At 36.9% G+C, this 72,089-nt stretch overlaps 3 protein-coding genes across 3 annotated transcripts; 2 read left to right on the plus strand and 1 right to left on the minus strand.

Moving 5' to 3' along the window:
* The first annotated feature begins 9,519 nt into the window (after window positions 1–9,519).
* LOC149831674 (uncharacterized protein At5g02240-like) lies at window positions 9,520–17,765 on the plus strand. The gene is made up of 7 exons (XM_090014060.1): window positions 9,520–9,644; window positions 9,733–9,953; window positions 10,052–10,088; window positions 10,656–10,756; window positions 11,028–11,089; window positions 17,209–17,332; window positions 17,455–17,765. The coding sequence occupies exons 1-7, from the start codon at window positions 9,599–9,601 to the stop codon at window positions 17,572–17,574; spliced, it is 711 nt and encodes a 236-aa protein (XP_089870186.1). The 5' UTR covers window positions 9,520–9,598; the 3' UTR covers window positions 17,575–17,765.
* Window positions 17,766–30,636: 12,871 nt separating this feature from the next.
* On the plus strand, window positions 30,637–42,532 carry LOC149831675 (uncharacterized). The gene is made up of 3 exons (XM_090014061.1): window positions 30,637–30,868; window positions 30,963–31,114; window positions 42,374–42,532. The coding sequence occupies exons 1-2, from the start codon at window positions 30,674–30,676 to the stop codon at window positions 31,104–31,106; spliced, it is 339 nt and encodes a 112-aa protein (XP_089870187.1). The 5' UTR covers window positions 30,637–30,673; the 3' UTR covers window positions 31,107–31,114; window positions 42,374–42,532.
* A 3,022-nt stretch (window positions 42,533–45,554) lies between these two features.
* Window positions 45,555–49,633, minus strand: LOC149831676 (LRR receptor-like serine/threonine-protein kinase FEI 1). The gene is made up of 13 exons (XM_090013064.1): window positions 49,564–49,633; window positions 49,336–49,471; window positions 49,160–49,231; window positions 48,995–49,066; window positions 48,772–48,843; window positions 48,469–48,540; window positions 48,275–48,346; window positions 47,848–47,954; window positions 47,571–47,750; window positions 47,162–47,491; window positions 46,790–47,044; window positions 45,855–45,988; window positions 45,555–45,776 (listed from the first exon to the last, which is right to left on the minus strand). The coding sequence occupies exons 1-13, from the start codon at window positions 49,631–49,633 to the stop codon at window positions 45,555–45,557; spliced, it is 1,794 nt and encodes a 597-aa protein (XP_089869190.1).
* Between the last annotated feature and the right edge of the window lie 22,456 nt (window positions 49,634–72,089).

The raw sequence follows: 72,089 nt of genomic DNA on the forward strand, positions 1-72,089 counted from the left end.
CATAGTAAAATCAGTGATTCATTCAAGACTTTTTTAGAATTGCTTTACCTATGACCAAACTCTCGCGCAAAAGAATCAAGTTCAAATGGACGGATAAATACTAAGAGAGTTTCTAGTTTTTCAAGACAAAGTTCACAACAACTCTTGTCTTGGCTTTGCCTTCTGGTCGAGGTGGTTTTATGATATACATAAATGCCTCTAGAACATGTTTGGGTTGTGTGTTGATGCAAAACGATAAACTTATAGCATATGCATCTCGACAATTAAAGAGTCATAAATGGAACTATCTAACCCATAACTTGAAGCTAGTAGCAATAATGTTTGCATTAAAGCTTTGGTGACACTATTTGATTGAAGACAAGTTTGAAGTCTTTTTGGATCATAAGAGTCTCAAATATTTATTTTCTTAAAAAGAGCTAAACATAAGATAACGACGATGGTTAGAGTTTATCAAAGACTATGAATTTACCTTATCCTATCACCTAGGAAAAGCAAATGTTATAGCAGATGCGCTTAATCGCAAGTCTGGTAGTGTTCTAGCCAATCTTGTGAGGAGTTGGAAGCTTGTGGAGGATTTCATTGTGTGAAAACTATTTTCAGATGGTTGCAGAGTTATTCAGTTATCTGGTTTGACCATACAATCAGAGATTCTCTCAAGAATCATTGCAGAATGGAAGTACAACCTTCAATACGAAAAGCTAAAAGCATGAGAGCTAGTCTATTTGGGATTGATCCCATATCTATTCTCATTTGGCTTCTTTGAAGAGACCCTTTGGTTATCTGCATTCTGCCTCTGACTATTATTCTTCTTGACCTTTTGCCCTGCAGCCTGTAGTGTATTGATCATGTCTTTAGATGGGTCTAACTTTTTGTATATGTTATTGTCTTTGCTGCTTTTCAGGAACCCATTATATACTCCCCTTTTTTATTCCTATCTCAAAGGTGGTAGCCTTTTTAATGAGTTCGGTATAGGTTTCAACCTGAGCCATACTGATCTGGCTCCTCAGAGGTTGAGAGAAGTTGTTCATGACTATCATTAAGGCATGGGAGTCTGATATTGGATCCTTCATTCGATTGGCCATCAACTGTCATCTATTTATAAACTCGTGGGAGTCTTCTTTCTTTTTCTATTTTAGGTCATACAATTGGCGTATGGTATGGAGGACCTCCATATTAAAGTGAAAATGATCCATAAATAAGATCATGATTTGCTTGAATTTTCTGACCTATTGGATCTTCAGGGTGGCAAACCATTCCAAAGTCACTTCCTCTAGACTCTTGAGAAAGCAGTTGATCAGCCTCCAATTGTTGTTTCAATATTTAGATACGCTCCCCATGAACAAGGCTATCTATGTTCTTGGATCTTCCTTCCCGCTGAATTTTAAAAACTTGGGAAAATTGTCCTTATCGTCCTCATCACACCACTTAGGCAAGAAATTCTCTAAGGAGTACTCTTACAGAAACATATCCATGTATTTCATTCTGGCACCAAGGTTTTGAACCATCTCTTCTAGTTAGACTTGATTTTTCTGTCTGATTTCAAAGATGTGGGGTGGCTTGGGCGAGCCAACCTGGGTTTGTGAACTTTTCTCTCCCAGTTAAACACTTGAGACTCACTATACTAGTTATAACCACTTTCTAAATCTGACTCTTGAGCTCTTCTATCCTTCCTATAAGCATTGTTTTTTCATGTTCTAACTCTTGGGCTTTTCTGATCCTTCTGTGGGCTCATGTCTGCTCTTGTTCTAGCTTCTCTTGAATCTCTCTCATTTTTTCATCTATCCTCTTCATATTCTGTCTAGCTTGCACTATTACATCCCTTTCTTCAAATGGGCTTTAAAATATGAGGTCCTAGGGTTTCATCTCTTATTGGACTCTTCTTCTATGTTGAGTTGTTTGTCTTGCAACACTTTCTTCAGAACAAGCTTTAAAATGTGAGGTGTCTAGGATTCATCTTTTGGTAGACTCTTTCGTACTGAAACTCCTCATCTTGTAACCCTTATGATGACCTTTGCGAGATTGATGAGAGTACCAATGTGACAGGGCTTTTCTCTTTTTTTTATCACCCATAGACTCATCAGAAATGTCAGTATGGGTCATTTCTTTTGGATCCTCATTAAATATGATGGTTGGCATCTCATATGTGGGATTATTCAGAGCGAGTTCCTCTAGGATAGATTAGACTAGGAGTTTTCGGGTTTTGGATCGGGTATTCATTATACCCCAAGCAATTGGTCCACATAGGCCCAAACAAGTAATGAGAAATTTTTAAAATTGATGGGTACCTTAATTTTCCTCGAAAGATGTATCCACAGATCCACAAGGTCTCTTCAGGTTTTATGTGTCAACCTTCCCTTCCTGGTTAACATTGATACACCCACGCTAATAATTTAAGAGTATTGATATGGATTATCTGGATCTAATGGTACCACCATCGATATACATAAGCTAACTGCTTAAGAGTACTAGTGGAGAATTCAAAGATCCAAATGATATGACAATTTTTTTTTTAAAAAGAGAAGTTTTTTTTTTCTAAAAGAGAGATAAAAAAACAAGAGAACACAAAAGAGATCCAAATAAGGTACCAAACAAACCCTAACTTGCCGAAAGTTGTAGTTTTTCTATTTTCTATATGGCATGAAATTCTTCAGCAAGAGTTTCTAAAATGTGATAGGCTTAAACCTGATGTTTATGCATGAATCTAATGCAAAAAGACCTAAAACGAATAACATCAATTAGAAAAGCAAGTGAAACAACAAAGAGGTCGGACGGTAAAACCCTATGGACGATCATGCCTATGATGATAGAGACTGGGATGACAAAAGCCAATGGATAGTCCTGCCTGGGATGGTAGAGTTCGGGATGGCAAAGTTGCTAGACGATAAAGGGGCCAAATAGCAAAGCTGTAAGTACACGTTTTTATCATATGGAAAAGTCTGCAAATGGCAGTCTATAGAAATTATAGACGACAAGAGTTTGAAAACCAAGGATTTGGATGACCAAAATGGTCGAAAGCAAAACACAAATGGCAAGTACTGGAGGATAAAGGAGATTCGAATGGCTAAGTTTGTAGAACAGAGTCTGGGCAGCAGAAAAATTGGCCGACCAAAGGAGGGGTCGAACAACCAAACCTACAGAGGTGGCAGAGGGACCGTACAACTACGGAGGGGGGGGGGGGCAAACGACCAAACTTGCAGAGGCAGCAGAGGGACCAAACGACCAAACCTATATAAAGGGATTTGTAGATTGCAGAAGGAAAAGTCTACAAATGGTAAAGGTCTCGACATTAAAAGGGGTTTTTGTTGCCCCAACCTAAAGAAACTAAAATTTGAAGGTTTTTGGGCTCCTTAGGATCCAATTCTTCCTAAAATGCACTTCTAATTACAAAAAAAAAATGGTGTCTGACTGTAGGGGTGCGCCCTTATTTATAGAATTTTGAAAAAGATTCAGATCACCAGATTTTTTAGGTCTACATCCGAACCAAATAGATCTGAGTCTATTCCAAATGAGGATAAGGCTAATCCAAGAGAGTCCTCCTCTCCTAAAAAATGCGTAGAAAGGGGAGGATAGGGATAAAAATAGATGAGGGTCCAAATGGCTTATCCTCTCAATCGGCTCACTAGATGACCAAACGTTTTGGCCGTCCCAACCTATAGATGACCCTCATAGAGGGTTGTTTGAATTTGGGTGGCCCACCTAAGTGGTCATCCCAACCTCAGACGGCCTACCTAAGTGGTCATTCCAACCTTGGATGACACAGGTTGTGTCATCCCCAACTATGGATCAAATGGGGATAAGACAGGCAAGACAGTTGGACAAGGGGTTATCCCAAGATAGGATGACAAACTATGGAGGACTATCCCAAGGTGGGATGACCAACTATGGGGTGCCATCCTAAGGTGGGATGACCACACTTAGAGGTCATCCCAGTTGGGACAAGGCTAGATAGGGAAGTCTGTCGGAACAAGCGGGACAAAGGTGGGATGGCCAGGTCGTCCTAAGGTGGGATGACCAACAATGGGGCCATCCCAATGTGGGACGACCAAGTATGTAGCCGCCCCTAGGTGGGATGTTCCAAATATGGGGTTGTCCCATTGGTGTAAATTGGGGTCCAAGACAGGCTGGACAAGGGGTGTTATCACAAGGTGGGAAAACCAAAATGGAGGTTTTCCCAAGCGCAAAATGATAGGGGGGCATGTCGGTCAAAAGAGGACAACAAAACAGTTCTATCATCCCTAATGTCTCAAAATAGGATGGCACCATCGTGGTATCGTTTCAACCAGGGCTTAGGAGCAAGGGCCACTCTAAAGGGAGATGACTGCTCAACCTGTCCACTCATACCTGAAACAGGCCAAGATGCTCTGTCTCAAGGCAAGACAACCTGTCTCCGAGGACAATGGATTTTCCCAAGGAAAAATGATGACCTATTCTTAGGGACAATGGTTTGGACAGAAGGACGATATATAAGATGCCATCCCTGAACAAGACTCAGGCTTTAGATGACACCTTAAGTGTGTCATCCCATGATAAGACAAATGGACTTCCTAGGGTTTTGGGCATTTTAGAAAATTTGGGTGTCTACAATGTCATAAGAATGTTCCCAAATGAGTAGAGACATTCATAGCATGTATTTATGAATGTCGTATATTTGCGAACCTCCTTGAGGAATATTTACTTAAGTGAGGTTTGCAAGTTTTCTATGCCAAGGTCATATGGTATTTGCCAAGGTCATAATGTATTTGTAGAGTCGAATCAAATTGTGAAAGTCAAAGATATTCACAACAAGTATTTGCGAATGTCAGCAGGCATTTCTGAACCTCCTCGAAAAGTATTTAGTTAAAGGAGGTTTGTTGGTTTTCTTCACGAATGTCATACTATATTTATGAAGGTTGTACTGTATTTGTTGAGGTCAAATCAAAGTGCAAAAGTCAGGGACATTCACAACTATTTGTGAATGTCACAAACATTTATGGAGCTTCTTGATGAGTATTTTACTTAAGTGAGGTTTGCATATTATATTTGTGAAGGTCTTACTGTATTTGCGAATGTCATGATGCATTTGTAGATGTGCTCAAAATCTCTTTTTTTATTGAAAGGTTTTGAACTTCCTATTGTGTATCTATATATCGCCCAAACTTCAATAGGTTCAGTTGCACGAAAGGAAAAATTGTTTTAAAAAAATAAAAAATCAGTGATTTTGGATATGCGAAAGATTTTGTCAAATTGCTAAGTATTTAAAAAATTGTACCATTTTGCAAAGACAATACAATAATTTTCTGTTTTATGAAACCATTAATATTATCAACTATTTGTTTTTTGATAAGAATGCTAGGCATAGGCGTCTCCTTGCCTTTGATTTGATAATCAGAATGTTATACAACAAGTACATCAAAATTGCATGGGTGTCAATATGGAGGGTTGTCCTTCCACTCCTATACATGCCATTTTTTATGACGAAGGGAACCCTCAGTGAGAAGCGGGTCACTTAATGGGTCTAGCACCTTGTGAGGTAAAACTCAGGTTTGAAGACATAACCTCCCAGCCTTACGTGGGAAGGCCAAAAATGGAGGTTGTCCCAAGCGCAAAATGACATGGGGGGGCATGTCAGACAAAAGAAGACAACAAAACAGTTCTACCATCCCTAATGTCCCAAAATAGGATGGCACGACTGTAGTATCGTTCCAATCAGGGCTTAGGAGAAAGGGCCACTCCAAAGGGAGAGGACTGCACAACCTATGCACTCATACCTGGAACATGCCAAGATGCTTTGTCTCAAGGTAAGAAAACTTGTCCCCGGGGATAATGGCTTGTCCCGAGGGAAAATGATGACCTATCCTTCGGGACAATGGCCGTGACAGCAGGACGACATATAAGATGCCATCCCTGAACATGACTCAGGGTTTAGATGACACCTTAAGTGTGTCATCCCGGGATAAGACAAATGGACTTCCTAGGGTTTTGGGCATTCTGAAAAATTTGGGTGTCTACAATGTCATAAGAATATTCCCAAATGAGTAGAGACATTCATAACATGTATTTTTGAATGTCATACATTTGCGGACCTTTGGAATATTTAATTGAGGTTTGCAAGTTTTCTACGCCAAGGTCATATAGTATTTTCCAAGGTCATGCATTTGTAGAGTCGAATCAAAGTGTGAAAGTCAGAGACATTCACAACAAGTATTTGCGAATGTCAGCAAACATTTATGAACCTCCTCGAAAAGTATTTAGTTAAAGGAGGTTCGCTGGTTTTCTTCGCAAATGTCATACTATATTTATGAAGGTTGTACTATATTTGTTGAGGTCAAATCAAAGTGCAAAAGTCAGGAACATTCACAACTATGTCACAAACATTTGTGGAGCTTCTTGAAGAGTATTTTACTTAAGTGAGGTTTGCTGCGAATGTCATGATGTGCTCAAAATCTCTTTTTTATTGAAATGTTGTGAACTTCCTACTATGCATCTACATATCGCGCAAACTTCAAGAGGTTCGCTTGCACGAAAGGAAAAAATGTTTATAAAAAGTCAAAAATCAGTGATTTTTGATATGCGAAAGATTTTGTCAAATTGGTAGGTATTTCGAAAATTGTATCATTTTGCAAAGACAATACAATCATTTTCTGATTTGTGAATCCATCAAATGTTTTTTTTTTTCGATAAGAATGCTAGGGTTAGGCGTCTCCCTGCCTTTGATTTGATAATCAGAATGTTATTAGACATACATGTACGTCAAAATGGCATGGGTGTCAATATGGAGGGTTGTCCTTCCACTCCTATACATGCCATTTTTTACGACGACTGAGAAGCAGGTCACATAACGGGCCCGCCTCCTTGTGAGGTAAAACTCAGGTTTGAAGACATGACCTCCCAGCCTTGATGTGCTTCAACCGTGATAAAGCAACAACAGCCCCCATGCACCACTGGGATTCGATCTTGGGCCTTTAGCTTAACATAGGACCCTGCTGACCAAGTAGGTAACCACCACGGTGGTAGGATCCATGCCAATTAGTTACTGAATCTTGACACTCTTAGGATACATCTATCAAGGCTAAACAAAAAAAAGAACAGACCTTATCAGGAACTATGAAGGATTTAACTTGACACTCCAGCCGTTGAGAAACGATATGAACTAGGTCTCGTCTCTGGATGCCTCTCTGAACACCTTGTAAGACTTTTTTATTTTTTTTGATAGGCAAGCTGGGGTTAGGCAGACCCCACCAGTAATACAACCATACCATTGGGATTTGAACTGGTGACGTGCACTCACTGTTCCTACCAGACAACTGGAGCCACCTGATACTTCAACTTGCCCTCGTGTCTCTCCCTTTGCATACTATTTTTAATAGAAAAAATGCGCAAAAATGGTGTATCGCGTGTCTTGTGTAACCAACTATCCATCATTCTGCCAAAAAATATCCTATACAACCCCTAATTATGTAACCAACTATCCACCTTTCTCTGTACATGCTATATACATTTAATTTAACCCAACCAGCTGAGGGAAGGAGGCTCCTACCTCCTGCTTTCCAGGTCGTCATGATAGCATGTGGGTGTGTGGGTTTCAACACATGTTCTCTAAAGGGGGGTGTGAGAAAGAGAGACACATTTCTCATGAAATTTGTGTTTCACATGATAGGATCCTGTAAAATAATTTTCATAAGAAACAATCTGCTTTCTCTGTCTCATGTTAAGTGAGAAACTCATAAGATAAGGTGGGCTCCATAGTCAAAAGGCAATAATTTTGCATTTATTAAGAGTTTCATTTTGAATAAGAGTCAAAAAAGTTAATGGGCGCAATGCCAGAAAAGTTGGTGGGAAACAGACATTTCATATGGGACAGGCTATTCTGTCATTGTCTGTTCCTCACCAGCCAGAGACAATGAACTAAAAATATAAATATTGAGCTTTCCTACAAAATCAGCAAACAAATTAGTAGAAATATATAGGTTTTTCTCAGTAACTCATAAGGTAAGGTGGGCTCCACATGCAAAAAGCAATAATTTTGCATTTATTATGACTTACAGTGAGTGTTTCATTTTAAATGAGTGAAAAAGTTAACAGGTCCCATATATATAAAAAAAAAGGAATGCTTTTGAATGTGTCAAATGAAATAGACATCTAGTATGGGACAGGCTGTTCTGTGACTCCTGTCATAGTTTGTTCCTCACTAGCCAGCCAGACACATGTCCATCTGCCTGTTCAAGCAAATGTAATGTTTTCAAAATCCAAACGGACACAAAATTTATACAATTACAGTTAACACACACACAGATGCTACATATAGCAAAGTCCTCTATGTATAAAGTAACAGACTGTAAATTATAAACTTAAAATCTAAAACATCTCAAAGCTATATAGTTAATTAATAATTAACAATCAATAAATAGATAATTAATATTGGACACTTTTAATCCCACATGTGATCACAAATTTTCCGGATCCTGAAATAGATAGAATTGGCCGGTTCAGGTCCATAAATCTAGTTAACTCCTTTTGATAAAAGTAGCCAGTATCAGTACCTATGTTGACACTGGATGACACGGGTATGGGTTCTTGGTAAAGTACCCATATTATGTAGATTCACCGGTTTGAGTAATGCCCCCATGTAAATAATGCTCACTGGGTCTTAAAAATATGTTGAAAAGATATAATTGATACCAAGACTTTGATCAACCAGTACATAATGGCCAAACTGGCATTATTCTACGAAATTGGCAGACACCCAAAAGGATGAGTGCTGCCCCACCTCTCACCCTTTATTTTCATCTTTATTGAATTCTACCAAAAGGTTATAGGACACCTTATCACCAAGCATTCATAAGTTTGTGAGTTATTAAAGATCTTTTCTTTCTCCTTTTTTCTATCTGAACAGGGAAAAAGATAACGAAAAGAAACAGCTTGCTTACCAATTCATCCCAAGAACTAAGAGAGGGTGTTGTGTGTGCACCTCCGAAACATGCACTACTAATATTTAATATTTTTAACGATTGTATGCATTTGTTCAATAAAAAAGCTGTTTTTAATATTAATTTATGATAAAGCTTAGTTTTTTATTGATTAAAATTTTTAAAAGATTATGTGTCCTCGTGTACTATTTTTTAAATAAAAAGTTTGGGACTTTCACATCGAATCCATGTCACACGTCCTCGTGTCTTCGTGACATGGGCTTTTACAAGGGGGTGAAACCGGGTCAGACGTCTGAACCGGGTCATACATTGAATTTGAATCTCTATTTGGTTGCGTGGTGCAAAAGGGTGTCAACGGGTCGGGTTTACCTAGACCCAACCCGTACCAACCCTATAAAATGATAAAAAATATTATTTTATCGGGTATGGCCAAAGTTGCTCATTTTGTTTTTATCAGGTTCGGGTATGGTTTCTCTTGTGATGAATCCAATTAAACCCGGATACGGACCCAATACTATACCAAAAATCGGTGTCAGGTCTGGTTTCACCTGGGTCTGAACCAAACCCGACCCGTTGACACCCCTGGAGCATACAAATGGGATATTAATTTGTGTGGGAGTGCGTGTCAGGTTTACACAAGTGCTGCCCATCGTCGTCGGCAAGAACCCAAGCACAAGCGCCTTCAGGTATTCATGGCTTTGACGACGGTATTGGTCACCGGAGCCGGCGGAGGAACTGGTAAAAGTTTTTCCTAGGAAACCCACTCACCATTTACTCTCTCTCTGTCTCTCTCTCTCTCTTGAATGAGTGCTTTGTGGGATTTCAGGGAAAATTGTGTATAAGAAACTGAAGGAGAGGAGCGATCAGTTCATCGCAAGGGCTTTGGTTAGGAGAGAGGAGAGTAAGGGACAACTAGGAGGAGGTGACGATGTGTTTCTCGGGGATATTACGGACGCCAGCAGCATTCTTCCATCGTTTGAAGGTGGTATCGATGCATTGGTGATTGTCACAAGCTCACCTGACGATCCAAAGGCAAACCCTGAACAGGTCTGACTCTGGAGTTTTGATTTCTGGAATTCATCGTGTACCTTTTTTTCGAGTATTTTATGTGCAATTCTATTTACATTTTACTTTTTGGATTTTAGATTGATTGGTTGGGACAGAAGCATCAGATTGATGCCGGTTGGTATTATTTATCTATTTTTTTTTCTTTGTTCAATAACTTAATATTTTTGGGTTATGCCATTTAAAACCCATTCTATGATGGGGAGACAAAAAATATTTTATTCAGTGTGGCACGAAGCTCACAATCTGAATTCACAAAAGAATAAAGAAAGCACCCCGTTTGGATGACAAGCGGCACAACCAGGTTTTTCAAAAACCTGCTTGGCTTGTGAACCTGGGTTTTAGCAAACCTGGTTTACCAAAAATCAGATTTTGTTTGTGTTTGGATGACCCCAAACCTCAAAAACCAAGTTTAGGATTTCCAAACCCCAAAAAAGAGCCAAAAAAAAATTGGCTCGACATTTTTCGGCTAGCCACTGATAGGAAAATGTCAGAAAGTAAAAATTTGTAAAAATAAAAAAACTGGGTGATCATTTTCTGGCCAGCCAATGACCAGAAAATGACGGGACTGGTATACCCTAAGAGGGCGTTTGTTACACTCGAAAGAAAGCTTCTATTCTTTGAAAGGGTCTTTCATTGTCATGTTATTACAGTTTATGTTTATTTACTCAAGGAGTTGTGCAGCTATAAATGCGGGAGTAAAGCAGATTGTTGTGGTGGGGGCCATGGGTGGATCAGATCCTGATCGTTATTTCGCTGAACATCCTGTATATCATAAGATAGGGGTAAGCTAGCTTTCGTTAGAAACTCTTTTGGAGTCCCTTTATGACGTTTTGTTAATTGATTATGTGCTCTGTACATTTTCCAGTTGCTGGTTAGTTGTTCTGGCTTTCATGTCCTTTACTCCCTTTTTCTTTCTGTTTGGCTTTTCATTTTTTTTTTTTGAAGAATGATTTTGTCTAAGCTTTTCTTTTTCCTGTAAATACTCATGAAAATTGATGGAACTTTATAGAGGACTAAAATTGAATGTCAATTGACAATGTTTTGTGCTTTCAGACAATGAAGCGTAAATCCGAGGAGTACTTGGTAAACTCAGGTGTACCATATACAATCATAAGGTACCTTCTAGAATTTCTTATGTTCTGAACGTATTTAATTAGTTACGATATGGATGACCTACACAAATTTGTTGGAACATTTCTTTTATGCATCCTTCGGTTCACTAAAGAAGTGATCATTGTTTTAATTGGCCTTAAAGATCATGTTCAGTAGTTTCTTTCTCTAACTTGTTTATGTGATTTATGTCCTAGGGAACACAGCAGCAACTGTTTTTAAGTAATTGCTTTTTTCCGCTTTGAGCTGGATAGCCAGATGTAATTTTACTGTCAAAATGTCTTTTTGTTTACCAAAGTTCCTAATATTATTTCAAAACTAGATTTTTAGTATTATTTACTGTGTCTAAGAAATAGTTGGTTGAGGCTTAGGTTTGGGTCTGAAACCTAGCATTGTGACGGTGTCATATATGTAAAATGCATTATCAAAAAAATACATTTTGTTAGAGTTGAAACTTAGACCAATGTTAACAAAAATTTTTGTATGGGAAGATTTGACTTACTAGGATTTCATAAAATCCTTTTCAAAAGCTTTAAAAGATGTGGGGATGTTCATTTTAAGTCTCCACCGTCCTTCACGAGAAGGTAAAGCAGGATTTGGTTTTTAGATCTTCGTAGTTTAATGCTCACACTATGGCTTTAGATATGTGAATAAAGATCAAAAACATATGAGTTATGGTAGGAAGGGTTGGAGCACATGAAGGGTTAAGCTAGGCTTTTTCTCTAGGGCCAACTCTCAAACATGAGATTTCTAGATCCTCGAGGCTCTAGGGGCTAACCCCCGTATTTATAATAATCTTGGATTGGATATGGATCAGGGTATTTTTTAGATTTTAATCCAACCCAAATAGATTTGTTCTACAGTCCTAGGATCCTATGGTTAGACTCTTGTATGCCTATGATCCATGCAATGAAACTAGTGCTTTATGAAAAAATAGGTAGCCCCTAGGTCCCTTATAATCTTAAAAGGAGGTTGGATTAGGGTGTGCCTAAATAAAAAATGGCCCTTCAACTCAAGAGTTGTATCCCTTGAATTCACAGTTAATTCCTGAGCGACATGTAACCATTGGAATTGACCATTCCTAATGGTTACCTTATGACTATATATTTTCAACATCTTCTCTGTCATCAAACTTATTCTCACTTTTGGGTTTTACTTTGGTATACTTATGTTACTTATATATTTAGTCACGTATTCTGTAAATTTTTTATACATACTTCATAAGGATTTTATTACCTGTATGTTAGTCACGCACTCTACGAATTTTTTATATGTTCCTTATAAGACTTTATTCATAGATAATTGTGTATTCTCTAACTCACATGCCTTAAAGGCTATTTATTTTCAATCTTACTCAATCACCTTCCATATTACATAGAGGTAAAGAATTCACTTGCTATTTGTTTCTATTTTCAGATTATGCGCTAAACATAGGGTTAATTTTTTAATTATAAGACATAACTCACATGCCATAAAATTATGATATTAGTTGTTACACTAATCATCCTCATTGTACCTCTCATAGACATGTAAAATTGTATACTCATCCCAAACTTGTCATACTATGCATAAAACAAATTTTTCATAATATCCTAAGAATAACTATCTTCAAGATATATGAGTTTTCATAGTAACATGCATACTAAGGATTGAAACTTATTCATATATGCTATTGATTTTTCATGACATTATGAAGTTCTTTTTGCTATCAGTTCACCATTATGATTTGTCATGTCTATCTCACATACATATAAAACTTTTCAATTATCCTTTTATTATAATCCTTAGTGCAAATAATGCATCAACCTATGCATCAAAATTTTTAATAAAGAAAACAAGCATATACTCTTATCCTACCACCATAGTAATTTCAGCATACTTTTGATCATACATCACATATCGACAACGTTGTCTTATCTCATATAATCAATTCTTTATGAAGCTTCATATATCCTCGAAACATATATGCACGGATTTGCGAGGCTTTTTGGGTTTTATAGATCAAGGTTCCCTTTCAAATCTACCATCGATATACCCAAGCTAACAACTTAAATGTACTGATACATGAATTTTTTGGCTCCAAGGTACCACTACAAATATACTCAAGCTAACTACTTAAGAGTATTGGTGGAAGATCTGAAGATCCAAATGATAGGACAAGATATTTTTCTGAAATTCTCAATAAAAAAGAGGCTCTAAGCCTAAAAGAGTGGGAGATAAAAGAGAAGAGCACAAAATCAGATTAAAACAAGATCTCAAGCAACCCTAACTTATTGAAGGTTGTATTTTCCTATTTTCTATGTCATAAATTTTTCTCCAGCAAGTGTCTCTAAAATGGTAAGCCTAAACCTAATATTTATGCATGCGACTAATACAAAAAGGCCTATACTCAAAAAAGAAAAAGAAATAAGACCCTAAAAAAGATAAAATAAACCAAAAACAAGATGGTCATACACAGGTACCAACGATGAGACTTTCACCAATTTTTGGTGGACGACCGAAAATAGACGCGTGACATGGCTAGACGACATTGTTGTCAGACGATAGACCCTAGGTAGATGACACAATGGGTGCCAAACGATAGGCCTTTAGACAACAGGGAACTTGTCTAATGGCAGACCCTGTAGTAGCCTAAGAAAGGAGATTGCCAAGGTCTGGGGCCTTCAGATGATTTTGATGATGCAGATGGCAGAGAGGCCAGCCAAATGACAAGCCTCGTGTGGCCAACGATAGATGCAGACCCTGGATTGCAAGGTGGATGATAGAAACAAATCAAACGGTCGTGCTCAGAGTGACGTTTAGGGTTGGATGACAGAGGAGTCGATCAGACGATAGTCGTTGGCTAAAAGGGCGACTGTTGGTCGACAAACCCCATGAGAATATAAGGCAACAGACTCTACGAGGCAGTCTGACTATCTGCCGAGTAGTCCAACAACAGAGGGGGAGCTAGATGACAAACTTCAGTTGTTGGAAGTTTGTTGGATGACAGTCCCTATGAGACCCTGAGCCATCAGACTATGCTTGATCTAGGATGGCACAGTGGTCTGTCAGTCTGCTGACAAGGATGTTGCTAGACGACAAGCCCTATTACAAATGACATTGGTCAGACGACAGAGCTGGTCTGTCATATGACCCAAAGATCCAAAGAACCAACACAAAAAATGGGGTTTGGGGCTATTTATGACCCAAAATCCTTCGATGCTACAATTCTAATTACGAAAACTGAAAAAGAACATGATACCCCACTGTGATCGCCAAGAATTGTTAACAAATTTTGTTGTATGGGAAGATTTTACTTACCCCAATTCTGTAAAATCATTTTCAAAAGCTTTTAAAAGATGTGGAGACACTCGTTTCAAGCCTCAGTCATACTTCATGAGAAGGTAAAGCAAGGGTAGGTTTTTTTATCTTTGTAGTTTGATGCTCACCATCACAGATTCAAATATGCAAATAAAGATCAAAACATATATGAGTATCAATAAGTAGATTAAATAAATTAGAATAAATAAGCAAATGATCTGGAAAGTACCTTTTTCAGACTCGGAAGTTCGTTTTGCTCCTCTGGGGCTTCCCTTCAATTAAGCAACACCTCGCATAGGTTCTTTCAGCAGCTTCGGCAACACCTCCTCATGGTAGGAAAGGTTTGAGCACAAGCAGGGCTAAGGTAGGCTTTTTCTCTAGGGTCATCACTCAGGTATATGATCTCTAGGCTCTAGGGGGGCTACCCTTATTTATAATAATCATGGATGGATATGGATTAAGAGTTTTTTGGATTTTAATCTGACCCAAATGGATATGTTCTTATCCTCGTGAGAGATAAGCCTCATCCAGAAGAGTCCCACAAAAAAATGCACAGGAAGAGGCTGAGTCCAACTGGGATATGCCTCTTCGAAAGCTTATCCAAGTGTTCGACGGGACAGCATACTGGAGTGTCGTCCTAGGGTAGGATGACACCCTAGTGTGCCATCCCAGAGCAGGACACAGGGGAAATTTGGGTGTATACAACCGTATAATAGGACTATAAAAAGGACATTGTATCAGAGTTGAAAGGAATAAGATTTTATCTCGATACTTATTGCTTGCAAGCCATATACTTCAATTATTTGTTTCATACTATATTATGTTGAAAATTTTGTGTAACGTATTGGGTCAGGCAATTGAGCTTGAACCAGGTACGCTTAGAGATATGCGTATGCATGCACTATCTTTCATGTGATAGTTACCCCACTTAGGATCAAGTCCTCAGTGCAATGGGTACTCGTGCAACTATACTCATAGGATACAATCAAGCTTTCACCTACTCACGAAAATTGGTCCATGCCCTGCACTGGGTGAGACCAATCACCTCGACACCAACCACCTTGAACAACCTCTTGACTAGGATAGGAAGATCTAGGCTCGAATTGGGTATAGATCCCAAGTTCAGATATGGGTATAGATCCAGACTTCATGTGGGTATGGATCAGAACAACAACAGGATCTGGATTTGAACAACAACAGGATCTGGATCTCATGATTGGATTCGAACTGCAATCGGATCTAGATCTCAAGATTGAATCCGAACTGCAATCGGATCTAGATCTCAAGATTGAATCCGAATTGCAACTGAATATGGATCTCAGGATTGGATCCAAATTACAACCAGATTTGGATCTCATGATTGGATATGAATTGCAACTAGATTTGGATCTTATGATTGGATCCAAACTGTAATCGGACCTGGATCAAAACAATAATTTTGAAATTGAAGAGGAGAGAGAGAGAGAGCAAAACTCATGGGAGAGGAGGAGAGAAGAGAGCTCAAAAGAGAGAGAAAGAGAAGAGAGTGGTGAGGGATGAGAGAAATGGGAGAGGGTTGGGGTCAATAAACCCCAGCCCCCAATCCACCATAAAGGGCCTTTAATAGGCTCAAACGACCAACTATTATGGGCCATGGCTGGCTAAAATAGTCAACCATAAAGGCCCAAACCCAAAAGGGGTCCAAAATGACCCTAAAATGGTCAAAAATGACCAAGACTAGGTCAACAATCAAAGGTCAAACCAGTAAAGGAGGAAGATTCAAATAGGAATCAATGCAAATTCAAGGTCCATTAATGAAAAACCCAAACCTAAGATCCAAAATCCAAAACACAAGTGTCAAGGTCAAGATCAAAGGATAAAGACATGCACAAGCTCAAGACCTAAAGACCTTGAGGGCCTTGCCCTATAAGGCACAAAACTCTTTATATAAGGATAAGAAAAGTTTCTACATCTTTCAATATGGGACTAAACTTGTAAGAAATACCAGAAACCCACAAACTTAGGGAAATACGAAAAATATAAGAAAAACTTAGGAATAGATTTGAGCAAAATCCAACATATTATGTGATGTAAACAATGTCTAAACTATATTTATTACTATTTAATGAGCTTATAGAAGCTGAGCCAATTTGAACATATACCATTCATGTTCGGCTTACCGAGCATGTTTTACGGGTTCGAACATAGCTCTTTACGAGCCCAACACAAGCGTCTCATCTCATTTCCCAGCTCTCAGACTGAGCAAGCATAAGTTGGTTAGTGCTTGAATGGTCTAAGTTCAGCTTGTTTGGTTGGTTTACGAGCTCTACTTCTCAAATCTTATAATGCTTAAATAATAAGTGCACTTCTCCGTTGTGCTATCATTCTTGTTCTTTGAATGCATGACCTTGCCAGTCAATTTAAAGCAATCAACCTAAGCCCAAGGTATGTTCATCACAATCATGTCATTGATGCATGAATCACCATGCTTATGTGATCATAGCCCTATATTCAATAGCTAGTACCTCCACAGCACTCCAGATGCCATCAATTATGGAAAGTAGAGAATACTCATGTTGGTGCAATCAACCTAAACCCAAGGTATGTGCATCACAATCATGTCATTGGTGCATGAATCACCATGCTTATGTGATCATAGCCCTATATTCAATAGCTAGTACCTCCACAGCAATCCAGATGCCATCGATTATGGAAAGTAGAGAATACTCATGTTGGTGTATTTGCATGTTCGATGCACATTCACAGAGACAACATGGTTAGACTAAATGAGCACAGTTTTCCTCTCATCTTCATTTTTATTTGCTATTTGTCCTCTGTGCTCAAGACCTGGAATGTTGCTGGACGAAGAAGGCGGTCGACGTGAGTTGCTGTTTGGAAAAGATGATGAGTATGGAACAACAGAAACAATGTCAGTTACCAGAGATGATGTAGCCGAGGTTTGCATTCAGGTATGTTAATAGCTTGTGGTGCACAGATGCACATGCATCAACATGTTTGCTGCAGGTTTCCGCATACAACATAGAGGCATCCTGTTCTCTGCCTGAAAATTGCTTTGATTTCTTGTCTGCAGGCACTGCAGTTTCAGGAGGCAAAGAATAAAGCATTCGACCTGGTATCAAAGCCTGAGGATGCTGGCCCGCCTACAAAAGATTTCAAGGCGTTTTTCTCACAAATCACCACATCTTTTTGAAAGCTCGGCACTGAAGCCAAGCTCGTTGTTTGTGACAATTAAATAGCCACTCTTTTATAATCTTGGAGTCATGGCTGAGAAACATGCTACAATAAGGCACTATGAAGTACAAACAGAAGGAATGAATTAATAAGTTCATGCATATATATATATATATATATATATATATAGTTTGGTTCTTCGTTTTCCAATCTGAGTGATTAGGCCACAACTGAAGTACAATAGCAATATCTGAGCTTACATCACTTCTCTAGACCAATCGGAACATCCAAGTAACTCGTTGTCTGAATGCAGCAGTTTGTCCAGAAAAACAGGATAAGTTGGGACATTAAATATAATGCAATATCCCGTATTATCCCAGTTTCCTGGACAAGTGGGTACATCCAAATCCATTTATCCAAAAAAAGAGGATAAATTAGGACGTCAACTTCTACTCCATAATGTGATATCCCAGATAATCCTAGTTTCCTGGACAAGTGAGTGCATCCAAACCGATTTATCCAGAAAAACAGGATAAGTTGGGGCATCAAATTCTGCTCTATAATGCAGTATCCCAGATAATCCCAGTTTTCTTGACAGGTGGGTGCGTCCAAACCCATTTATCCAGAAAAAGAGGATAAATTGGGACATCAAATTCTGCTCTATACTGCAATACCCCAGACAATCCCAGTTTCCTGGACAAAGTCTGCAAAAACAGGATAAGTTGGGGCATCAAATTATGAAACCCATAGTCAACGGTATTTTGGCTTCTCAGTGACCGTGGGCCCCACCAATTCCCGAGCCTCTGGGTGTTTGTTTCACCCCCTTCAGAAAATGCTCATTTTCATATGAAACAGAACCGTTTCATATGAAAACAGTGGGAAGCAAACGCCCCTTAACAGTTGACATGCCTTCTTCATCTAACGTCTTTTCCACTTCTTTCCTTAAAAAGTGCATTCATTTCTGCAGTTCCATATTTTCCATAAGATGATTTGAAACCAGAGAACCCAGCTGCGGTAAACAGACTTGTCTTTGAAACAGAATGAGCCCCACTTCCGCAATTCACCCTCTAATTGGATCGGCAGTTGTGGTTTTTGCCATGCTCCCATACTCTCTTGCTGTTTGGGAGCGCTGCCATTGCTGAAACAATGCCAACACTACATTTCAACACCATTCAGGAGAGGATGTTTTTGGCAACTCCATCTCTCAACATCACACATTGGCCAAATGATATTTTGGCAACACATTGAAACCTTGTTTCCATCACATTGCAAGGCTCCCAAACGTAGGCTAAGTTAGATTGCTAAAATCACCATAAGCCTCACGATTCAAAGCAACTAACAATTGCAATATATCTTGGTACCCTCTTCTTTAAATAAGATTTGATAACATACCCAAAGTCTTGTTTTCATTGAGGTATCTCATATTATAAGAAAAAAAAAATCATAAGGGTGAAGTGGGTCTAGCATCAATCATACTTGGGCAACTAATTGTTATCATGCAAAATTTTACTTTTACAATTCAACTGTTTTTTTGAAAAAGTTTTTTAAAAACTCGTGTCCGTTTTGAAAAATATAAAAAAATTTGAGAGATAGGACTCGTTTGTCGGTACGAGGTTCAACTGTTCCTAGCGCCTTAACCAGGGGTAATCGAACTAAGGATTAAACGATATGTCTTATTTTATTTAAATGTCTTAAGATATTATTCTAAATCCTAGAATGTAGAAAAGAATCAAACACACATATGATATGATGTTAAAAAAGAGTTTATTGAAAACATGTGGAATTGTTGAAGAACTTTGAAAAGAAAGATATTTTTGAAATATTCTAAAAATCGATTTTCTGAAAGGCTCAACTGACTGGGCATGTGACCTTATGGGTCCATGAATGATGCAACCTAAGTCTAAATGATACATGGATGCAGTTTTATCAAAATTCCTTTTTGAAAAGATTTAAGAAAAATCAATTTGTAAATCTCCTTGTTTTGTAAAAACTCCTTTGATGAGAAGGGGGTTTTATGCTTTATAGAATTCAAATGAAATAAATTTGCCACATGTTCATGACTATGGTCACAAGTATGTTTTGAATATATCTTATTTGATTTTAAAAAAGAGGTTTTGAAAAACGATTTTGAAAGATTAAAAGTATGCAATGATTTTGAAAATAACCTAAGGTTTAAGCTTTTGTAACTTAAAAGAGATTAATAAAACTTGAATTTCATTCATATTCTAACTATGACCACAAATACGAATTTCACTAAGCTTATTTCTTAAAAGAAGGTGCATGTGTCATTTGTGTTTTACTATTATAGAATTTGAAAAGCGCATATGCACGACGAACCATAGCAATTGATATTAAGAAAAGTAAACTATATGCTTATGCAATCTTAAGCTATGCAGAAAAGTAAATTTTTATTATTTTTTGTATTTGATTATAATTTATATTGAGAAATTGAATAATAAAATAAAAAAATAAAGAAAAAATATAAATATTGAGCTTTCTTACAGAATCAGCAAACATGTTAGTAGAAATATATAGGTTTTTTAGAATTTATCCAACAATAATCCTGTAAATTATTTTTCATAAGAAACAATTTGTTTTTTATTTGTCTCATGTTAAGTAACTCATAAGGTAAGGTGGGCTCCCCCATGCAAAAAGCAATAATTTTGCATTTATTATGACTTACAGTGAGTGTTTCATTTTGAATGAGTGAAAAAGTTAACGGGTCCCATATACAAAAAAAAAAAAGGAATGATTTTGAATGTGTCAAATGAAATAGACATCTAGTATGGGACAGGCTGTTCTGTGACTCCTGTCATAGTTTGTTCCTCACTAGCCAGCCAGACACATGTCCCTCTGCCTGTTCAAGCAAATGTAATGTTTTCAAAATCCAAACGGACTCAAAATTTATACAATTACAGTTTACACACACACAGATGCTACATATAGCAAAGTCCTCTATGTACAAAGTAACAGACTGTAAATTATAAACAAAAATTCTAAAACATCTCAAAGCTATATAGTTAATTAATAATTAACAATCAATAAATAGATAATTAATATTGGACACTTTTAATCCCACATGTTGATCACAAATTTTCCGGATCCTGAAATAGATAGAATAGGCCGGTTCAGGTCCATAAATCTAGTTAACTCCTTGATAAAAGTAGCCAGTATCAGTACCTATGTTGACACGGGTATGGGTGCTTGGTAAATTATCCATGTTATATATATAGATTCACCGGTTTGAGTAATGCCCACGTAAATGCTCACTGGGTCTTAAAAATATGGTGAAAAGATATAATTGATACCAAGACTTTGATCAACCAGTACATAATGGCCAAACTGGCAGACACCCAAAAGGATGAGGGATGACCCACATCCCACTATTTATTTTCATCTTTATTGAATTCCACCAATAGGTTAGGACACCTTATCACCAAGCATTCATATGTTTGTGAGTTCTTAAAGATCTTTTCTTTTTTCCTTTTTCTATCAGAACAGGGAAAAAAGATGACTAAAAGAAACAGCTTGCTTACCGATTCATCCCGAGCACTAGCATGCTAAAAAAAGACGTACATTATCAAGTCATCACTTCAACAGTGTGTTGTTAGAGAACCAAGAGATATCTACAGGATTTGGGATGGCAGCAGATCCTTTTGGACTGGATAATCTCACTAACATTGCTAGCAATATGAATCCTTGTCAAACTTCTCACTTGTTTCACACAAGTTTTTTCACATGAGCCCTTCAGGCACGATCGAACATGTCGACACCAACACGACACATACTAATATTTTTAACGATTTCATGTATTGATTCAATAAAAAACTGTTTTTAATATTAAAATATGAAAAAACTTAGTTTTGTATTGATTAAAAATTTTAAAAATTGTGTCCACGTATCCTATTTTTTCAAAAAAAAGTTTGGAACTTTCATATCGAATCCATGTCACATGTCCTCGTGTCCTCGTGTCTTCGTGACATGGGCTTTAAACAGGGGGTAAAAGCGGGTCAGAGGTCCGAACCAGGCCCGCCCTTGAATTCAAATCATTATTTGGTTTTGTGGTGCATAGGGGTGTCAATGGGTCGAGTTTACCCAAACCCAACTTGTACCAAATCCTATAGGGTCAGGGTATGGTGATAAATAAGAAGACCCGGGTTACTACCTTATCTTCCTTTAGCACTTGGATGTCCTATATGATAGGCACTCGAATGCAGGAACAGGCTCGAGGGAAGAACTATTTTGAGGAAAACTGGATTAAGGATAATATTATATTTTTTTTAGATGTGATGCATTGACTCCTCATCAGTTTTGAAGAAAAAATATGAGTTTTTGAGAAGAACCTTCTTGACCACATATGGACCCTCTCATATTGGGTGTTATTTTCCTAAAGGATTGCTATCGGTACAGTAGATCTATTTAAAGACAAGATCTCCAACCTTAAATGATCATTCAATCGCATGCTTTGCATAATAATGCTCTATCATTTGGGAACAAATGGCCCATACTAAACCTTGTATAAAGAGTCAGAGCAGGATTAGCCAGGTGTTTTTTTCCAATATCTGCACCCTCTTTGAATATTGTTGGATATGTGCATAATCAAGCAGGAATGGGCTCCAGGTCTCCCAAAACTTGGTGCATCTGGTGGAGCTTTCTGGACGCACGCAAGTTAGGTGAGACTTATAATTAGACAAAACATTCAATCTGATGGAAAGCTTGTTGCATATTCCATGACCGCCTTTCACATATTATTAGAACCAAGGCTGTAAATGTGCTGTGGTTGTGAGAAAGTTTTAATTAATTATCAAAACAGCAGGTGACTTTGTGCACAACACTTAGCATTCTGCTTGTTCTTTCAGATTCTTGCTATGACGGCTTAGAGTCCTATAATTTGGTTATTGGAATTGGAAGTCATTTCCATATAATTAAGAATTGTGTTTTGAGAATTACATCAAGTATAGAACCCTCATTTCACACAACATGAAAGATTTACTCAGGCATTGGCCAAGAAAGTACAACCTGGGGATGTTATCGTTCAAGAGAAAGGAAAAGTTGAACTGGGTTATCAAGACCATTTGTGTTTCGCAGAACAAAGTCGAGCCAGAGACAACTGGATTGGCAAGACCACTTGGGTCTTATCGAACGAGGCCGGGTCAGTGTCGGCAATAACTAGGTTGCCAAGATCGTTTGGATATAGCTGGACGAGGTCGGGCAAGTTTAGGAACAATTATTTGTAGAGGCCCTTTCTCATCTAATGGGTAAGGGTTTTCTTACTTTTCAAAGACAGACTTGAACTTGGGTAACTTTGTAGCATCATCTTCTCCCTTGGTTTCACACATAGGTTCAGACTTTTTTTATTTGTCCTCACACGATTTTGATAAAAAATATCATTGGATAGGTTGGAGAAAACACAAAGAAGGGGTTTGACAAAAGCTTATTTAACATTTTATGCAATGAAGGGGACAACTTAAATCTCAAGAGAGAAAAAACTTTTGGATTTTCTTGGTTTTTTTTATTTTTTAAAATTTTTTAATTTTTTAAAATTTTCAAAACTTTTTCATTTTTTGAGGTTTTTTCCTTTTTTGATTTTTTGGTTTTTCAAAAGATTATTTTATAGAATTCAGCATCTTATGGCTTACTTTGGGGCCATGGGACGATGACCCATGTTGGATATCTCTTTTCTTTCACACTGACATGATTCTATGCTGACATAACTGCCAGAGAGACAATGTTGGGTCTACTACAGCATGTGTCGCATGCTTCATGGTCTCTATTGAGCCCTCATGTGATTTTTTCATACTGGCATCATGAGTACGTTTATATCTTGAAGGTCTGATCTTCAAGAGACCCTATTGCAAAAAAAAAATATACTGCATCACCCCAACTCACTTAGGCTTATACCCCTAACTTGATTTGTAAAACATCAAAAGCAATATATCCAAAGTTTTTGAAGCTGAGGTTTTTTTCGTATTCAATTTGACAGAACTTATATAAGTTTTTAAATGAAATCATCCTGCAACCAAAACTGGTAAAACCATGATAAGATCTGGTATAAATCATAATTAGACAAAAGTTTATGAACATAAACACAACCATATTTGAATATCCATGGATTTCATCAAAAGTTATGCAAGGTCATATAGAATTTCCAATATTGACATCAATCAAACACACTAAAACTTAATAAAACCAAATCCTTGGATATGGGAATGGATGAGGGAGGATCCATTATAGAACGCACTTGAGGCATTAAAGAGAAAAGGACAGAAACCTACCAGTTTTTGGTCCCCACCAGATCCGTTGGTTGCCGCATTGTCAAATGCAGTCAGTCCTCGCTCGGGTGGGTGTATTTGATTGCCTCGGATCTCATATCGAGGTTAATATGTGTGGAAATATATAGGAGATGCTAAATCTCAAATCAAATGATAATGGTAATAAGAAAAGTTCATGCAATTGGCCGGCCATAATTGACCTGACAGTGAATCTAAGAGAGGTTATTTTGAAAAAAAAAAAGGCTTGGTTTTGCGGGATAAATAACATAAATGATTTTTTTTCTTCTTTAACCTTAGCTTTTGAGGATACATGTTAAAATTGACATTTCAACTAATAAAAGAAACAAAAAAGGAAAGATTCTTATGAACTGATCAAAAGAAACCAAAATAGGCTTCTAAGTTTTATTATGTTTGTAAAATAGAAAAGTAAGCTAGGAAACACCAATAAAAAACAAAAAGTAAGGAATCGTAGGATCAAGTAGACAGTCCCTATTGCAGGAATGGTTAAATGGTTATATAGAGAGTAGGTGTGGACATTATGGTGGATCGTTTAAGTAACATAGAAGAAATATATAGTTTTTCTCATAGTACTCAGCCATTGAGAGCAAGGGCTTTTGAAACAATTGGCATTAGATCCTAGACTCTAGGCATGGTATGATTGGGTATTAGAGCCTAGACTCTATCTAGGTGTGAGTAGGGACCTTGAAAAATTTTGAAAATGATTCAGGCGAATCAGCTGATTCCCATTCGGAGCTTAATCGAACTAAATCGACCAACTTTTAATCAGAAAATGATAATTGTTGTAAAAATAATAATTTAAACCATTTTTTACAAAGTATTGAAAAATAGGCAGGATTGGTTTCGTACTGATTTGAATTGCCTATTCCATATGAATCAGCGGATTCACAATGATACTGACAACACTGGTTAAGACACGAGTTTAATAAATCAAGACAAAGGATGCTGGAATAACAACAACAACAACAACAACAACAACGCCTTCATCCCAAAACAATTGGGGTCGGCGATATGAACCAAAAAAGAAAATCATTCTGGGTCTTCCACATGAATCCTTCTCCTCCAATCATTTATATCCAATGACATGTCATCGGTGAGGTTCAAAGCTTTCATATCCTTTCCTATCATCTCCATCCATGTCTTCCTAGGCCTACCCCGACCTCTTTTAACTAATATATTTTCTCATTTCTCCATCCTTCTAACTAGAGCATCATTAAGCCTTCGTCAAATATGTCCAAACAACTGTAAACGATTCTCTCTCATCTTATTTTCAATGGGTGCAATGCCTACCTTCTTACGTATCTTCTCGTTTTGAATCTTATCTTTTATTGTATTTCCACACATCCATCTAAGCATACACATCTCAGCTACACTCATTTTTTGAATATGATGTCTCTTGGCAGCCCAACATTCTGTACCATATAGTAAAGCGGGCCTAATAGTCATCCTATAAAAAAATTTCTTCAACCGCAATGGCATTCTACGATCGCACAACACTCCAGTTGCACTTTTACATTTCATCCACCCAACCTTTATCCTATGAATTACATCTCCATCAATTTCTCCATACTTTTGAATGATAGATCTCAAATATTTGAAACAATCATCCACCGGTATTTCTTGCTCACCAAGCTTTACTACACTCCCATCACTACTTCATTGCTTACTAAACCGACATTCCATATATTTTGTCTTACTCTTACTCAACTTAAAACCTCTTGCTTCCAATGTCTATCTCCATAATTCTAACTTAGCATTAACTCCAGCTATAGACTCATCAATCAAAACAATATCATCAGCAAACAACATACACCACGACACATTTTCTTGAATTGATCTCGTAAGCTCATCCATCACTATAGCAAATAGGAAAGGGCTTAAAGCAGATCTTGATGTAACTCAACCATTATAGGAAAATTGGTTGTCACCCCTCCACAAGTGCGGACATTGGTTACTACTCCTTCATACATATCCTTAATTATACTAATGTACTTGAGAGAAACACCTTTCTTCATCATTGTCCACCAGAGAACGTCCCTAGGTACTCTATCGTATGCCTTCTCCAAATCAATAAAAACCATATGCACATCTTTGTTCCTCTCTCTATATCTCTCAATAAGTTGTCTAAAAAGATGTATAACTTCCATAGTTGATCTTACAGGCATAAAACCAAATTGATTCTTCGATATCATGACAACCTTCCTCAACCTAGACTCAATCACCCTCTCTCAAAGTTTCATAGTATGACTCATGAGTTTTATACCACAATAGTTTGTGCAATCTTGTATATCACCCTTATTCTTATATAGAGGCACCAAAGTACTCTTCCTCCACTCATTAGGCATCTTATTTTTCCGCCAAATCTTGTTAAAAAGATTTGTCAACCATTCTAAACATTTCTCTCACAAGCATTTCTAAGCCTCGGTAGGTATATCATCTGGGCCAACTGCCCTTCTTGATTTCATTTTCTTCAAAGCCTCTGCAATTTCTTTCTTTTGAATCTTGCGCATGAAGTCACGATTCATCTCATGAAAAGGAATGGAGAAGTCTCCAAGATCCTGAGCATGACTTCCATTAAATAGCTTATCAAAATAATCTTTCCATCTCTCCTTAATCTCCTCATCTTTGACTAAAACTCTTTGCGTTTCATCTTTGATACATCTAACCATACCCAGATCTCTTGATTTCCTATCTCTCATATTTGCAAGCCTATAAATATCTTTTTCGCCCTCTTTGGTATCCAACTTGTCATAAACCTCCGTATATACCTTATCCCTTGTGTTTCGAACTACTGTTTTAGCTTCCTTCTTTGCTATTATATACTTCTCCAAATTCTCATTATCACGACTCTTACTTAGATTTCTATAACACTCTCTTTTAACCTTAATAGCTAATTTGACATCCTTATTCCACCATGATGTATCTTTACCTAGCGGTGCACAACCTTTAGACTCACCCAATACCTCCTTAGCCACCTTTCTCATGTCACCCGCTATCTTATTTCACATTGATTCTGAATCCTCCTCGAGACACCAATCAGCTTCCTTAATTATTTGCTCTACAAGCATTCTTTGTTTAGCTCCTTTCAGTGCCCACCACTTAATTCTAGGATCTATCCTATGTCTATCCCTTTTGCGGCATTGTCTAATTCTAAAATCTAAAATTAAGACTCTATGTTGTGTAGCTACACTTTCTCCCGGTATAACCTTACAATCGATGCAACAACCCCTATCTCTCTTTTTAAGTAGAAAAAAATTTATCTGACTCGTATTAACCCCACTTTTAAATGTTACTAGGTGAGACTCCCTCTTCCTAAACCAAGTGTTTGCTAAGATCATATCATAGGACAAACCAAAATATAAAATCCTTTCTCCACTTTCGTTTCTTTCTCCTATACCATAGCTTCCATGGATACTCTCAAATCCATCCCTACTAATGCCTACATGTCCATTAAGGTCACCGTTGATGAAAAGCTTTTCTCCATAAGATATCCATTGTACTACATCTAAATCTTCCCAAAATTGACACTTAATGGGATCATCTAAACCTACTTGAGGTGCATAAACACTAATGATATTAATAATATTTGTACTTAATACTAATTTAATAAGTAAAATCCTATCACCCTTCCTACGGACCTCAACTACATTATTTATAAACTCACGACTCATAACAATCCCTACTCCATTCCTATTCCTATTTATTTCTGTATACTAAATCTTATATCCCCAAGGTTCTATCACTTTTGCTTTCTCACCTACCCATTTGGTCTCTTGTAGACATAAAATATCAATCTTTCTCCCACACATAGCATCTATTAACTCTACCAACTTACCAATTAAAGACCCTATGTTCCAAGTGGCTAACCTAATTTTAAGGTCTTGAACTAACTTCTTTACCCCCACCCGTCCAACAAAGTGAGGGAACCCTTGCCTATTTGACACCACACCCGGGCGCTGGTGTGATGCGTCGCTTCTGGGCGATGACCTAGCAACCCTTGCCCATTTATCACTGCCTCCAGGCCTATAGAGTACAGTGCGTCGCTTAGTAGGGAATGCCCTAACGAAATTCTCAAATTGGTTCATATTCATAAGGTATGACTAAGTTTTTATGCTGGCTGTCACTGGCCTACCGCAACCCTCCTCTTTTATCCGGACTTGGGATCGACAGTGTATAACTAAACAGTTATACACAGGCGGAGTTAAACTATAGGATACTACCTCTTTATTGAGATATAGTTATAGGATCATACCTCTTTATTCAATAAGCAAAACCAGATCCAAATACTATTTATGAGTTCTTAAAGATCATACCTCTTTATTGAGATAAAAGAAAAGCTAAGAACAAAAGTAAAAGAACTCGCAAGAATCTCCATTATATACTTGATATCCAAAATATCACCTCAAATGACAGTTTTCTAAAAGTATAAATTTGTCATATTTTTTTCTTTGTTTTATCTTAACATCATACAACATACATACCAATAATTTGCTCAACTTTGAAAAATAATTAAAACCTTTTTGTTAATCTCTCAAGTTTGTCATTGTAGAGAGAGAGAGATTTTACGATTAATTTGGGAACAAACTTGATTTTGCTTCATTGGCCTTGAAAAAATAGGTGGTTGTCATAACAGTGTAGACTGTGGACAATGCTAAATCTGTACATAAGTGCTAATCTTTCATATGCCAAGATACATACAAATCCAACCTCACATATTTTGAACCGTGTTTTTTTCATAAATATATGATTTTTTTTAATCTTGAGAACATAAAAAATTAAGTCATTGGTTTTTGAAGCTCTTCTAATCAGATTAATTGATGATCCAAAAGTTGTTTTCTACTAAAGAAACCATGTAGATCGCATCAGCAGAATCACATTTACAACAAAACCCAAAAAAACTGAAAGGACACATTTACAACAAAACCCAAAAAAACTGAAAGGACATGATATTTTATAGTGTTGTTGATATTTGAGAGGACATCATGAGACCCTGGTGCAAGCCAGAAGTTGGTAACCAAGTATAGCTTTGAATAAGATATGGTTCATGGAACCAAATTTTATTCAATGTCACTCTTCACTTTCTGACTCAATTTTCTTTAGCATTCAACACCAACATTACGAGAATAACTGTCTTTAGCATTCAATACATTTAGTTTAGTATATTACTATAACATGACAATGAAGAAAACTACATAAGAAACTCATATATTTATTTATGGTATGATAATTTATGGCTTTGGATAGAAATGATTGGAGGAAAAGGATTTATGTGGAAGACCCAAAATGAATTTCTTTTTTGGTTCATATCGCTGACCCCAATTGTTTTGGGATAAAGGCGTAGTTGTTGTTGTTGTATGATAATTTATGGCTTCTTAAACTGGTTTTGTACCATTCCCCAGTGAGAGCAGACCACCATTGTCCTTGTGTACATTGTGGATGATGAGGATGCCAAATCACTTGATAACGCAAGGCTTGACCAAAACCCAACCCGTACCAAACCCTATAGGGTCAAGGTATGGTGATAAACGAGGTTGGATTAGAACCTGGGTCAAATTCAAAAGCACCGACTAATATATGGAGCTGGGTATGGTTTATAAAATTTCATGGGGCCCGACCCCAGTTTCGACTAAGATCCACAACTTTTCATTGTAAAAAATATAAATGATGTTACTTTACTGGTTATGGTTAGAGTTTGGTTATGCAATTTCTATATGGTTCGACTATGAATTCTAGTGGTAGGTCTCACTGAACCAGAATCCGGACCCGGTACCAGTATCATAAATCAAATTTGGGTTTGAACACACTTGAATCCAACGAAACCCAACCTCTTGACACCCTTAATTCTGGCTCAGATGATTCAAGTTGAGTTTTAGCTCAGCTCGTGCTAGCTCCTTTAGTTTAAATAACTGATTTTTTTAAAGGTCTGTGATGAGAATGGAACCATGACCCATTGGCTACAAGAATACCGACCAACTAATTGAGCCAACATATTATTTTTTGTATCACCTATGCTCATTTAGACAATCCTAAATAAGTTTGAGTCAAGCCAAACAGTGGGTGTTCGACTAGGCCAGTACTACATGAGCTGCTCAGTCCCGTTTGCCTAGCTCACTTAGCAGTTGGTTTGCCAACTCTCTTCGAAGAGGGTTATCGTATCGTATCGGCAGAAAATAGATACCTTTTACCCTGAATCGGTTATTTTTTAATAAATACAAAAAATACTTAAAATTATTATTTTAATATTAATTTAATAAATTTAACATGTGTCACGTTTTGATTGACATGTAATCTTTTTTAATTATTTTTTAGTCAATTTAAAACTATTCACTTGAGTATCGGTATTGGTCATTCACCTGAATTGTTGGCCAAACAATACAGGGCCGATACAGATACTGAATTGAACTCCCTTTTTCTCGATCCACAACACCCCCCTAAAAAAAATAGGCAATTCTACAGCAAATGGATAATATCGAATGCGTATCCGATTCCACCAAAAAAGACTCGAAATACCTTAATTCACGTTCCTATAAACATATTTTCAATAAACATATTCTACTGACCCCCATCATCTCTGTCTAAAAGTTCTGTACCAAAGTCAGTCAAGTTACTCAGTTACTAGCCAGGGGTGAAGGTACCCTTCAAAATCTCTTTGGGTCTTTAAAATAATACCCCTGTTTTTGCCTTGATTTGCAGCTTCACTTAGAAAACTTGACCTTTGTGTTCTTTCATTTTCACATCCCACTTTTAATCATTTTGGCACGACCCCTCAACCTCAACCCCTTTCCCTCTTCACCTTGGCTGTTTTCACAGAGAGAGAAAGAGAGAGAGATGAACAACGCGTTCAATGCGTTCAAGGCGAGGGTGGGGATCGAGTGGAGCCCCCACCTGTACATAACGCTGGTGAGAGGGCTGCCAGGGACCCGAAAGCTCCACCGGCGGACCCTCGAGGCCCTCCGCCTCCGCAAGTGCCACCGCACCGTCATGCGATGGAACACCCCCACCGTCCGCGGCATGCTCCAGCAGGTCTTTCTCTCTCTCTCTCTCTCTCTGAATGAATGAATAAATAAGATTCAGGTTGTCGGGTGGTTGCCTTTTTTTTGGTTTTTTTGATTAATAGGTTAAGAGATTGGTGGTCATCGAAACGGAAGAGATGCATAATGCTCGGAAGCAAAAGGAAGCTGCCCAGAAGGCTCTTAGGCCTCCCATCGTAGTCAATCACCTTCCTCCTCCACCAACGCCATCACCACCACCACAACCATGACCTTTGAGGTGCCCCTTTTGTCCCCCCCCCCCCCCCCATCCTTTTCTTTTTGTTTTCCTTCCTTGGTCTGCTGTCTTATGTTAGGTTTCGATGTTATTATTATTGTTATTATTATTATTATTATTATTTGTTTTTGGGGTATTGATCAGTGATTCTTATTGATACCACTTTGTTTATGGGCATTTCCATTCTGAAGGAAACATCCAAGATTAGCACTACCCACTTGAGCATGAACATTTTTTTTAATGTTTTTTCGTTATATAGAGATACCATGTTGGTTAAATTTACATTGTTTTGAGATTCAGTTGTATATTCCGAGTATTATTTGTGGCCGTCTTCATCAGGAGAAAAATTCGCTATGGTTCGAAGTTGTAGTCTTGGGGATACATACACATCGTAGAATGCCTCTTTCTCAAAAAAAAAAGATTGGTTAAATGTGCTTGCAGTATTCAGCATCTTGTTTCTTAACACTACAAGTTTTCATTACCATGGAACATACTAGCTGAATTTCTCACTTTTAAGTTGGGGTTCCGCTCTAGAATCTTCATTCCGTGGCTCAGGAACTGATTCTTCTTGAGAGCATCATAACCTGAATAGAAGAGAATGCATACTCAAATTTCAAAAAGATTAGATTCATGAATCATTAGAATGTTATAACTGATTACATACTCTTCTGCAATTTTTTTTTTCTTTCATAGATAAATGCCCTTCTGAAAATGTTTGACCTTAAAGGATGCTATCTAATTTTCCATCCTCCTAAGATTAGTCTAGGACCTATGGTTTTTTTCCTAATATTAAATATCTCATCACCAACTCTTTATTTCTTCTTTGTATGCTCAAGAACTTCCTCCAACGGCATATGTTTCAAGGTTTCTTTTATGATTTCGATTGTGGTGAAAATGTACATTTGCTAGTGGTGACAGTTGATTTTCTTCAATTTCTATTGGTTGCCTTTTATTATCTTTTATAACTTCATTTTTTGGTTGCATGTTGCTTCTCTCTATTTCTTGCAAACTAGCTATCATTTCTATGTTCGTAATTTAGGATATTCTCATAAACTTGGGTACTAGTTTCCACTTGCAAGATGACATTTCAACCTATGTATTATACCAGTAAATTCAATGACACAAAATGTACATGGTATCTTGTCCTGGTCATCAGATATACAAAATCACCATACTAAATCATTCATCACTTCTGTCTCTTGTCATTAGTCTATGTAGTCAAAAGCGCTAGGCATTGAGTAGTTGGTAGACCCCTAAAAAGATTAGTTGAGGTCTAGGCAGGACTAGTCTGACTAGTTTGGTACCCCAATTAAAAAATAAAAAAGTATATAAAATATACATAAAAATATGTTTAATTCTTTTGGTAATAAGATGTTTTTATCAGAAAATTACACAATTATGCATGCTTTCACTATATATATATATATATATATATATATATATATATATATATATATATATATATATATATATATATATATATATATTATTCATCACATGTTCAATATAATCAACACAAAGTTTTCAGCCTTTCACAGAAAAATTGATTGTAACACACACACATATATACTTTATTCATAGTATAATCAGAATATATATACAAAAAATCATACTTTCCGCCACAGTAGCACACATATATATCAATAACATATTATGTAATCAGTAATACTAAACATGCTTTCAAGATTTTATAGAAAAAATTACAAAAACTCACATATATCTCACTATCAGCCTTTTAAAAAAATCATCAGTAACAAATTAACACATACATATATAAAAAATAGAATAATTTAAAAATTACCCCATCCCTTTGTACGTTTAAAGAAAGATTATAATAAAAAAATCACTAAACTGCTCTTGCACCTAGGTGAGGGAAACTTAGTCATTGACTAGGCACCCTAGTCGATGCCTAGTAGGCAAAATTGGTACCTTTTAAGCTACCCACTTAGGAACTGCAAAGCCTAGGCATTTTACTTATACCTAGGCAGACTAGTCGCTGCTTAGTTGGCGCTTTTGACTACATAGACATTAGTAGATTTCTTAAATAGGAATCAAGCTTAGTGTCATGGTTCTAGAAAGTCACATAGTTGAATTATGGAAAAAGCTCAAAATGCCAAACTTTGAGTATCTTCAAAACCTTAAAGTGATGAGTCTTGGTTTTAGGTACTTAAGTGTAAATCCAACATTTTCTTCATGGTTTTCACTTCTTGCAATCCTAATTTTGTAATCTAACCTCTTCTAGGAATCAACATCCCAAGTGTTGGACTATGGCAAGCTTCCAAAGATCACACAAGAATCAACTTTCCAAGAGTTGAATTAGAGCAAATGTCCAAAATCACTAATTCTCTAGAAGTGAAAAACCTGCTTGAGTCTATATTAGATGGAGTTCAGAGTTGGCATTGAGTCAAATGTCTACCTATTCAAATAAGGTTGTAAGTAGTGTATCGTAACCCGTATTGGTCGCCCAAAGTAAGATATGTATCGTATCATGAAAAATCATAAATTTTACTATTTTTTTTTAAATCTAAAAAAATTATGTAAAAAACACCAAAAATTATAAAATAAAAGAACACAATATATTTTTGTAATAAGATTAACTAAACATAGATATGTCATTAAACATTTAATAACCACACATTTGGTTGTGCAACCACTCATCTAATCACCACAAATACAATCAGTTAAGACAAATAGTGATATATTCAAAAGCCAAAAGGTTTTCGTAACTCATTACAAAAGTTAAAGTTATATTTTTTAGTTACAGAATGCCATGCTAAGGAGAAAGGCATATAAGCTAGAGTTCATAAACATATGTCTATATATAAAAGTCATCTTCATTATTAAACTTTATCTCAATGATTTCCTTTGTTTATTGCCTCGTTCAATGACTTGAGATGATGATGGGTTATCTTCATCTTCTGAATCAAAGACCACCTCTGGCAATTTCTCTACCACAAATGTTGCACGTACTCGCCTTTCTTTTATCATCTTATATAAGACTAGTAAGAAGTTCAACACAAATATCAGTAGAAATATAATGTGTACATAATTTCACGGTAGAGTTTCTATGCCTAACAACATGACATTTAAATCTATATAATCCTCCATGCATTACGAAAACACAAAAGTTACACTTCACTATTCCTTTCAAACGCATCTCCAAGTCAATTAGTATACAATATTTCAATGCAGGATCCTTTGAGAAGAATCCTGCAAGACCTTCACCCTCATCGACATCTTAGAGCACGAATTACTAAATCTAATTACTACAAAGATGTAAAACAATGCTCAATAACACACTTAGGGACAAATTTTAAATTATAAGGGCACAAAAAATGAGATTAAGGGCAAAAAACTAAAAGTAAAGTAATATCCTCTAAAAGCAATAAAAAAGAAGAAGCTTACCCTCCTTCAACTTCAATCATACACAAATGAAACGGTGAATTTTTACCTGATCTCACTTAAGTGAAAATTGGGTGAAAATGCACTCTTACATGAGAAAACCACAAAGGCCTCTTTCTTGCACAAGAATCGAACCAAAAAATGCTCAAGTCTTCTATGGGTGTGTGGGTTTTCCTCTAATAGCCTCTACACAAATGGAGAAATCGACCTTAGGATGGTCTTTAAAACCCTAAGTAAAAAAGGTTTTGGCTCTTTTAAAGTGCGCCTGAAGTGTATCGTACGTTATAGGGGTGTATCGTATGATACAGGGATGCATCGTATGATATACATCCTATATGGATACGATAAACACTCATATCGTGATACAAGTATATATCGTATTGTTAAAATACATAGTAACGATACATGCTGAATTGTACGGTACTTAAAACATTGTATTCAAACATATTTGATTTGATACATTTAAGTTGGAATTCATCAATTGAAAAATGATTTTGGGTGCAACCTAACCAATTTATAGAAGGTTCAGGTATGAATGAATCCCACATTTTGTAATAAAAAAATCATAAATTGACTCGTGTCTTGTTTTGTATGCAAAAAAAATCAGAAAAAAAAATAATTTCATTGGATTCTATATAACATGGTTCATTTTTCATATAGGGTTCGCATGTCAAAATGAATTCTTTTTTCCAAACATTCCTTTAGTGTTTGGGGTATGTGGTTAATGTAATGAAAAGAGGCGGAAGCACCAATAGAGCAAGTGTCACTCTTTAAGAGTGACCACTAGAGCCAAGAACACAAACACCGAATGTGCACACACAAAAACTCTCAAATATGGAAATGACTTAAAGTCATAAGTTGGATATTATTGAAGAAAGGAAGAGAGGGGTATAAAACCCATACATAAGAAGGAGAACACCTCCTCTATTTATAGAGGAGGGAGGCTCTAAAGAAGAGACTACAAGGGGGCTCCCTTGTAGTCGTTGGGAGCTCCAACGGTCAGAAATCTGACCGTTGGGGCCCCAACGACTACAAGAGTGGGGCCCCTTGTGGTCATCCTAAAGAAAGAAAATAAAAAAACAAAAAAGGAAAAAGTAAAAAAGGAAAAAAGAAAAGATAAAAAAAGAAAAATAAAAAAGTACATTGACTGAATTACAAGAATACCCCTATCAGGTATTTCAATAGAATAGAATATATATATATATACTTATATATATACGGATGTATATATATATAAGTATATGTATATATATATATATATATTTTAACACGCCCCCTCAAACTTTACGGGGAGAAGACCGAAAGTTTGCTAAGGAGAAACATGAATCGTGGAGTTGGGAGCGCCTTGGTGAAGAAGTCAGCTAGTTGATGCTCTGAAGTAACATATGGTAATGAGATAGTCCCTCTGAGGTATTCGTCTCGAATATAATGGCAGTCCATTTCAATATGCTTGGTCCGCTCATGAAAGGTGTGATTACTAGCAATGTAAATCGCACTTTTGTTGTCACAGCAGAGCTTGGTGGGAGTGGAAATGGGGACGCCCATGTCAGCAAGGAGACTTCTGAGCTATACGATTTCCATAGTTGTCATTGCCATGGCCCGATATTCAGCTTCAGTGGATGACAGTGAAACCTTCTGCTGCTTCTTGCATCTCCACGAAATGAGGGATTCACCTAAAAAAATACAAAGACCCGTTATTGAGATACGATCATTGGGATTTCCTCCCCAGTCAGCATCAGTAAAAGCAGTTAAGTCAAGAGAGGAGGAAGAGGATAAGAAGAGTCCCTTTGATATAGTATTTTTGATATATCTGACAATTCTCAATACGGCTGCCATATGAACCGAAGTAGGTGCATGCTGAAACTGGCTTACTGCATGAACCGCATAAGCTATGTCTGGACGTGTGATGGATAAATAGGTGAGAGATCCGATTAATTGACGTTAGGGGGTTGGATCCTCAAGAAGAACACCATCTTCAAGTCTCAGTTTTGCATTAATGACTTCGGGAGTCTCAACTTTCTTTTCATCAGATATTCCTGATTTGGCACAAATTTCTGCAGCTAGTTTCATCTGAGATAAGATGAATCCTCGCGGGGAATAAGCCACTTCAATCCCTAAAAAATATCTCAAATAACCAAGGTCAGACATATCAAAAGTTTCTTTTAACATGGACTTTACATCATTTACTCTCTTTTTGTCATTCCCAGTAATGATCATATCATCAACATACAGCAGAAGCATAATAATGGAGTCACCTGTCCTTTTAACAAAAAGAGCAGTGTCAGTATAACAAGAAGAAAATCCTAAATTTATTAATACGTTACTAAACCTATCATAACAAGCTTTAGGTGCTTGCTTAAGACCATATAAGGCCTTTTTTAATTTCAAAATTTTTCCATTTAAATCCATACCTGGAGGCGGTTCCATATACACTTCTTCATTTAAATTACCATTCAAAAAGGCATTTTTGACATCAAGTTGAAAGATTGACCATTTTTTAACTGCGGCTATAGCAACAAGGGCTCGAACACTAGTCATTCGAGCAACGGGGGCAAAGGTTTCATCATAATCTACCCCATACTCTTGGGCATATCCCTTGGCTACCAACCTAGCCTTATATCTTTCCAATGAACCATCACTCTTAGTTTTTACTTTAAAAACCCATCTACATCCAATGGGTTTCTTGTCATTGGGAGGATCAATGATTTCCCAAGTTTGTGCCTTTTTAAGAGCATTAAGTTCAAGTTGCATAGCTTCATTCCAATGAGCATATTGCTTAGCATCATTGTAATGAGATGGTTCATGAAAAGAGTGAAGAGCAAGTAGGCATGTTCGAAAGTTAGGCAAAAAAGAATCATAAGAAACAAATCTATTTGGTATTTTGGAAATCCGATTTGATCTTCTTTGAGAAGTCTCTTCGATGGACTCATTTTGGGAAAAATTTTCAAGGGCACAAGGAGGATTCCTTTCATTCCTTCTAGAGTAGACTTGAATTTGTCTTGAAACATTTTCTTCTAAGTTTTGATCATTGCTTGGATGTTCAACAAGATCTTCACTAAGGGATTCATTAGGATCAATATGATCATCTATGATGTTTTCTTTAGGCAATAAGTCAAATAAGAATGAATAATCAATATTTTCATTCGGTTGGTGCGAAAAACCACTTTCCTCTTCAAGGAATGTGACATCTTTAGAGATATAAAGCTTGTTTTTAAGTATGTCAAAACATCGATACCCTTTTTGTTTTTCGCCATATCCTAAAAAAATACATTCAATAGCCCTAGGGGAAAGTTTATCATTCTTGTGAGTTAAAACAAAACATTTACATCCAAAAATTCTTAGTCTTTTATAATCGGGAGACATATTGTAAAGTTTTTCAAATGGAGAAAGATTTTTCAAAGAGGACGAAGGAGTTCTATTGATAAGATATGTAGAGGTTAGAACCGCTTTGGCCCAAAAGGATTTTGGAATGTTTCTTGAGATTAATAACGTTCTTGTAGTCTCTATTATGTGCCTATGTTTTCTTTCTGCAAGTCCGTTTTGTTGCGGAGTGTTGGGGCAAGAACGTTGGTGGAAAATTCCATTTTCTTTCAAATAGTTTTGAAAATCATTGGACATATATTCGCCTCCCGAATCGGATCTAAGAATAGATAGATTTCCCAAAAATTGGTTTTTGACCATTGCATGAAATTCTTTAAAGAAAGAGAAAACTTCGGATTTGCGACTTAGGAAGTAAATCCACGTGAATCGAGTGAAATCATCAATAAATACTACATAATACGAAAAACCTCCTTTAGACAAAATAGGGGAAGGTCCTCACACATCGGAATGAATAAGTTCAAATGGCCGAGTGGTAAAGTAACTTCTTTGTGGAAATGGAATAGCTTTAGATTTCCAAAAAATGCAATCTTTACAAGACATGTGATTGTCTTTACAAGTATTGTTCAAAAACGGAAAAAGAGACATTTTTACAAAATTTGGATGGCCAAGTCTCTCATGCCATATTCCAATACTTTTGTCTTTTACAAGATTGCACGATGGCTTAGATGAAAGAGTCAAAAAATCCATAAAGTAGAGGTCACCCCTTCTATGGCCTTGCCCAATCAGCTTCCCTGACTGGAGATCCTGCACGGTGCAATCCTTAGGTGAGAAAGAGACTTGGCATCCATGATCGGTGATTTGAGATACGGAAAAAAGATTTAAATTTATTTTAGGAACGATTCTTACTTTGGAAACAAAAAAGTTTTTAAAATCAAGTGATCCAATACTTTCAATTTTTAGTGATGTACCATCGGCCGTTGACACACAAGAAGATATAGGTTCAGAAAAAATATTTGAAAGAGAATTTTTATGAGATGTCATATGAAAAGAAGCACCGGAGTCTAGTATCCACATACCTGGAGGAGATGAAGAGTAGGCAATGGCGGCCCCGGATGTTGAAGGAGAAGTCTTGAGAAGATGTTGGAGAACTTCGGAGATGTGATTTAGAGTTTCTTTGATATCTCCTTCTTTGGTACTGTCTTCCTTCTTCGGAGAAGTTTCCCCAACCGCGGCAACCTTTCCTTTGAGTTTTGGACAAGCCGGTCTAATGTGACTCGGTTCATTACAATAATGGCATATTATTCCCCTTCTAGGCCCATTATTATTTTTGTTAAAATGGGGAGGTCTATACGCTTTAACATTTGATCCGGGCCTAGTAACGGCCAAAACTTCATCACTCTTGATGCTTAAGCCAAGTCGAGTTTCTTCTTGACATATCTCGGCGAGGGCATCTTCAATAGGTAAGGCTTTGCTTCTATGAAGAAGAGATGCCCTTACTTGTTCAAACTCCGGGCGAAGACCATGAAGAAATTGAAAGAAATGTTCTTTTTCAATTTGTTCCCTCCTTAATTCAATATCTTTCGGAGCCACCCACTTAGGCTCAAGAAGAGCAAGTTCATCCCAAAGGGGAGTTAAAGAGCTAAAATAGTCCCGGAGACTCATGTCCATTTGTTTGGTGGAACGGATTTTTTCTTGACAAAAAAATTGGCGAGCAAGATCCTTTTGGGTATACATACCCTTAAGGAAAAATCAAGCCTCATTGGCCTTTCTAAATTTGGCTATATTAGCACAATTTTTAAGGTCAACATTGTTCATAAACCATGCCAAGATTTTGGCATGGTTACTTTCCCAATCCTCAATTTTGGATTGATGATCATTAATAGCTTTGATGCGCTCATCGCCATCTAAAGCCTTTTCAACTTCATTTTCGATCTTAGTGAGAACACGAGAGGGTTCGGGAGTAGTTCCCATAACAAAACCCCAAAGTTTCTTACCTCTAAGATGATTTTCCATAGCGGAGGCCCACATGAGATAGTTGGACCCATTTAGCTTAAAAGAAAGCTCCACTTTAGAGTCACGTTCCATCGGCACCAACAAGTCCTTCCTTTCTTCAAAAAAAGAATGAGTCACACGTTGCAAAGAAAAGGCCAATCACCAACCGAGCTCTGATACCATGTAATGAAAAGAGGCGGAAGCACCAATAGAGCAAGTGTCACTCTTTAAGAGTGACCACTAGAGCCTAGAACACAAACACCGAATGTGCACACACAAAAACTCTCAAATATGGAAATGACTTAAAGTCATAAGTTGAATATTATTGAAGAAAGGAAGAGAGGGGTATAAAACCCATACATAAGAAGGAGAACACCTCCTCTATTTATAGAGGAGGGAGGCTCTAAAGAAGAGACTACAAGGGGGCTCCCTTGTAGTCGTTGGGAGCTCCAACGGTCAGAAATCTGACCGTTGGGGCCCCCAACGACTACAAGAGTGGGGCTCCTTGTGGTCATCCTAAAGAAAGAAAATAAAAAAACAAAAAAGGAAAAAAGAAAAATAAAAAAGTACATTGACTGAATTACAAGAATATCCCTATCGGGTATTTCAATAGAATAGAATATGTATATATATACATATATGTATATATATACTTATATATATACGGATGTATATATATATATATATATATTTTAACAGTTAAGGCCAAAAAGACCTAATACCGCTTCAAAGTTTGTTCAAAGCTTGATAAAAAAAAATGAACCATAGCGAAACTATCAGTTTTAATGAGATTTGCACAGAATTGGTTATTTCACACAATGGATACCAATACAATATGATACAGCCTATTTTTCAATACAATAGTGTATCTTTGTATTATGATATGATACAATGTGTACATGTAAGCAATAAGTGACAGTGATTGGACTCCTCTTCCTTCTTGGAGCCCATTGACTAAATTTTTGCTTTTCTCTGTATTGATCCTATCTCTTTCCCTACTCTATTAGTTGCTTTCAGGTGTTTGTGGGGCTGTCATGCCCAAACTATCCAAATATAGCATGGCTGTGTACTTCCGATATGTGGCTATACTTGTTTATTTATGTTTCACTATTTAGTTGCTAGATCTAAATGTTTGGCCTTCTTTTATGCAATAGGAAGATACAACAAAAGAAAAGTTGAAGCAACTTTGTGCATAGACAAATAACATGACCCTCTTCCCGAACCTTAACCAGTTGCGAAATTCCGCATTTTGGGTTTGTGATCTTCTGGGCATAATTTTCACTTCATAGTTCCAAAGGCTGAATTTACAAGAGCATCATAATAACCATAGGAGATTGTGCTATCATATTTTAAAAAGTAACAGCAGAAAAACAATATTTTAATAAGATTTCCTACTATGCACACTCTTTCTTCTTTCAAAATTATTTATTGGTTTTCATTAAAGTTTTTGTTACAGTGTGTGATGTTCCTGTTATCGTGATGTTATGAGGTAGTCCCACTCCGTATCTACTTTTAATTATTGGTATTGATGTAAGTCACACCCATCTCTCGTACTGGAGTAACTAGAAAAAGTTTGCCTATGTCATCAGTCCTGTTCACAGGAATATCAGGACATCCTGTGGTCTTGGACACTTGGGAGAGAGTAATTGTCTTTTGAAATTCAGGGATGAAACAGCTTGGTGGATATGAGACGATTGGATATAACTATTCTTATGTAGTTTTGTAAGAACAGTATATATGGACATAGTATAGGAGCCAAAATGAGGTAATTTGTACATCACCATTGAGTTAAGCCTACATTTTGGTCTCTAGTTAGCAACAGGGACAACATTCATCTCTGAGTGAACTGTCACTGGACTTCTTTAGCTATGAGTAGATTTGTTCTCCCGGGAGCATCCATTTGATTGGCTTGCTTGACATGGAATTGTTATGTGCATGTACTTTTATGAATACCAAGTGTAGGACTTGATGCATGTGTATGTGATATATCATGCTGTGTGTGCATTCCAAGTGTATTCATTTCATGGGTCAGAAATAGTTAGATGCACAAAATGTATGATATTTTGTGCAAAATCTATTTTCTGCAAGGTTTGAAAAATATTTCTAGCAGCAAGGAACTTTCTATCTAACAAAACTTCTGCGCATGTGATCAAGTATACCCTGAAAAAACCATCTTAAATGGGGTAATTAACTATTCCAAACTTCAATGGTATATACATTTTTTTTCAACATTTCAGAAACATAATATCATTAAAGGATGATAGGAAACTGTTGAGGTTGATCAATGTGCTCAACCTATAGAGAGCATTTCCATGGTTTTGATATATGGGAAATATGGGGAATATACGACCTGTTGTCACACTGCATATCTCAAAGGTGTTTATTGTGTCTCAACCAGTGGCTTCACCAGTATTACACTTATTGTCAAGCTTAACACCACCTGTTCACAAGTAGCTTTTCTTATCTATGATCTTCAATATTGTGCTGAGTATTGTGACTCTGCTGTCATGCTAAATCATTTTACTTTGGTGCTGTTATTGACTGCAGATATATGGTCTCCGTGGAAGCAAAGTTACAAGGAAACAAGTCTTCGTTTCATTTTGGGAATATGTAGTTTCAGGCATTTAGGAAGGATGTAATTGTCGCTATGTTAACTATCATATACCTGGAAAAATTTTTGATATTTGATGCTTCATGTTATTTGTCCTTGCAAGAAATTCATATTTCTATGGATAACAATTACATAACGTGTTGAAAAAAACAAGTTGCTGCTGTTATCTTGCCATGCACGGAGAATAAGCTTTGTCTTCTGTTGTTTCTTTGGAAGTGTCTTTGCTTTTGCTTGGTGCAATGGTAAGGTGCTTGGCCTGTCGGGCTGTTTAACACAGGTTTAAATCCTGAGTCGCTACTTCGTAGAAAACAGAAGGTTAGGACCAACTCCAATAGCCCTTCCTGCGACCCCAGAATATAGAACTGCATTGGGTATGTCATTTCTCAAATTTTCTTTTCTTTTTTTGATATTATAGCCCTTTTCAATTACAAATATTTTCTTGTGATGGTACTGACGGGTTTTTCTCAAGAGAAAGTAATTGATTTTTTTATGGTCTTAAAAGTTATTATTAAGGTTTTTACAATAAAAATACAAAAGTAAAAAATAAAACATATGCAGAGTTTGAGAGTCAGGCTGGAGCCAGCTCATTTACTTGTATGATTGGGTTCATCAGCTTAACATTCTCTACACCACACACCCTTATTATGGACACGTTTGTAAGCAGGAAATTTTCTCGGGAAAAGTTTTTTTTTTGTTAATAGTCTTACTGGGGTTAGGCTGCCCCCCACCAGTTGTACAAAGTACCATTGGGTTTCAAACTTGCAACGTCCAAACACAAGGTGACGTGTTACAGCTCCTACCAAACAAGGGGTGCCCCATGGGTGAATTTTTTTTTTTTTGCCTATGAGAAGTTTTGATTACTTTTGCAAATTAATTTTTTTTGCTTGTTCCTGTAGTATGCGAAAAATGGAGAAAAAATGAGAGGCAGAGCTGAAAATGGTGGTGGGTGAGAGGAAAATGAAGATGAAGGAAGCTCTCTTGTTGCAGCCCATGGAATGAGATGTGTTGTTGGTGAATGGTTGCTTTAAGGGTACGTTTGGAAGTGAAAAAATATTTGAAAAAGTGAAAATAGGAAAAAAATAATCTTTTTTAATAGTTTCAAACAAAAAAGGAAAAAAAAAGTTTTTTAAAAAAGTATTAATTTTTGCTAGAAAAAAATCGTCTAGAAGAGATAGAAGACTTTTTTTCTATCAAAAATTCTTTTTGCATTAGGGCAAATTACATTCACCAACAATCCATCTCATTTCAAGGGCTACCACAACAAGAGCTTTCTCCATCTTCATCTTTCGCTCATCCACCACCATTTTCAGGTCTCTCCTCTCTCTCTCTCATCTTCATCTTCCTCCAACCCCACCAACTATTTTTAGGTCTCTCTCATACACACATAAACACTTTTCCACTATGTTATTCCCATGCTACACAAACAAGTGAAAATATTTTATTTGAAAAAGTTATATCAAAATTTCTCATAGGCGATGTTTTTTTTCCGATAAAAACTTTTTTTGCTTTCAAACCTGCCCCTTAGCGCATGTTTAGAAGTAAAAAAATAGTAGGAAAAGTTAAAATATGAAAGAAAAAATTACATCTCTTACAACTGTTTCACATGAGAGAAAATTATTGAAAGAAAAGTTTTTCTAAAAAGTATGATTTAAAAAAAAATCTTAAGTGCAATCACAACACATCTCATTTCAAGAGCTGCCACAACAAGAGCTTCCTCCATCTTCGTTACCACCATTTTCAGGTCTCTCTCTCTTTTGTGTAGTCAACCCCCGTCTCTCTCTCTCTCTCTCTCTGACACACATTTTTTCACTCCATTATTCTCATGATACACAAACAAGCAAAAAAATTCATTTGAAAAGTTATTTTATAGGCAAAGTTTTCTTTTCTTATTAGAATTTTTCTTGCTTCCAAACATGCCTTTAGTGCAAAAAAAAAACTTTTGATAGAAAATTCCTCCATTGTCTTGCAGGGTCGGAGGCACGATGAAAAATTGGGGAAAGGCTGGAGCCAACTTTTCTTATATATGTGGTTTTGCGTTACACCTACACTTATTTGCGGTTAATACGTGTGTAGTAGCCATTGGTTGCAGATTCATTCCACGTAAACAAGCTCGTATCATCGATCTATTTGTGTTTCACATCATTTATTTTATGCAGGTAAATTTTGTAAAGTATATGCACTTTATCGATATTATGGTTACGAAGAGAAGTCTTACCCTTAACAGGTAAAGTCATGAGGGGGGGGGGGGCTCAGCACCTAGTCACCTTGTGTTGGGACGTTGCAAGTTCAAAATCCAATGGTAGTTGGTAGGGGTCTGCCTAACCCCAAATTGCCTTTCAAAAAAACAGTTTCTTCTTTGGAAGTCGCATGGGTTTCAAATCTCACCATCTTTTATCTTTCAAAAAGGTTTTTGACACAAATTTTAAAAACTTTGAAAACTTTTTAAAATTAAAGGTATTCAGCTCAAGCCGATCACGGGCAACCGTTCAAGCTCAGCTCGAACAACCATATTTTCTTTTCGAGACAAGCCGAGCCAGCCTAAGCTTGGCTCAAACCCAACTCATCTGCAAACCTATCAAACACTTAGCTAGGTGGATTGGCTTAAGGCATTCAAGTTGAAAGATGTTAGAGCTTGAACCCGAGGAGGGTGAAGGCCGAAGCAGCAAGCTCCCTATGGGCATGGAGGGCTTCAAATTTGTGGCCAATGGTTTTAACCACTTGAAGGGGAGAGCCATATGGCAGAGCATCAATGTCTCCCGGGTCCCACCCCACCTGAACAGGGGTTTCCCCTCCATAAATATAAAAAATATATGAAGATAAATATCAAAAGGATATGATATGATGCCACGTATCATTGAAACAGATACGGGTCAAGTCAGACAATTGATCCATATCCTATCTGTTTTCGGCCCTTTGGTTTGGTGTTACCAAAACGTATAAATAGTTCCACAACTTTGTACAAAGGCTAGCAATTGCAGTTGCAGAGAGAATGGTTCATTCTCATACAAGACAAAAGTTATATTTACATATGAGACATAAGTAACGGTTTCCTAGCAACATACAAAACTAACCATGCCCTGTTGCATGCATGGTACAAACTGAAACTGACTGTCTTGTTTAACAATCTGAGTGAGTTTCATAGAATTCACTTGGACAGGGAGACATGGCCTCTTCTTCAAGCATCTGCAGGACCCTGTTCATCGAAGGCCGATTGCTCGGGTTTGCGCCAGTACACTTCACTGCTATGTCAAGAACAGCTTCAACCGTTTCCGGGTCGATGTCCTTGCATGACTTGTCCACTATCTCCTCCAGCCGGTTTTCTCTCATCAGGGTATTCATCTGCAATAGTTAGACGTAATATAGCACAGAAGAGAGAAAAACAAACAGAAATAAACTGAAAGTCTTTGATAATCTCACCCAACCAACTATGTTCAAGCCTCTCTTGACAAAGTCAGGATCTGTTGGTCTCTTCCCACTAACTAGCTCCAGTAGGAGCACACCAAAACTGAAAACGTCCGACTTCTCGGTTGCACGCCCACTGTGCAGATACTCTGCGTTGTTAAAAAAGTCATGCAGTGTCTTCAGATAAACTGGACATAAATTTTGAAAAAGAAGAAATGAAGCAAAAACACTGATACCAAAGCTGAAATAATCAGTTAACTTTTTGTTCATTGAAATTGAAAATTTTATCAGATGCTTATGAGTTATGACAGAATAATCGTTAATTCATCCATGAGAGTTCTATGAATATGATGGTAGCAAAGTCTCTTGTACAGATGCCATTGTTATAAGAAAATTGTGTGTGGAAAGACAAGCCTCCTGGTTGGATGCCAGATCCAAATGACTTATAAGTTGCTTCACTTCCTTGTATTTATGTATACCAAGAAAGAAGGTACCAAGAAAGAAGGTTCAGTATAAAAAATTTCAACAGCAAGAGGTATTTGATGAAAACCAATATCTGCGTGAAAATCTCAACAAGAGGAAAATTGGCACCATAACACTTGAATAATACTGCCATACTACGGGGTATCTAAGAGAAAGGAAAAGGAAAAAAAAAAACTTGAAAATCTAAAACCATGCAAGCAGAAATATTCTTCAGTTTTGAAACTAAAGCCTTTGTCAAAAAATGTTCCAAATTTCTGTTCTCCATATTGTTCAGTTACCAAAATTTTTGCAGAAAGATGGATCAGATGAATTTAAGCACCAAGATTGAAACATTGTTAGCTGAAATATCTAAACACCTAGTGTACTGTCCCATTCATCAGTAACTGAAGTTTTGATACAACTACAAAACTTTCAAGCTAAAGCGTCCTGTGGTTAAGCATTGAAATGAAAGATTATAATCATTATACCTGGTGCCAAATATCCAAAAGTACCAGCGACAACAGTGGTTACTTGGGTTTCACTATCTACCAGAAGTTTTGCCAGACCAAAGTCAGATACATGGGGCTCCCAGTTTTCGTCGAGTAGAATGTTGCTTGCTTTAATGTCCCTATGGACGATAGCTGGAGAGCAGTCATGGTGAAGGTACGCGAGCCCCCTTGCTGAACCAAGAGCTACTCTTAAACGTGCATTCCAGTTCAAAATTGGCTCGGATTCAGTGCCTTCTGGAATTATCATACATCAATTTGATTAGGCAACTGTATTCTGATGGATGGGCATAAGATATCATTTGACAGTACTACTGCTACTAACAGCCATAAATTGAAACAAGTAAAACGTACCATGGAGACAATGATCTAAGCTGCCACGGACTAAATAATCGTAGATGAGAAGTTTAGCAGAAGGAAAGCTACAATAGCCCCGCAAGTTAACAAGATTTATATGTTTGATGCTGCCCAAGATCTCAAGTTCCCTCTCAAAAATCTGGTCACATCCCTCACGATTGCGATCAATTCGCTTAACGGCAAATGCACCATCATCCATCACAAGCTTGTAGACTGTTCCAAATCCTCCAACCCCAACAACATCAATTTCATCAAGTAATTCAATCCTTTTGACGATATCATGTGATGAATATGGCAGGTCTCCATGAAAAGTTACAAGCTTGGCACCTACAGGAAGAATCATGAAACTCACTTAAAATGAAATGGACGTGGATACTTAAAAGCACGTAGAGACATTACAACTTGCCTGAATCTGGTCCATACTGCTTGTGCACTTTCGAATACGTTTTGCTGAATTTACCATCTTTGGATAACAAACAGGCCCAGAGGAAGCCAAGGAGAAGCAACAGAGAGAGACCCATTGCTGACATGGCCCCGATAAGAAGAACATACAAATTTCGCGACATCCTTCTCGGTGGAGTTACAGCTGCAGAAATAACATGAAAATTTAGATCAAATTTTGACAATTTTGCAGAAATATTTTTTTCGAAAAGAAAAAGAAAGCATATATTGTGCCAACTTGCCAGGCTCAGTGTCATTCACTTCAATCGGAAGCACGGCAGGGAATCCCAATGTAGTTCTACACATCTTTTCAATTTGATGTCCACACAAGTCCAAATTGCCAAGGAAACTGTGTTTTTAAGCAGAAAAGTAAAATCATAATTTGATGATATAGTTTCATCGAACATTCTGGTGGGACCATACAGTCATGGATTAACACTAGTCAAAATGTGGGTATTTAGTTCCTATCACAGTGCATACAACCACAAATAGGTGTTTCTCATCTTGGTATGAATCACATTGCCACAATAACACAATTCAGATCCGTATGATCAACTCTCTTGAAGGTCAGCATAATAACTTTCAGTTTTGGCTGTTCATAATGTTGGTGAAATAAGAGGTAAACAAAATGGACAAGGTCTAATAATGATGATGACGATGAACACTTACGAGTAGTTGCTGAAAGTGCCCAATGCCCCAGTTTTTGGTATTTCACCTGACAAAAAGTTAGTTGATAGGTTTCTGCAAAAGAAAAGAAGGCACCACTTATAGCACAAACACAAGCATGGCTGTGAAGAAAGACTAAAATACATAAGAATAAGATTACAGAAACAAAAAACACCAAGAAGCCATCAGAAACTTACAAGAAGTGCAATCTCGTCAGATGACCCAAGGAAGAAGGAATAGACCCTTTGAGCAAATTACTGGAAAGGTCCCTAGAGATAATGTTTGAGAAATGTATATTAAATGCAGATAGTAGCAAAAGACATCTTTTCCTATTCTTTTTCTTCTAACAACGTTATGCATTTGGCGTGATGGAAGTACAATGAGTAAAACAAGCATGTGCAGTCGGATCGCCGTAAGCGTTCTCCAATCATATGTTTGAGAACCAAACTAATGTTGGTTTGAGCAAAATAAATAATTTAAATTGGTAGTGTAGGAATTACAAGATTAGGAGACGAGACAAGTTCCCCAGCTCTTTTGGTATCTCTCCTTCAAGATAATTAGATCTCAAGTACCTGAATGAGTGGAATATAGTTAATGAAGTATTGCAAAAGTAAAAGATGCAAACAAATAGCAGAAGTTTGAAGAAGTATAAAACGTGAAACAGATGGAAACAAAAATCAAGGTGAAAATGTACGAAAGATTTCCCGAAATCTTTTCACTTACAAAGCTCTGAGTTCAGTTAAGTTGCCAATCTCAGCAGGAATGTTGCCACGAAAACTGTTCCCATGAAGTGCACTGATGGGAGGAGAAGAAAAAAAAACAGAAACAAAGTCATCCAGAGTACTAAACTAAAATACACAAAAAGATTTCTAGCCAAACACCACTTACAGTCTTTGAAGTCTGCTGAGCTTTCCAATGGTTGGAGATAAAGTCCCTCCAAAACGTAGATAGGGCAAATTTCTGAGAAAAACATCAACAAGGCCCCATTATAAAGATGAGACATGGTTACAAATTTAAAGAAACAAAAACAAAAGAGTGAATCAAACCATTATGGGCTTTCTCACATTGATCTGACTCTCTGATCATGGGGGTCACAGCTAATCCCAGTCCAGTAACATGGTGTGCTATCTGAACTTCTCCAGTTACTCAAAAGCTGATGAGTGTCATTAAGAGCCATCTTCATTTCAAGCAATGATCGACCTGACAATTTTCTCCTTGTTCACTTTTAAATCTAACTGGGAAGAAGAAGAGAAACATAAAACCAAGAGAGAGAGAGCATGGATTTTGCTCACCATCTTGAGTGAGGGAAGCAACAGTACTAAGGAGGCAGGCTGCTGCCACAGAGATAAGCAAAACCCACATCACCGTTTTCATCTTTGAACAAGCAAAACAGATCAGATGAGAAGATGGGTACAGAAAAAGAAGACAGGGTTGTGAATGTTTGTGGGGAGGCCTGTTTTGGCTTGGATGGGAAGGAACGCAATGGAAAAGGGAAGAGAGACGATGTTGGGGGGCATTTGATGTGAGTGTTTCCATATTAATTGTCACTTTAAAAACTTCTTTAGTGCGCAGCAGAGAAAAAGAAAGTCGGAAGAGGGGCATTGGAATCCGTGCTACAGTGTAAAACTAGCCGTTGTACTCACCACTGTGGGTGAGACTTAAAAGAGAAATGGGATTGAACTTAGCCTCCAAACTTGGAGACCAAGACTGATGGGTTCTGCATTAAAACATGTAGGGTTTTTTGTTTTTGGAAGTATTATTTGGGACAGTTTTCCTCCTGGACGTTGTAAGAAAATATAATAAATCAGTAGGGTAGCAGCACTTAGACGAGAGCAGTTGACCGTGATATTGCATATGACAATAAAAATATTATATACCATCATCACCGTACATCTCACTTGACGGAACCATGAAGGTGTGTGTGGGCTCCACGGTTTTCAAGAGAATAAGTGGAGCCCATTGGTGAAAATAATTTTTTGCCTTTGATAACTTTTGCAATAGTTTTTTTGCTAACTTTAGCAAATGTTAATACAATAGTTTAACACAAGGTGACGTGCACTCAGAGCTCCTACCAAACAAGTAGAGCCCCATTGGTAAATAGAAATTTTTGCCTATCATTGCAAATGAATTTTTTGTTGTTGTTTTAGTGTGAGAAAATTGGAAAAAAAACTGAGAGAAAGCTGAAAATAATGGAGGAAGCTCTGCTTATCCCACCCCATGGAATGAGATGTGTTGTTGGTTACTGGTTGTTCGGCATGTTTGGAAGTAAAAAAAATCAGTAGAAAAAGCAAAAGTATGAAAGAAAATAATTGCATTTTTCTAATCGTTTCAAACAGAATTTTCTTTTTAAGAAAGTATTATTATATACAATCATCACCGTACATCTCACTTGATGGAACCATGAAGGTGTGTGTGGGCCCCATGGTATTCAAGGGAATGAATGTGACTCGGGTTTGGCAATAATATAAAAAGTGAAAACTCCCTTTTGCTGCAAATCTACGATTAAAAAGAGTTAAGATTACCTAAACTAAGGTTGTGTTTGGTGCTCCTTCTTGAAGCCTTTTAGTGGGTCCCACTATATTTCAGATGAGAAGGTGTTTGGATGGTTAACTTCAGGGCTCCTTTTTCATTTGGACTCGTGTTAAATCATTAAAATAGGAAGGAGAAAAAAAGCTCATTTTCACGTCACGAGGAGCGGGAAAGAGTGAACGAACGTCGCTCAAGTTTTCTCTCTGCCTCTGACCTACCATTGTCTTGCCTTCTCTTCAACATCTTTCTCTAATCATTTGATCTCATACCAACTCTACGATCATGCCATTGATTTCACATTCTATAACCCAATGATTTGCGGCCGGTCTCAAGCCCAACGATCATGAGTCTCCCTTTCTCGTCAAGGTGCATGTAGACGTTCATGCTTTAGCGGAGAGTAAGAAGAAGATCTATGGTGGTTTCATGAATTTGGGTTTTGCTTATGTAATAGTGTTGGATGCAGGAAGAGGAGAAGAGGGAATTCAAATAAATAAAATTTTGGGGACCACTCTTTTATGGAGTGTGTTTGAACTTTGATGATGTGGAATAGTTTTATATTGAAGGATTTCAAGAAAGTTGTGGGTTTTATAACCTACATGGAGATTCTAACACTTGTTTCAAAGAACCAGTTGGATGACTACCACACACACGCATGCATGCATCGCATCGCATCATGTCAAGCCGGGTTCAGGTTTGAGTAATTGGCCCTTTAGGGCCATATCCATTTGAAGTCCAATGATCTTTTTGTCCCGAATTATTATTTTTTTATTTGGATTAAATAATGGGTTAAGAGAAATGGATAACGGATCGATCCGTTATCGGGTCATGACCTCTCGTATTCTATAACGAGTCTCTTTCACATTTTGTAACCGTTCATGGGTTATAAAACATGGTTAGGGCTGGGGTTACATATACACAAAGTCGTCTGGCTCTTGTGACCATCATTTTCTCTCTCCTTGTTGCTATCTCTCTCTCGCTCTTCTGTGTTTCTCAGAAAGGGGTTTTCTGCAATATCGGCTTTGAGAGGTTGTCTTTGAAGGATGATCTACCATCGGAGTACAGCGATCTAGATCGTCGAGGTTATTGTATCCTAGGGGAAGGACGCCAGACCCTATTTGCACCGTATGTGGAGGTGAATCTTCTCTAAGGGGAATACTTTCATACGCCTTAGCATGTTAAATAATATTAACATGTTATTGTTGTTTTTATTATATTTTATGCATCTGTTTGGTCATTTGCATTTGTCTGGATTTTGGTATAATGTGAAAATTGACATGTTTTCTCTTTGTTTATGTTTCGATCGACTTTCAATCATGATTATCATGTTGATACCTATTATGATTTCTATCATGATGTTGATTGTGAAACGCTATAAACTGAAATTTAATCCAACAGTCTTAGAGAAGATTCTAAGCATGTCGACTTCATCTAGTTTTGTACCAAAAGTGAACATGTCTGGTATGCCTGAAAATTTTGTCGGTCAGAATTTCAAGCACTGGCAACAACGCATGAAAATTTGATTCACGACTATAGGTCTGTTATCTGTTCTAGAACTCGAATGCCCTTCGGTTTTTTAGACTGACCATGATCCTACTGCGGTTAATGCAGTTGTAAAGTGAAAAGAGAAGGACGGTATATGTCGTGGTTGCATTATATTGGCTCTATCCAATACCTTGTTCAATGTATATTGTTCCCCATCTACCACTGCTAAAGTCTTATGGGATCAACTTGATAAAAAGTACAATATTGAAGACCAAGGTCTTGAGAAGTACTCGGTTGCCAAGTTTCTGAAATATCATATGGTAGAGGGCAAGTCGGTTAGTGAACAGGCACACGAGTATTTGTTGTTGCTTCACAATTTAGCTGAGGCTAATATAAAACTTTCTGAGAAGTTTCAAGTAATGACCATCGTGGAAAAATGTCTTAAGTCTTGGGTAGACTTTGGTATGTCTCTCAAGCACCGTAGAGAAAAGATCTCCCTAAATGATCTTATCGTAGCCATAGCCATTGAAGAAGAGCATAAGAGTCAAAAACAAGTTGTGATGCCAAGAGAACAACCTAAAGTCAATATGATGATCGGATCTTTTAAAGGCAAAAGACAAAAACCGAAACTTGCAATGAAAAAACCAATTTAAACCTAAGGCCAAAATCCAGAAGAAGGCAAAGAACAAACCATGAAGGAACTGTAGACAGGTTGGGCATGGGCTAAGGAATGTCCTTCCAAGAAGGACAAGGATCATGGGACCACAAATGAAACGCCTCAAGTCAATATGGTGACTGAGGTCGTTGGGACCAATACTAGGTATGTTTCTGTTAACCCACAAATCTATCATGTTTATGAGCCGACTGAGTGGCTGGTTGACGCTGGGGCTAATGTGCACGTTTGTGCTGATAAGTCTGTCTTTATCTCATACCAGGCTGCTGAAGGCAGATCCGTGACTATGGGCAACTTAACGGCTACAAAGGTGTTAGGAATTGGATGCGTGGATCTAAAGTTTTCTTCATGATGAGTTTTATCTCTAGACAAAGTGCACCATGTGCCTGTAGTTAGAAGGAACATTTTAAGTGTTTCATGTCTAGTTAGAGAGGGTTATGAATTCAATTTTAAATGTAATGAAATTGTTATTTTACATTCTGAAACCTTTATTGGCAAGGGGTATTTAGATGATGGTTTGTTTAAACTTTGAGTTTAACATGTTTGCAGTAATAAATTAGAGAATGATGTTTCTTTTGATTCATTGTCTAATATTACTTATAATATAGAATCATCTGATTTGTGGCATAATAGATTGGGTCATGTGAATTTTAATTCTGTAAAACGCATGATGAATTTGAAGATGATTCATAAGCATTCTATAGATAAAACTAAAAAATGTGAAATTTGTGTGCAAGCAAAACAATGTAGGAAACCATTTCATACAATTGTTAGAGATTCTGAAATATTGAATCTGGTGCACACAGATATATGTGAGTTTAATGAAGTGTTAACCAGAAATCATAAAAAGTAATTTATCACTTTTATAGATGATAGCACTAAATATTGTTATGTGTATCTGCTAAAATCAAAATATGAAGCTTTTGATAAGTTTCTTATTTTTAAGAATGAAGCAGAAACACAAACTGGTAGAAAACTTAAAAGATTGAGGTCTGATAGAGGGGGAGAATATACCTCTAACAAACTTGATGAATATTGCAAATTTGTTAGCATAGTTCATGAGTTTACCGTTCCATATTCTTCTCAGTCTAATGAGATTGCAGAAAGGAAGATTAGAATCCTAACTGACATGATAAATGTTCTACTTGGGAGTTATGGTACCTACCTATATGTGGGAGGGATGCTCTGAATACGGCTTGTCATATTCTGAATAGAGTTTCTCAGAAGCATAAGGATAATAGTCATTTTGAACTCTGGAGAAATATGAAATCTAGCTTGAAATACCTTAAAGTGTGGGGGTGCCTTGCAAAGATACTCATTTTAGAGCACAACAGGAAGAAGTTGGGTCCTAAAATCGTAGATGTTGTCTTTTTGGGTTATGTAGAGAACATCTATACCTACAAGTTCTTAGTAATTAAGTTTGAGATATTTGGCATATATGTAAACTCTATTGTTGAGCTTCGAGAAGCAACATTCTTTGAGGATGTATTTCTCATGAAAGTTGGTGTACCTCAAGATCTTTCTTCTTTAGATATACTTTCAACTGCTGGTTTTATTCCCGAATATGTAAAAAGGATGACAGATGTGGGGGGTTGAGCTATTTTGTTCCCATCCTAGACCAATTAAGTCTGAGGAAGTGGTTGAATAAAAAAGGACCAATAGACTTCGAATTACCAAGGATTTAGGAAGTGATTATATCGCTTACCTTATCGAGAATGATCCCCCTACTTTTCGAGATGCTATGGCATCACCTGAAGCAAGACATTGGAAAGACGTCATAAAGAGTGAAATGGACTTCATTGTCTCTAATGGCACTTGAGAATTGGTTGACCTCCCTCGTGGTAGTTCCATTATTAGGTGCAAATGGATCTTCAAAAAGAAGTTGAAACCAGATGGATCTATTGATAAATATAAGGCGAGACTGATTGTCAAGGGGTTCAAACAAAAGGAGGGAATAAATTATTTTGACACCTATTCTTCGGTTACCCGGATGACCATAATTAGGGCACTTATTGTATTGGCTTTCATTTATGATCTTTAGGTCTATTAAATGAACGTGAAGACTGCCTTTTTACATGGCAATCTTGAAGAAGATATCTATATAGATCAACCTGAGGGCTATGTGGCTCCTGGTAATGAAGATAAAGTTTGTAGACTTGTTAAGTCTATATATGGACTAAAACAAATCCCTAAACAATGGCATGAGAAATTTGATAACGTTATTTTATCATTTGGCTTTGTTATCAATGAATCTGATAAATGTGTTTATTGCAAAGTTAAAAGTGATGCTTGTATCATTTTTTGCCTATATATAGATTATATTCTATTGTTTGGTTTCAATATAAGAATTGTGAATGTGACGAAGTCGTTTCTTAGTAGTAAATTTGATATGAAGGATATGAGTGTTGCAAATGTGATCTTAGGCTTAAAGCTTACTTGTTCAGCTGATGGTATAGCTATTTCCCAATCTCATTATGTTGAGAAAGTTCTTGAGAAATTTGGCTATAACTACAGGAGATCTGTAGCAACTCCATATGACTCTTCTACTCCTCTTTATAAGAATACGACTGGTATTCCCGTGTCTCAATTAAGGTATTCTCGGATTATTAAAATTTTGATGTATCTTGCAAATTGCACGAGACCAGATATTTCATTTTCTGTGACAAAATTAAGTAGATACACAAGTTATCCAAATCGCACTCATAGGAAGGCATTGAATAGGGTACTTAGATACCTGAAAGGAACCATTTCTTTGAGTTTGCATTACAAGAGATTCTCTACCATTCTTGAGGGATATAGTGATGCAAGCTGGATAGCCATGAACTCTAGGAGTTATGGCGTAACATGGTATGTATTTACCTTGGGTGGCGACGCAGTCACCTGGAGATCAGTAAAGCAGATCTTGTCACGGTCTACTTTTGAGGTTGAGCTCTGTGCTTTAAATATCACAGGAATGAAAGCTAAGTGGTTAAAGGGGCTTCTTGAGGGACTTTCTTTAATGAGCAAACTAATTCCTCACTACAAGAAAAATTCTAATTAGCGACGGATATTTGCAACAGAAAAAATCCGTCGCAAAGTAGCGACGGATTAGCGAAAGAAAACTATTTGTCGCTAACATTTGAAATATTTGCAAACGTAGCGACGGAAATATTTCCCTCGCTAAATCCGTCGCTACTTAGCGATGAATTAGCGACAAAAATTTCCTGTCGCCAAAACACTACAAAAAAATACTAATTAGCGATGGATTTAGCGAGGAAAATTTTCTGTCACTAATCCGTCACTATTTAGCGACGGAAAAAATCCCTCGCTAATTTTCGATTTAAACCATCCCGCCTGAGGCGCGAAATTTTCCCTCCCTCCTTCCCCCCCCCCCCCCCCCGTTTGATTTAAATCGCCCTTCCTCTGACGATGCGCAGCAACCCTCCGAGCGTCCTCCTCCTCCCGCTACCTCTCCCTCGCGTCGTCCTCCTCCTCCTCCCGGCGGTGCCCCTCGTCGGTCTCCACTGCCCGTCCTACCTCTCCCTCGCCTGAGGCCCTCCGAGCGTGACTGGCGTCGGCCCCCGAACCGTCCTCCTCCTCCCGCTACCTCTCCTCTGCGCGCCATCCTCCTCCTCCCGGCGGTGCCCCTCGCCGGTCTCCACCGCCCGTCCTGCCTCTCCCTCGCCTGAGGCCTTCCGATCGTGATTGGCGTCGGCCCCCGGACCGTCCTCCTCCTCCCACTACCTCTCCCCCGCGTCGTCCTCTTCCTCCCGGCGGTGCCCCTCGCCGGTCTCCTCCTCCGCACGCTACCTCTCCCCCGTGCCATCCTCCTCCTCCCGGCGGTGTCCCTCGCCGGTCTCCACTGCCCGTCCTGCCGCTTCCTTGCCTGAGGCCGTCCGCCGTGATTGGCTCGCTGCGGAAGAGCATCCCGACGCCGGAACCCGCCTGTGCAAAAAAATTTGTTTCCTGCTGGAGAACACGCCGGCAGAGAGCAATTTTTTTTTTATTTTTTTTAAAAATTTAACGATGGATTAGCGACGGAGATTATCCATCGCTAATTTAAAATAGCGAAGGACTCGCGATGGATCATGTCCGTCGCAAATTAGCGACGACAGTAGCGATGGATAAGTTCTGTCACTACTTAGCGTCAAAAAACTCGCGATGAAAGTTATTCATCGCTAATCCGACGCTAATCCTTCGCTAAACCGTTTAGCGACGAATTAGCGTCGGATTAGCGACGGATTTAGGTTGTCGCTAATCCACAGGTTTCTTGTAGTGCCTGCAATATATGTGCATTGCGACAATATGACCACAATTGCAAAAATCAAAAGCACAAAATATAATCAAAAGCAAAGAAGATACATCCAAGTCAGAATAAAATCTGTAAAGAAACTAGTGTCTCAGTTAGTGGTTGTTGTGGACTATGTTGGATCCAAAGATAACACAATTGATCCATTAATAAAAGGACTAGATAAGTCATTAGTGCTGAAATCCATAGAGAGGATGGGACTAAAACCCATCAGTAGTTCATCTACAGTAGCAACCCAACCTATCTGAGTGGAGATCCCACAAAGTAGGTTTAATGTGGTAATAACAAGCTGTAGGGTGAACTGGATAACACCTTCTTTATGTGATACTACGTATACGTGTCATTTCCCCTGATTACTATGAAAAGATGTTATAGTTGCAAGTTAAAGAAGAGTGAAAACTCTAAATGGGTTCAAAGCCTTCTAGGCGAGATGTTAGCAGTGCATCTCTGGAGAAGCCCACCTATGTGAGTGTGACTGTGTGACCGCAGTTTAGGAAATTGGGTTATTCCTAAAGTCACTCATGAAAAAGGATTCGGACGCATGGCCATTAATGTGCTTCCCCTAAAGATTACAACTAGAACATTTATCGTGTTGTTGCTAATAGACACTCCTACATCAAAGGTTCAAGTTCAAGACTTTAGTTCACTTCATTCATGTGGGGGTAAAATTAGTCAACTAAGGTAGTGGTTCAAATCAGAAGGTAACATTATTCATCTTGCATCTTTGTTTCCTCCTGTTTTCATTCTTTGAATTTGTGGAAGAATGTTGGATGTAGGAAGAGGAGAAGAGGGAATTCAAATAAAGAAAACTTTGGAGACCACTCCTTTATGGAGTGTGTTTGAACTTTGATGATGTGGAATAATCTCATATTGAAGGATTTCAAGAAAGTTGTGGGCTTTATAACCTACATGGAGATTCTAACACTTGTTCCAAAGAACAAGAAAGTTGGATAATTACCACACACACGCGTGCGTGCCTACCGCACTGTGCTGAGTCGAGTCGGGTTCGGGTTTGGGTAATTAGCCCTTTAGGGCTATATCCATTCTAAGTCCAATGATCTTTTTGTCCCGAATTATTATTTTTTTATTTGGATTAAATAATGGGTTAAGAGAAATGGATAACATATTGATCCGTTATCGGGTCACGACCCCTCGTATTCTGTAACGGGTCTCTTCCACGTTTTGTAACCATTCATGGGTTATAAAACGTGGTTAGGGCTGGGGTTACAGATACACGAAGTCGCCTGACTCTTGTGACCATTGTTTTCTCTCTTCCTGCTGCTATCTCTCTCTCGCTCTTCTGCGTTTCTCAGAAAAGGGTTTTCTGCAATATCGGCTTCGAGAGGTTGTCTTCGAAGGATGATCCACCGTCGGAGTACACCGATCCGGATCGTCGAGGCTATTGTATCTTAGGAGAAGGACGTCAGACCCTATTTGCACTGTATGTGGAGGCGAATCTTCTTTAAGGAGAATACTTTCATACGCCTTAGCCTGATAAATAATATTAACATGTTACTGTTGTTTTTATTATGTTTTATGTATCTATTTGGTCATTTGCATTTGTCTAAATTTTGGTATAATGTGGAAATCGACATGTTTGCTCCCTGTTTATGTTTCGATCGACTGTCAATCATGATTATCATGTTAATACCTATTTTGATTTCTATCGTGATGTTTATTGTGAAACGCTATAATCTGAAATTTAATCCAACCGCTAATTCTTATTTGAATTGTTGGTGTTGGTGAGATGCCTAACCTTAGATAGATATCATATCAAGAAACTCATTTTTCAGGGGTATTCACAGAATGTGTTTCAAGAGGCCAGTGAAGGGGCTAATGAAATTGCAGTGGTTATAATGTTGATAGTTTGTGCAAATGTTATTTAGAGCTCCCGTGTGATAATTTGGAATGCGATTGTCGATATTTATGCAAGATTTAGGATATACGGGTAAATGTTTGATGAAATGCTTGTTAGAAGCAATGTTTGTAGAATACTATTATTTAAGACTTTCTATCAAAATGGTGTCATTGTTGAGGCTCTGGAGGTGACGTAAGTGTCAAGCTTAGTTCAATCACCATTTCCAGTCTTCTTCCACCATTTGTGCAACCGAAACTTTTCTCCTTAGGCTGTCGTGATGCTGGTTCAATTGAAGTAAATGATGGATTTGAAGGTGAGAGATGGTTGGTTTTTTAGGAATTGGGTTTTTTGTATTGTTTTTCTTTCTTCGATTGGTAGGGATTGGTGGGGTGAGTTTTTGGCGGGTTGGTTGTGGAGTTTTTTTTTTTTTTTGAAGGAAAAGGTGGGTTGTGGAGTTGTTTGTGAGTTTTTTGTAAAAATTGTGGATGTTGGTGCTTTTTTTTCTTGCTTTCTTCTTGTTTTCCATGGGTTTTTTTTGGTTGATAATGTATTGACTTTTTGTCTTTCTTTCATGGATTTTTGGTGTGGGATTTTCATCTTTTGTGATGAACAAAATTGTTGTTGTGAGCACCCAGGAATGTTCTTTGTCTCTTTTTCTTTGGGTGGTGTGTTTTTTCTGAGTAGGATTTTTATGGTGTTAAGAGTTGAGATTTTGATCTATCTGATGCTTGTTTGATTGGTTTTTTCTTTCTTTCTTTCTTTGTTGTTCACAGTTATCTATTGCATTTTACATAAAGTTTTGGTCTTGAAAGGTTTTTCTTTTTGATATTGGATAAATCGCCTTCTTAAACACACCATTTATGTTTAGAGCTAACTTCTACACAAGTTCATCCACAATATAAGGCGCCAAACGTGACCTAAGTTCAGTTTTGATTATTTCTTAAATCCAAGATGTGGAACCCGCAAGACACTATTTTAACCAACTCTATTGGTCTAGTATGGGTATGGGGCCTTGTCAGTTGGAAAGCGACCCGGTCCGAGTCTGACCCGACCCATTCACAGCAATAAAGATGAGTTTGGGTGACGTGAAATGTGTAGAATTGTCAATTTCTCACGCTTCTTACACTATGATATATGGTATAATTGCCAAGTGAACTGAGAGGATCCGACTTACTGAGTAGGGCATAGGTTCAAAGCAAAAAGGCAAAAAAATGGTGGTCCTGTTTGGATGACTAGTGTTTGCTTGCTCTGTGTTCATTAAAGTTTTATAGGGAATGCCCACGAGGGCTCTGCACACCTGGTTAGGTGGGTCGGTCTAAAGCGTTTAAGTTGAAAGGGTGGCATAAGTACGATATCTAGAATCACAACCGAGAAACCAGTAGTAGTGAGTGTTAGTCATGAGCTCAATCTTGTGACCAACTTTTACAAGATTTAAGACGCGAACAAACACAGTTGGCAATTAAATCACGATTTTAGTTTTCACATGTTTCACTAACCTTGAGAAAAATGTTGTATTTGTGATTTAAAATCACAAGATCTTGAGAAAATCCAAGAATCAAAGGGAATTGCAAACATTCCTTAACTAAACTTTCAATGTCAACATTTCTGAGGTAGCCCATGATGGGCAATGATGAACCCAAAAGCAAATCATATGCACTGCCCTTTTCTTGATCTGGACCGTCCATTTAAAGAACATCTTGGTGGGGTTCATAATGCAGATAGGCTTTGTGGGTACCACAAAAAATGATAGACATATGAGGCATCACTTCCTAGTTGTCAATGCTCAACCATAGTGACAAATCTGGCGAGATTTATGAAAATCTCATAAAAATATTGCGAAATGGTAATTTATAGCGAGTTTTTTGTCAAAAACATAAATATCACCTTTTAAATGCAATATTTATGTTTTCTATTTATCATGAAAACCCAGTGTGGTATTTTTAAATATTTTTTATTTATATTTCCTTATAAAAACATATTTATTTCATTTTTTTAATTTATTTTTTATTGCCAAGATTTTTCCCAAAATAAGCGAGATTTAAAAAAAATCAATTTCTTTTTATTTTTTCAACAGAGAAAGTTGGGGTTAGGCAGACCCCTACCAGTTATCCAACTATACCATTGGGATTCGAACTTGCAACGTTTAGCTGCTGATATTTTGCCGTTTTAACTTTTGTTGCTCAACCCAGCACTCAAATTGGTGGTCTTCTGGTACATGGACTAGCTACTGCAGTGAGTAGCTGAAGCTCAACTTGAACACTAGTTGGTTCAATGGGGAACAGTCACAAATCTCGTTTTCAGAAAAAATTGTGATATTAAAGAACAGATTTTCTTAAGAAAATATTAAAAAAAAATACTGATGCATATGTAAATATATAAAGGGATAACATCTACTTCCAAACATTTTTTTTTGGTACAAATGCCTCTCTAGATCACCATGGTGCAGGATGTTTTTTTATCTAATCAAACATCATAGATGGATCCAACTCCAACATGACCCAAATGCTAGAAATTGGTTTTTGACATACAAACATGATTTTAGGTATCCCAAAAAATATCATAAAATTTACAGTGTTGATTTTTTCTTGTCTTATAAAACCCTACCTACTTGAGGTAACGAGACAAGTCAAGTGCCACTTCTAACTAAAAATGTAGATCACATCTGTGAAATTAGTTTTATGAAGAACAACTAAAAAATAAAAAAGAATGTTTGTACATGCAAACATTTATAGGAAATATTATCCCAGATATAAAATATATGTAAATATATGAATACTATAAAAAACGGCAAAAAATGTGTCTTATTTATTGTGATATAACATGATAAAAATGTGATGTTTTGAAAATATTGCATTTTGTGACATATATTTACTTTTCAAAATATTGGTATATATGTGACTATGGTTAAAAACGTTGCTGATTTTGGGGACACCACAGTCCTAGAGCTCTTCCAACATCAACCCACTCACCAACAAAATGACTCAATTGTGGATGGTGCCCAAACAGAGGTGCCCAAGTAAGCCTAAAGAACAAGCTTTCTTCAAGGGGCATCCGCTTGGCTAGACTTTGTTGGACACTTTTTTTTTTTAATTAATGAACTGGACCGTGATAAACACATCTATCAGTGAATAAAGATCTTTTCTCTTGTTGGTTGTTTTGCAAACTGCTATTTTTGTGGTTTCACGTTTATATTCATGAGTTATAAATAGGGCAGTCAACGGGTCAGATATCCAACCCATCAAGGTGCACTCAAACCCGTCCAAATAACATGCACTAGGGTCAAAATATGACCCACATAACATAATGTAGAGAGCAATTAGGATGAAACTTTTTTAATGTGTTGGTGGGATTTTATAATATAAAAGTTCAGAACAATTGATTTTTAAATCATTATAAAATCCTATCTACAGATCAAAAGAAATTGTCCCAAGAGTTGGTTCATAGGCTTTCAACTATAACCATAGAAGGTCACATCTGTATGGTCAGACTTGCAGAAAAACATATGTACCCATGATTTTTGAAGGTGATGACGGGTGACCAACGGGGGATCCGTGTGGTCACAATAGTTAAGTATCATCCTGGTTGTTTTGCCATCATTTTGTATCTTTCTATCCATTATTTTTGTCTGTTGCAAAAACATGGAGAGATGAAGTCTCTGATTAAGTATTTGGAGATATTTATTTTATTTGACATCACTCTTTTATCAATGTATGTTCTTCCTCTTTAGCTTGTGCCCTTTTAAAGGAAGAATCATTATGACAGGGATTTCTAAGCCTGTGGTTGGAGATTTGGTTTACTGTTGAGAAGGATGCTAAGAAAAAATGACAGACGTGAGCAAGAATGAATGCGAAGATGAATGTTCTAATGACGAATTGGCATTCAACAGTCTCGATGATGCTTCCCAGGCTGAACTTCTTGAGGAAAAAATTGAATTTGTGAAGGCAAACACACATGATCTTTTTTTCTTTTTTAAAACAATGTGAACCTTATACATATCCGCTCAATCTCACTATATCATTCGGGCGTGTTTGAATAGCCGTCCTTGCCCATCCATGGGACGTACCAAGTGCAGGCCCCACGTGCGTCCGTGCGCCCATGCAAACGCTGGACACACAGACACAATATTGGTGTGTTCCACGGACGCTTATTTGGCGTCCACCACTGCTCCGTGTCCCCATGGAACAGTGGTGGACGGACACTCTCGGACAAAAAAACAAAAGAATGTTTTTTGGGACCCATGGACATAGCAGGACAGTGCATCCTGTCCTGTTCGTGGATGTGTCCATGCATGACTGTGATTCAAACGCTCCCTTAAGGTCGAACTGTTCCGATTTATTTCCATGTGTAGTGTCTAGGAAGTTGGTTTTTGCAGTTGTGAAAGTGTGGATGCTTCATCTAAGTGATTTGATTGTCTCTTATCTGAAATTTGTCTTCACGCGGCTTGGCTAGCTACGTGAAATTTACTTCTGAATGGAAAAATCTGTAGCTAGTAATTTTTCTGTGAACATCATGTTAATAATACTCATAGCAGCATCTTTATGCATGCAATGAAAAAGATAGTCATCAAAATCTTGCTCTATTTGACAGGTTTTAAGTGATAAAGACTTGGAGTCAGGTGGTTACTCATTTGAGGATGTTGTACTTTCTTTGCCTGAGTAAGATTGCACGCACGTGATTGAATTGGGCAATCGTCCTTTTAACTTTGAAGCCTATTGGGTTATTATTTTTTTATTTTTTGTTTATTTGTTTGCAGTTCCAGGATAATTTATCCCTTGAATGATATTGCTGGTGTTTTTCATGATTTGGCAAAAAGGTGTCTTATAGTTTCTTTCTGTAGTTTTATGCCTTGTGAAACAAGAGTTCTTAAGCTTCCAGTTTTATCAAATTTATTGCTGTAGCTTGCATGGATTGCCAGGCTGCCATATGTCTGGTCACTTTTTACTGGCTTAGACCTGTAAAGAACTTGGAAGCGACTCTGTTTTTTTCCCTTGAATTTGCTTATAGGATACCATAGAAGTGCACTTTGCATTTATAGGCCCCCAAAAGATTTTTTTTCACCCTTTGATATCTTGTGGACGTTCTTTCTTATCTGTCTAATTCAGGATGGTATTAGCTTAACTGAGAGCTCGCACAATGTTAAGTGAGTTATCTGTGTGTTTTTTTTTCATTTTTTCTTGAATGTGAAAGTTATTGGTTGCAGTTGCACTTTGTTTTTCTTTTCCCCCTTCTGCCAGGGAGTTTTCAATAGCCAGCTTGACAGGAAGTTACAGACGAATTTTCCAGTGGCCTGTTGATTATGAATGGTAAGTTCATGATACCATATACCATCTTTTATAGTAGATTTTGAACATTGAGTCACCTGGCATGGGACTCAATCACTCAGCTAGGTTTGACCCAAGGGCTTGGAACCTGGCTGATCTGGCCTATATGTCTCAGTTTACAGGGATTCACATCCTTGATCATTTCAGTTAAATTATTTGTGCAGAATCTTATTCTTGCACCCCCCCAGGAAAATTTGAAAGCTTCTATCAGAAACTCCATTTAACTCTCTTAACCTTGACTGCAGGGAAATACTTACGTATATTGATCCCAACATATCATTGTCTGAGACTGATCTAGACATCATTGCTAAATCAAGAACCACAAATGGAGTTAGTGATGTGGGTTTTTCTAGTATAACTGGGACGAAAACTTCACCATTCAAGGTGAAAGAGAATGAGGAATGTGAGGAAACAAGTGTGTCTGGTACTCATGATGCTGATCAAGGGATCATAATAGACAGAGAACCATTTGAGTCTAAGGCTGAGCAATCACAGACAGCCCTCAAGTTATGTTTTACTTTACCTGCTTCTTGCTATGCTACAATGGCCATAAGGGAGTTGCTGAAAACGTCCACTTCGGTATGTACCTATTACTTGGAACATGTTGCCTGTTTAGTTTGTATCATCTTTTATGCAAATCCAGGTATTTGCCACATGATTACTTTTATATGATTTCAGGTTACTTTCCATATCAGATATGTGCCTTCTGATTATGATTATGGCTTTTCCCACTCATGAGGAGAATTTTGCAAAGAGTTAATGTCAAAACACAGATGCTTTGAACTGAAACAGGTAAGCTTCATTTTCTTGAAAAATTTCTCTCAACAAAGTTTAGAAGTTTCTCGTTACTTATTGCAGTTATATGAGATTTTCTTGAATTTCTTGAAGTGGTATTTCTAAAATACTGTATGCATTTGTTTTATGTTTGACTGAGTATTAAAGGATCAATTTTGTTAGGGAACATCTCATTCCACATGAAAGTGATTTGTGGAGGTTTTCCACTCTAAAATCAATTTTCTACCTCCTCCATCAGTAAAACAAATTTCTGCAGTAAATGGCCATTATTGTCCTAAAAAGTGAGAAAGGGGCAGAATCATTGTTCCAATTGATGCTGGTGCAAATGGCAGAATGAGATGGCATGAGGATACACACTCTCATGAGAATTTTTATTGAAAACAGACCATGTATTTTAAACAAATTTTTAAGGAAATAGAATTAGATAACAGGAATTTTATTTTCATTTTGTTGGAGAAATGAAATTTTTGAAAAAAAAAAACTCATGGAAAACACTTTTTCTCAACTTGGGATTTAAAAGCTGCACTAGATTTTGGTTTCTTCAAATGACAGGTTGAAAGTATACCAAGTGTTGGAATGGATCATAGTTGGATTGCTGTATTAGCCAAGGAAATGCTAAAGGGGGGATTTATCAAATCTATGATTTAGGCTTCAGGAATATGACATTTTTCATCAGTTGTTTGAAAACCTCTTTAAGATTCCGGCTAGACTTGACAACTCCAATGTCAACTACTGGCTCCTAAAGATCATGAGGTTTTTGGGATGATATGCCAGTGATAGGGATGCCAACTGCCAACGGATTGGATTTGATGAATCTTCGATTTGAATTCAATGCGCTACCAATTCCAAATTCCAAATGAGGGCGTCAATGATTCTGCAAATCCTCTTTGATTCCTCCCAAGTAAGCTCGTTAGAGTCTAAGCCATAGTGACAAATGTTTAACACGGCAATTTATCGCCATGAATTTTCTCGTGAGATTTTGAATTTTTTTATTTATCTAATATTTTTTTGGCAAAATATCTGCTAAAAATAAATAATTTAAGTTCTAAAAAATAAAAGGCAAAATATATATTTTTTAAAATAATACAGGTTCAAGGTCTTCTTGAAAATTCAAACTTTTAGTTAAAATAGTTCAAAACTTTTAATTTTTATGCTAGATTTTGGGAACATTTAAGGCCATTAACTACCAAGATGAATTTTAAGAAACAGTTTTAATTCTCTACATTTTGCAAAGATGTATTTTTTAAGGGCCAGTTTGGAATCTAGGTCCCTAGGAACTGGGATAAGAGTTAATGCATGTGGCAAAAAAGTTGGCCTGGTGGCTGTTTGGGAACTGGTAGCTGGGATGAGAGTTAATGCATTTATTTACTCTTTTGGTGTTCTTGGTAGATGAAAGGACGGTATTGAATGAGAGAGAGATGCATTAAAGAACAATTTTATGAGATTTTATTCACCCAAAGATAAAGTTGTTAGTGCATTTTAATTAAATTTAAAGCAGTCTTTCTCTAAAAAAAGCAAAGCAGTTAACTATCTTTGTTTTTTTTAAATCTCGTGACTAAAACATAACTATCTAGATAGAAATGAGATATTTAGATTTTGACAAAAATACCGTGATATTTTGAAATTATAGTGGTATTCTGAAGTTTAAAATGGTGTGATAATACATCACATTATTTTCAAAATATCGCCCATATTTGTCACAATGGGCTAAGGCTCTGCTTGGTAGCTGGAGATGGGGATTTAATAAATCTTACCTATCCCACCTGCCACTTCAGTTTGGGAGTTTGGATTTGGAGATGAAACTAACAATGAGAGTTAAGATGGGAGTGGAGAAGGCCTCTTTTGGAAAAGGAAGTAGTTGTCAACACCAGCCTCATCTCCCATTTTCTTCTCCACTCCCATCATCCCCTCTCCATCTCCAGCTCTCAAACAAAGCCTAAATGTGATTGGTTTAAACCCATTTCAGTTGCTGACTATTGTCATATTCTCTCTGCAGCTAGTTTTGACCCAGGTAACATTTGATTCATTGGCCAAGCATTGAAAGTAAAGAATTAGAGGGTGTGAAATATTTTAGGGCAGTGAACAGTCTGGTCAAATGGGACCTGGATGAACCTCTTAGATCTGGTTAACCTTTTAGGTTGAGTCTGATTGGGTTTAGCCATGTTTAGGTGCTAATCTGAATAGAGAACCAGGATTTACCTGATTGGACTGGACATGGCTGGATTGGATATATGTCAGGAAATTTGGATGCATAAGGTAAAGTAGGGATCCAGATAAGGACGTAAATGGATTAGTTCAGTTTGGAGACTTGCCAACAAGATCAGATCTGGTGTGGACCCAGGTGCAGACTAGGGATCAGGTTTGCAAACTCCAATGCAAGCCCAAAAGGATCTGTTTGGATTTTGATATTTTACGGTTTAGTGGTATGAAAGTAAGGGTCCAAAAGGCCGGGATCATAGATGACTTGAATCTGACTTTGAATCTCAAGCAATGTGTCTGAATATGTGAGGATGAGGGGTACATGATGTGTACAGACAAAGCTATGAGGTATAAGATTGTAACAGACCTTCTTCAGGAGGGGTTTCTTCTGTTTTAGATCGATCTTCTTATGTGAGATCCTCTCCCTTAATAAAGGAGAGAGTGTGATGGTGGTTTCGCACCCTTGGGTAGTCATTACCCAGCATCAAGGGATCTACTGATTTTCTCTTTAGAGAGAAAATCGATAACTGCCTCACATCATGTTTATTCAAATGAAGTATGTTCAAAATGTGTTTTATTTGTATAAACCCTACTACTAAGTGGTTTCATGCATTGTACAGATAGTGAACTCACCTCTCTCGTCAACGCATGAACCCATGCATGAAACATGGCCATCCTTGTTCATGTATGATCAACATCTTCCACTTGGCTATGCAAAAATAATTATGATGTAGGATTTTGCCTCCAACTATTGAAGTATTTCACTTGCATTAATGTTCCTCAAATGAGTTATATATTTTAGTTACTTATCCAATCATATGTTTTATCAGACATATCTTAATCCCATACATGATATATGTTTTGAAAACATTTCCTCCGATATGCCTTTTGTTAAGAGATCATCAATCATATCAAATGTAGGTAAGTAATTGACTTTGATTTCATTCATTTCAATCATACTATGAATATAATAATATTTTACCATTATATGTTTACTTTGAGAATTGTTCGCTCCACTCTTCATAAGAGAGATGGCTGCTTGGTTATCATAATAAATTTGAATTGGCCTGTTGGTTATATCATGCTTTAAATCATTAATAAAGCAGTTTATCGAAACGACAAATGTGTTAGCAGCATTGCATGCAATATATTCTGCTTCCTGAGTATGCTGAGTTATACAACCTTCTTTCTTACAAGATCAAGAAATTGTTCCTTCTCCTAAGACAATAATATATCCAGAAGTGGATTTACTATCATCTTTATTACTTACAAAATCAACATCAAAATATCTGGTTAATTCTAAAGCATCATTTTAAAACATAATTTCAAGTTTATAGTTCATTTTAAATATCAAAATATTTTTTTTATTGTTTGCCAGTGAGGCCAACCAGGAATAATTTGGTATCGACTAACGAGGCCAACAACAAAGTTAATATCAGACCTTGTGCATAGCATAGCATACATCAAGCTTCCAACAACTTGTGCATAACGAATATTTAGTCTTTCTTGTTCATCACTAGGACAATTATTCTTACTCAATTTGATACATTTTGTCACAGTTGTTCAAACAAGCTTGCAATCACTCATTTAAATTTTTTTAAGTATATGATTCATATATCTTTCTTGACTCAAGCTTAAAAGTTTAGAGTTTCTATCTCAAGTGATTTTAATTCAAAAAATATAGAATGTCTCTTCTATGTCTTTCATATCAAATTAAAAATTTAACCATGACTTGGTTTTGATAATCATATCATTTTTGTTCTTAGCCAAAAGAATGCCATTCACATATAGTGAGAGAATAACAAATTTTTTCTCACTTTTTCAGACATAAACACACTGACCAAATTTATTTGCCACAAACCCTAATGACGTAATTGCCTTATGAAACTTTAAGTACCACTGACGTGGTGATTGCTTGAGTTCATATAGAGATTTTTTCAACTTATATACTTTATCTTCTTGGCCTTTAATAATATAGCCTTGAGGTTATTCTATGAAAATGATTTTCTTAAACTCACCATTAACGAATACGGTTTTAACATCAATTTGATATAGATCTAAGTTGTAATGAGCTACAATAGCATGAATTATCCTTATCGAGGTAAATTTTGTAACAGATGAATATGTATCAACATAGTTTTACCATTCTTTTTGAAAAAATCTTTTAGCTACCAACTTTGCTTTAAATTTATCAATACTACCATCAGACTTGAATTTTTTTTTAAATCCATTTACATCCAATGACTTTTTTTTTCTCAGGTAAATAAGTCAAATTTCTAAACTTGGTTCTTCTCAATTAGCTCAATTTCTTCGTCCATGAATTTTACCCAATCTCTTGACTCACATGATTTTTGCCTCATTATATGATAGGTTATATACCATGTCATCAAGGTCTAAGGCATAACACAATTCTTTCAACAAGTAGACATAATAGTCATCCAAGTATGACAAGGGAGCTCTAGACCACTTTGACCAACTTGAGTTTAATGTGAAGAAGACAGAGAACTAGCAGGTGGTTCATCATTACTTGAACATTCTTGCGAGTCATCATAGTCATAATATAAATCAAGAGGATTATCTCCATTTATTTTAAAAATAATTTATTCCATATTTTGATCTTTCAAGAATATAACATCTTTACTTTCGATTAAACCCTTATCTGAATGGTAAAATCTATAATCTTTGGATCTTTTGGGATATCAATAAAGATACACCTTATAGATCTCGTATCGAGTTTATCTCTTGATCGCTCTATAACCTTTATATGAGCTATTGAACCCCATCAACAAAAGTAACTTAGGTTATATATTCTTTTAGTCCATAATTCATAAGGTGTAGAGACAATAGCCTTACACGGAACGCTATTTAAAACATAAATTGTTGTATATATCGCTTCTCTCCAAAATACTTTGGGTAACGAAGCATTAGATAACATGCATCTCACCATGTCAAGAAGGGTCCTATTGTATCTTTCAGCTACACCATTTTGTTGAGGAGTGTCTAGAGTCATAATTTGAGGTATGATATCTTAGCCTTACAATATTTAGAAATTTCATTTGAGGTATGTTTTCTCCTCGATCGAACCATAAAACTTTAATCTTTCTACAAGTTGGTTTTTGACTTCTTGATGATATTTTTAAATTTTTTTTAATGCTTCGCACTTATATGTTAGAAGATATACATAGCTAGATCTTGAAAAGTCATCAATAAAAAATAAAAAATATAAAATATAAAATATTGCATTCTTTTATAAGTTTGAGCCCTGAAAGGACCATAAATGTCAGTGTGAATGATTTCTAATAATTCAGATGCTTTAATTGTATTATGTGAAAAGAGTTTTCTTATCATTTTACCATAAATACAAGGTTTATATCTGTGAAAAGAATATTCATCAAAGTCAAGTATTAGATTTAATTCAACATGTTTCTTCATTTTCTTTAAATTTATATATCCAAGTTTTTGGTGTCATATATTCACATCCACATTAAAAACATTGACAATATAAGCAAAAATAGATAAAATTTTATTCATCTCAGAATAAAAAATTTTAAACAGACTATATTATTTATCAAAAACCCCATCAAACATAACTCATATGTGTTTTCCTATAGTAACCTTTCTCAGTAAAAACCCAACTTCACAACCCTTAGCAACCAATACTGGAACAAACACTAATTTTGTCTCATGAACGGTACAAACAGAACATTTGATAACAAAATATTATTCCTTGAAGTTTCAACATGATAAGTCCCAACACCCATAACATCAAAGTAGGTATTGTTCCCCATGTACACCCAATGTTCCTCATTCCTTCATTTCTCATGGTTACATTATGTGTCGGTCTAAAGTCCACCCACCATCCAGAAAGTGCCGGATCCGCATATGAGCATTCCTATATCACGCCTCTCCTTTTGCTTGTCATATTTTTTGTTTTTACTATTGTTGTTGTTCGTTCGACTCCAACAATCTTTCTTGAAGTGTGCATGTTTTTTACACTTAAAGCCCTTCACTTAGGAGGTGACTGCCTGCAGCTTGCGGAATATTGGACATTTTTTGTTATCAAATTTACCATTACCTTTAAAAAACTTTCTTTTAAAATATGGGTGCCTGGAAGGGCTATGGTTGTTGTTTAGAGCATATTAAGCAAAATACAATTCATTTTTCGTTGTGTTGCTACTCAATTTTAAGTTGAGTAGACAACTCTTCTAGTGTCAGGTTTTTAGAGTTCAATCTTAGAGCACTTTGCACAATCTTCTATGAAGATGGGAGACTATGCAGAATAGTAGATATCCGCATACGATCAAGAATCATATCTTCAACAATCGACAAGTCCTTTGTTATTACTAACATTTTATTCATGTGGTCAACTACATTGTTATTTTCTTATATCTTACATGAATTATATTGCTCCAAGAGCAATTAAATACGAGATTCAGAGGTAGTATCATATTTTTTTTAAAATAACATCAAACATAACTTTATTGTAGGATAATATAATGACCCAAACTGGGGCCTCTCAAGCTCGGGTTCATGGATGTTAGTTCTCAGAGGAAAATTACCAAAATAACCTAAAAAATTATGACAATTTTTTTCCATAAAAGGTCCATGCATTCACCAATAACAGTTAATACCATCCAAATAAAAGTGTCCAAATTTCAAAAGCAGTATAAACA

The sequence above is a fragment of the Nuphar pumila genome, chromosome 7 (assembly GCF_984573655.1).
Source record: "Nuphar pumila chromosome 7, dmNupPumi1.hap1.1, whole genome shotgun sequence".
NCBI lineage: Eukaryota > Viridiplantae > Streptophyta > Magnoliopsida > Nymphaeales > Nymphaeaceae > Nuphar > Nuphar pumila.

Coding starts and splice junctions, on each gene's coding strand:
- LOC149831676 (XM_090013064.1), bottom strand. CDS start 49,633: ATGTGGGTTTTGCTTATCTCTGTGGCAGCAGCCTGCCTCCTTAGTACT. Junction 47,751..47,847: donor AGTGAATGACACTGAGCCTG/GCAAGTTGGCAC, acceptor TTATTTCTGCAG/CTGTAACTCCACCGAGAAGG. Junction 45,989..46,789: donor TTTTGGATATTTGGCACCAG/GTATAATGATTA, acceptor TTAACAACGCAG/AGTATCTGCACAGTGGGCGT.
- LOC149831674 (XM_090014060.1), top strand. CDS start 9,599: ATGGCTTTGACGACGGTATTGGTCACCGGAGCCGGCGGAGGAACTG. Junction 9,645..9,732: donor CGGAGCCGGCGGAGGAACTG/GTAAAAGTTTTT, acceptor GTGGGATTTCAG/GGAAAATTGTGTATAAGAAA. Junction 10,089..10,655: donor GAAGCATCAGATTGATGCCG/GTTGGTATTATT, acceptor GGAGTTGTGCAG/CTATAAATGCGGGAGTAAAG.
- LOC149831675 (XM_090014061.1), top strand. CDS start 30,674: ATGAACAACGCGTTCAATGCGTTCAAGGCGAGGGTGGGGATCGAGTGG. Junction 30,869..30,962: donor TCCGCGGCATGCTCCAGCAG/GTCTTTCTCTCT, acceptor TTTGATTAATAG/GTTAAGAGATTGGTGGTCAT.